The sequence below is a fragment of the Gossypium hirsutum genome, chromosome A01 (genome assembly GCF_007990345.1).
Source record: "Gossypium hirsutum isolate 1008001.06 chromosome A01, Gossypium_hirsutum_v2.1, whole genome shotgun sequence".
Taxonomy (NCBI): domain Eukaryota; kingdom Viridiplantae; phylum Streptophyta; class Magnoliopsida; order Malvales; family Malvaceae; genus Gossypium; species Gossypium hirsutum.
The window spans coordinates 16147287-16219375 of NC_053424.1; the positions used below are offsets into that span (position 1 = coordinate 16147287).

The 72089-nt window shown below is 35.2% G+C and overlaps 3 protein-coding genes and 2 long non-coding RNA genes across 9 annotated transcripts; all 5 read left to right on the forward strand.

Moving 5' to 3' along the window:
- The first annotated feature begins 4243 nt into the window (after positions 1 to 4243).
- Positions 4244 to 12336, forward strand: LOC107917069 (uncharacterized). 5 transcript variants are annotated; one of them, XR_005926402.1, is made up of 6 exons: positions 4244 to 4482; positions 5367 to 5501; positions 5603 to 5665; positions 6144 to 6199; positions 11867 to 12007; positions 12092 to 12336. It is a non-coding gene; the product is annotated as an uncharacterized lncRNA (long non-coding RNA). The 5 variants fall into 5 exon arrangements; XR_005926400.1 differs by having other exon boundaries at positions 4266 to 4482; positions 6118 to 6199; XR_001689681.2 differs by having other exon boundaries at positions 5603 to 6199.
- A 12656-nt stretch (positions 12337 to 24992) lies between these two features.
- LOC107917321 (probable potassium transporter 13) lies at positions 24993 to 28168 on the forward strand. Its single transcript, XM_041111866.1, has 3 exons — positions 24993 to 25732; positions 25837 to 27554; positions 27635 to 28168. Exons 2-3 carry the CDS (start codon positions 27397 to 27399, stop codon positions 28068 to 28070), a joined length of 594 nt encoding a protein of 197 aa, XP_040967800.1. The 5' UTR covers positions 24993 to 25732; positions 25837 to 27396; the 3' UTR covers positions 28071 to 28168.
- On the forward strand, positions 26413 to 27287 carry LOC121203282 (probable potassium transporter 13). Its single transcript, XM_041082072.1, has 3 exons — positions 26413 to 26482; positions 26673 to 26927; positions 27031 to 27287. Exons 1-3 carry the CDS (start codon positions 26413 to 26415, stop codon positions 27285 to 27287), a joined length of 582 nt encoding a protein of 193 aa, XP_040938006.1.
- Positions 28169 to 53610: 25442 nt separating the features above from the next.
- LOC121228860 (uncharacterized) lies at positions 53611 to 54393 on the forward strand. Its single transcript, XR_005926404.1, has 2 exons — positions 53611 to 53841; positions 54097 to 54393. It is a non-coding gene; the product is annotated as an uncharacterized lncRNA (long non-coding RNA).
- Positions 54394 to 54826: 433 nt separating this feature from the next.
- LOC121228863 (uncharacterized) lies at positions 54827 to 55843 on the forward strand. Its single transcript, XM_041111873.1, has one exon. It carries the CDS (start codon positions 55014 to 55016, stop codon positions 55620 to 55622), a length of 609 nt encoding a protein of 202 aa, XP_040967807.1. The 5' UTR covers positions 54827 to 55013; the 3' UTR covers positions 55623 to 55843.
- Positions 55844 to 72089: the final 16246 nt, after the last annotated feature.

Below are 72089 nucleotides of genomic sequence, written 5' to 3' on the forward strand. Positions count from 1 at the left end.
ATATTTGAGGTTAAATGATTGATTAAGCATGAAATGAGTTATAGGCTTAATGGTCAAGTGTTAGTGAATCCATCCTAGAGTCCTAATTTTGAGCCCTTCCCTCCTATTCATTCTGTGAATTTTTGACAAGCTTTGGTAAATTTGCTTGTGCCGCCCCTAGGGTTTACAAACCTTAACTATTTAATTAACTTTTTCTATTTGATTGATCGCATTGCCTTTTTTTCAAAATTCTAATGGAATTTGCTTTCCACTTTCTTTTTATTTTCTTTCCCTCTTTCTTGCACCATATTTTCACCCTTTGTGTCATCAAATTTTTATCCCTTAATGAATCATCTTGTTTATTCAATATCTATTGGTGTTAAGATTTGACGTTAATAGTGTCCATTATCTTTGCCGAAGGTTGGTGAGTGCAATCTATTTCAATGGTTAGATTTTGTATATTCGTAATATCATTGTCCGATGTTAATATTTTCAACTCGTTTAATCAATTTCTTTTGGGTTTTTTTCAAAATCCTACCATTGAATCTAATATGTAGGAACTTGTATGGTTTTTGTTTGAAGGATCGGATCTAGGTGAACCGGATCAGGGTTGATCGTAGGAAGTGCCAATTGGACTCATGCTGAAAGGGGCGTGTGTGTGTGTGTGTGTGTGTTCTTTACCAAGTGAATCGGTGGCAAACCATTTGTAGTTTTAGGGTCACACGGTTTCCCACATAGGTGTGGAAGCCACATGGATGGACTGATGACCATGTGCGTTTGTAATTTTAGGGACTTCATGAATCGCACGACCACAGCCTGTTACATGGCCTGCCACACGGTCATTTCCTTATCATAGGGAATTTTATCGTTGTTCACACGACTTTAGGCTATTACACGGTTTGGCCACACAACTGTTTCACATGGCCTTGTGACGCCTGTTTTACAACTTTACCTAAAAATTCGTGATATGTTTAGTTTAGTCCTTATACAGTTCTCAAATTATTTTTAGGGTGTTTGTGAACTCAATTAAAACCCTAACATTATGAGAATTTTGGAATCTGTGATCTGAATGACTGAATTGTTACTGTTATATGTATGATATGTGATTGATACATGCCTATTATCACCATATAGATGATGATCTATTGCTGTTGCCATTGTTTGTGTATGGCTAATTGCATGTTCAACATGCCTACTGCTACTGTTAATCTGATTACATGTATGACTATTGTTTCTATATTGTACCATTACTAGCATGTCATGTTGCATAGCATGGGGTTGGGACGATATGAAAGGAGGAAGCACTAACAGTTCTAAATCTACAAACACTGGTGGTTTACCTACAACTTACTAATAGTTTATCTACAATCTTTATATCTGAAATTTATTATGGTTTATCTACAATTTTACTGCTAAACTATTTGCAATTACTGGTGGTTTATCCACAATGCATTATGTAAGGATGGATAAATTATGGGGAACTCTTACTATGGTGTGTAGCAAAGATTGGGTTGGAACTTTTTCTGTTAAACATGAATTGCATTGACATTGATAAGCATGCACAAGCAAGCTGTCAAACTCTGTTTTGTTCTATGATTGTGATTGTTTTGCATTATGTCTACTGTTTTGTACTAATTTTCTTGTGTTTAGACTCACATTGAGCTTCTTAAGCTCACCTCAATTCATTTCCTTTTTTATAGATAACCCACAAGGTTAGGGTACGGACTCGGCATTCGGAAGGCTTGTCTCGAATAGTTTTTTTTCAACAAAAACATTTTAGTTATGATATTTATAATTTCTGTTAAGTGGGAACTGTATTATTTTATATTAAATGTGTCATGGGACTTAAACTTTGGGTTAATTTGGCATGCATGTCATTATAGTTGTTTAGACTTTTGAAACTCAAAAATTAAAATTATAGTCATGAAATCTGGTTTTTAATCAAAATTGTGTCAATTATCACTTTTTCTGCTGTAATATTATAAATGAGTTTTTGAGTAGTAAATAAAAATTGGAAAACAAATTTTGTGAAATAAACATTAAAATCAATTGGTTTTTACTTTGGAAATTTGTATCTTTTAGTGAAAAAGGAGGTAACACTATAGCAAAACAGGTTTTTAGCGGTGTTTTTCCCAGCGTTTTAGTAGAAAACGCCACTAAAAAGCGAATAGATCGAGTATTAGCGGCATTTTTTCAAAAACGCCACTAAAGGTTAACCTATAGCGGTGTTTGCTAAAAGATTAAGCCGAATGACGTCGCTTATTTTGAGCTTTAGTGGCATTAGCGGCGCTTAATCAAAAAAGCCGCAATTGATTAAACTTTAGCAGCGTTTTTCAAAAAGTACCACTAATACTCAATCTATTGCGGCGTTTTTGATTAAGCGCCGCTAAAAGATTAACCAGAACGAGGTCCTTTTACTTTGAGATTTAGTAGCATTAGCGGCGTTTGTCGAAAACGGTGTAATAGATTGAGTATTAGCGGCGCTTTTTGAAAAGCGCTGCTAAAGCTCAATAACTATTTTAAGGTTTAGGGATTAATATGGGTTTAAGGGTTGTGGTTTAGGATTGATGGTTTATGTTTTATGATTTAGGGTTTTAGAGATTGTAGTTAAGGGTTTAGGGTTTAGATTAATTAGTATTTTTTAATTTATATATTAAATAATCTCTTATATAGTTGTAAAAGAGATAATATTAATTTTAATATATTAAAAATATAACAAATTATTTATTGAAAAATAAATAAAAAAAGTAATAGATTGATATGGATAGGTAACTATCTATTTTAGATAGGACCAAATTATAACAAATTAAATAAGGTCTTATTTTTATTTTGATTTCGATTTTATTAAATTTGATCATATCTAAAACTGACTTTATAAACAATATAAATTAACTACACCATTCACTTAGTTATGGGAAAGTTAATTTCATTTTAGTTACTTAATTATGAAAAGTTACAATTTGATAACTTAAGTTACCAAGCTGTTAAAATCAATGTTATGATTTTCTCTAAACCCTAATGCACTAAACCCTTAAATCACTAAACCTTTAAACCCTTAAAACTCTAAACACTAGATCGTAACCCATAAATCCTAACCCATTAACCCTGACTCCTAACTCCTAACTCCTAACCCCTAAACCCTAAACCCATAAACTATAGGCTTTAAATCTCAAACCCTAAACTATAGGCCTTAAATCTCAAATCATAAACCTTAAAATCTTAAAAAGAAATTTTAATATAATATTAATGTGTATATAGATATTAATATAAAAGAAAAAAACAAAACACAAACAATGAAAGAGGGAAAAAAAAGTGAAATGGCAAAATGATGCATTTGGCAAATGGAAGGCTATTAATATATCGAAATATCAATCCAACATATATTTGAAGATTACATTTATGTTTATGAAAATTATTTTTTTCAAAATTAATAATTATCTCACTTAAATTATGGTTAGCAAAAAGTTGAACAATAGTTATGTTCTTTCTGACTATTAGTGGGTTTAGTGATTGGGGACTATTAAAGTATTATGGTTTTAGGGTTAGGAGTAATGATAAAAATGAGAAAAAATCAAATGATTTTAAGGTTTAAACAAGAAATAAGAATCTTGACGTTTATGGTTACGGATTTAGGGTGCATGGAATTAGGGGTTAAGGTTTAAAATTTATGTTTAAGGTTTAGGGTATTGGGTTCAGGATTTAGTTTATAAGGTTTAAGGTATTGGGTTTAGGGTTTAGTCTATAAGGTTTAGGGTATTGGGTATTAGGTTTAAGGTTTAGTCTATATGGTTTATGGTATTGGGGTTTAGTCTATTGGTTTTGGGCTTAATTATACTTATAAAAATTAGTATTTAAATTTAAACAAAACGGCGCTGTATTGGTTTTACATATGGGAAATTGAATAAAAATGCCGTCGTTTTAAGTGGCGCGGTTAGTGGAGCTTATTAGAAAACGCCACAAAAATATGATAAATTGAACGAAAATGGTGTTGTTCTACTTGGAGGGACAGTGGAGTTAGTGGCGCTAGGTCATAAACGCCACTAAAAGTATGAGAAATTGTATTGAAACGTCGTCGTTTTATTTGGCGGGGTAGTGGATTTAGTGGCGTTATCTTATAAATGCCACTAAAAATATGAGAAATCGAATGGAAACTACGTCATTTTATGTGGCGCGGTTTAGGAATTAGTGGCGCTATCTTAGAAACGCCGCAAAAAAATTGAATTACTGACGCTTCTTTATAAACGCCACAAATGTCATTTTGTTTATACCAAAACTGTGTCATTTTGGTTTCATTCGTTTTACCCCATTTCACTCCCCCGATACTTCTTGTTTTTTCTCTTAGCAAAATTTCCCCAATTCAGGCTATTCCCCCCAAATCCCTAAATTTTCCCTAAGTCTAAATCACAATCGATCCGCTGGTGAAGACGCTGACCCTACCACTGCTGCATCGCCCTCGACTAACCCCTCTGCTGCGCCGTCGGTCTCCGTTGTTGAAGTCAAACGGTAAATGTCTCTCCTTTTTTGACACTTTCTGTTATTTATTTTAATAGAAACCCAGGGAACACAGATTTCTATTGTTAACGCTTTCTGTTGTTAATGCTCAGCACTCAACCTTACTTCCACTTGTAAATTTTGTAATAGATAATGTTGGTTTAGTAGTTTAATCAATTTGGGCCCTTCGCGTTTATTGTTTTGAACTAATTTCATTGTGGCGGTAAGCTTTTATGAGGCTTCAATAACTGCGTGTTCTGTCACAATACTTGAGCAGAAGAGTAAACTAGTTCACATTGGAACAGGACATTATATCTTTCCATGTAATGTTGTATATGCATGTATCTTTATTAGATTGTAAAAGGTTGTTAATAATTTTCTGATATATAAGTTCCAAAAAAGGAGGGACCTAGCTGAATTTATTATTGCTACTTTAAGTTTCCTGCTATCTGCAACAGTATTTTCGAATGGAAGCTCACTCAAACTATAATATACATGCAAAATCTAAACCTGTACAAAACTTGAATACCGCCTATATGAAATTTGCAGTGTCAATAACTAGCAAAAAATTTGATTTTCCTTTTACAACTCGTTTTGTATTTACCTATTATCTGACGTCGGTGATAAATAATTTTATTTATAAAAATTTGGGTGAATTGCACTCGTGGTCACTCAAATATTAATAAGTTTAAACTTTGGTCAGAAAGTAATCCGGTGGTCTTCATTTGAGTTTTACTCCTAAAAAATCTACTTCATTTTCCTTTTGGTTTGAATCCTTGTTGTTTATCTAATTGTATATATAGTCTATCTAGCTTGATTTATTTGGATCTTTTTAACCCCACATTTTTGTTTAAACAAAACCTAATTTTTACATTTCTGTTTCCTTGGTGTTGTAGGTGATTCAAGGGCAGGCATAGAAAACCCATTGGAGTGGCTATTTTGTAGCAGTTAAGCATCAAATTATCAGGACCTGCATTTGCTGCTCTTTTCATACACTAAAGCAATACACATAAAGCATAGATAGCCAAAAGGTTAGTTAATCTTTTATTTTCTTTTTTTTTCATTTTTTAAATTACTATTCTTGTTTATCCTTAGATTATTTTTCAATTTCGTGCCTGTTCATTATTTGCAGGTGTAATTTAAATTGCCATCCAATTTAATCGACTCTACCATCGAATTTACAATTTTTTAAGGGGTATGTATATTTACAAAACTGTTTCTCTTGTCCCCATTGTAGCATAAATATTATCATCATATCCATGCATATATATTCCACCATGCTATTTATGGCACAGTAGGTCCATTCAACTCTTTTAAGTAGAAGAGATTTATCTTATATTAAATATTGAAAATTTTATCAGCAAATTACACACTAAAAAAATAAAGCTAGTTTTAAACTTTAAAATGATATTATTGAAAGAAAACGTTGAAATGTAAAAGGGAATGAACTTTAATGAATGTTGCCCAAAGCCAGCTCTTCAAAGCAGTTTCAAGCAATTCTGGTAAACATTACCATGAAATGCTTACCTTTTATCAATTTATGATGTCTTTACATTTAGTTTCGTGGTATCTGTCAAATCCCTTTGTGATCTCTTTATTCATTTGTGTTGGTAAAAAATTGAATGGCTAACACATTACACATTTTAGAATCATCATGGTTTGAGAATTTGCAGGCATACATTAGAACTTGGGCTAGAAGTCCAAACCCAATTTGTTATATCAAATAAAGGTAAAAAGTTGAACACTAATATGAGGATTACCACTTTTATTTATTTATTTATTATATTAACAACTCCTCGTTCTTGAATTTCATTTAGAAAATTGAAAGAAAAACTGCTGTTGAGATGTCTGGAAGGTTCTTAGTTCGTTGTTTAAGATATTTGGGAAACTAGTCTTTTTTGGTTTACTATGATTGTTTTTTTTTGAAGTAGTTATTGTTGATAATAATTTTGCTGCCGATCCAATGTGTGTTATTAACTTTAGAATTCCTTTGCTTTTAACATGTCTCTATTCGATTTCTGGGAAGAAACTAGAAAAAAGAATTTTATATCAATCAAGTGGCTTCTATTAGATTGAAGATTTTGTGAATGAGATTATGACATTTTATTCTCACTCTAACATAGTTAACATATACAACTTGCTTCGTAGGATAAATGGTAGTTAGGTACAACTTAGGTTTTTCTAGAAAAACTTGTATTCATTTAAACACAAAAAATATCAACTTTTCCATAAAATCAATATATTTTTTCATAAATTATTTTCCATAAATAGTTTACACAAAACAAATAGATATTAAGTTTATATATTCTATCAATTTGATCTTGATTTAACAAATTAAATCGTAATATTTATTTCTTCTGTCAATTTAGTCATAATTTAACAAATTTAGCTTATAACATTTATACGTTATGTTAACATTTTACACAAATTACATGAAAAATAAATATAATGCCAAAGTTAAATGTATTTAATTGTTACCTTTTGGAATTAACATGAATTAAATTTCTTTAACTTATTTAAAGATATAATAAAAATGTTTTTATTTGATATTTATTTTAATATAATACTTATTCTTACCTATAATCTTTAAAAATACTCTTTATTTTAAAAAAAATCACTAAAATTAGATAGTATACATAGGAAAGACCCCTTATATAAATTAAAACAATTTAATACACTTTTGTAACTATTTATATAATTAATAATTTAATAATCTAACCATTGAAATTTATATACATCATGCATGTTAAATTCCAAACATCCGAATTCTGAACTATTATTATTATTTTAAGCTTTAATTATTATTATTATTATTATTATTATTGTTTGTTGATTCGAGTATTAATTTTCATTTCATTAAAAAATTCAATATTTAATTTTTTTAAAATGAGTTCGATAATTATAATAAATTTTATTTAATTCAAAATTTTAAAAAATATCGATTACTTATCATTTAATGTAGAACATATTAAATCGATTTTATTTATTAAAACATTAAAATAATTTTTTTTTTGAAAATTAGATATTCAAATTATCATATGTATCTTTTATTCAAAATTATTCAAAATAATATAAAATGTTATATTAATAAAATTAAAATTAAAAATAAATAATTTTTAAAATCAATATTTACTTTTATCAAACAACATAATTATATGTTTTACTCATATTTATTAATTTACTAAACTATTTTCTAATATAAACTCATCATTTATAAAATTAACAATAAAAATTACTTAACCCACATAATACATAAATATATATCATAAATATATATATCATATCATAAGTTACATACCTTACATAGTACATAAATATATATCATATCATAACTTACATATCTTACATAACTGTATATCATAACATAACTTACATAACTTACAAAACTTACTTAACTTACATAATACATAAATATACACTTGAAAATCTCACTGCCTTAATTAGTTTACACCCATTAGATAATTTATACTGGATATATATTATCTATTTTATTAAATGCAATTTATTGTCAGCTTTAGAGTTCAAGAACAACGAAATGGATAGGAGTTGGATGAATTTGTCAAGGGTAAGCAACGACTACCGAAATAGAGTACAAACTTTTCTAAATTTTGCATTTCAAAATGCAAGCCAAGAGAATATGATTCTTTGCCCGTGTAAGAGGTGTGGCAACATCAACTGGCATTTTCGTAAAGTTGTCTACGAACATCTAATTGTTGATGGCTTTATTCGGGGGTATAAAAAATGGGTTTTCCATGGAGAGTGTACATCTAGTCGAACTTCTTCAACGATTAATTCGACTTATCCTGATACTAATTACCATCAGTATGTTAGACAAGATGACATGAAAGGTATGTTGCGGGATGCATTTAATATGCACAGTCATGGTGAGCAATTGTTTCTACCTGACTTTATTGCATCCGATGACTGTAATATTAGTGGAAATGTTTTTTGCAAAACGGGAACAAGTGCCCTTGATGAGGAGCCAAATGAAGAAGCGGCGAAGTTCTACAATTTACTTAATGAAATGAACGAAGAACTTTACGAGGGATCAAAATATTCGAAATTGTCCTTCTGCATTCGTCTATTTCACTTAAAATGTTTGGGAGGGTGGACCGGAAACTCTTTTACAATGCTGCTAGAGTTTCTGAGAGAGATGTTTCCATTTGCAAAAATCCCCCAGTCTTGTCAAGATATGAAGAGACTAATAAAATATTTGGGCCTTGGGTATGATAAAATTCATAGTTCGCCAAATGACTGCATGTTGTACTGGGGTGATCAGAAGAACCAACAGTCTTGTCATGTTTGTGGTAAGTCTCGTTGGATGAATGGGAATACAGAACATATGAATGTAAATGAAGGTGGGGCACAGTTAAGAAAGAAGCCAGTCAAGGTTTTGCGATATTTTCCCCTAATACCAAGACTTCAAAGGCTTTTCATGTCGTCAAGGTCAATCGATTCTATGAAGTGGCATAATGATCAACGAACCGATGATGGATTATTAAGGCATCCTGCTGATTCTTTAGCTTGGAAATCGTTTGACAGTAAATTTCCAAGCTTTGCAAGCGATCCTCGGAATGTGAGGCTTGGGCTAGTAGCTGACGGCTTTAATCCTTTTAAAATCATGAGTACTTCGTACAGTACTTGGCCTGTAGTGCTTGTTCCTTACAATTTGCCTCCATAGATTTGCATGAAGCAATCTTCATTTATTTTATCAATGATTATCCTTGAAGAGAAAGGTCCCGAAAATGATATTGACATCTATTTGCAACCACTTATTGAAGAGTTAAAATAGTTATGGTCGGGTGTTGAGACATATGATGTACTAAGAAAGGAGAACTTTAATTTACGTGTAGCTTTGTTGTGGAAAATTAATGATTTCCCGGTTTATGCTAATTTATCGGGTTAGAGTACTAAAGGATGTTATGCCTATCCTTGTTGTGTTGCGTAAACTTGTTCGAAGTGGTTGTATAATGGGAAGAAGTTCTCTTACATGGGCCATCGTCGGTGGTTAGATGGAAATCATAAATTTAGATTTCAGAGGATTCTATTTGACGATACTGAACAGTACAGAGGAGTTACTGAGCAGACCGTTGGATCTGAAATCTTATTTATGTTAAAAGATATCAACTTCAGTTATGGGAAGATGAATCAACCACCTAACACGCAAATAAAGAGAAGATCGAGCGATGAATCTGATGATGAATCTGACGAAGAGGATAATCCTAATGAGGCGGACTTGTGGAAAAAAAGGAGTATTTTTTTTGAGTTACCTTATTGAGAGCACAACATTTTACGTCACAATTTTGATGTCATGCATATTGAGAAGAATGTCTGTGAGAACATAATTGGGACAATTTTGAATGTCGATGGAAAATCAAAAGACAATCTTCAGAGTCGACTTGATTTAGTTGACATGAGAATTCGGTGTGATCTTCATCCTCAAGTACTTCCGAATGGGAAATATCGGTTGCCGCATTCTATTTTTTCAATGTCAAAGAAAGAGAAAGAAGTGTTCCGCATGGTGTTGAAGGATATAAAGGTCCCAGATGCATATGCGTCAAATATATCTCGATGTGTGAGTCTTAAAGATCGAAGATTATATTCATTAAAATCACATGATTACCACATCTTGATGCAAGATTTACTCCCAGTTGCTTTACGGTGCTGTATGTCAAAAAATGTGACGTCCTGTATAATTGAACTATCCAATATAATGAAAGCTATTTGTGGAAAATTTTTGGATGTTAAAGAACTTGAGAAAGTACAAGATCGAGCCGCTTTGACTTTATGCAATTTGGAGAAGATCTTTCCACCTTCCTTCTTCACTATTATGGTGCACTTGGTAATCCATCTCCCTCACAAAGCAATACTTGGTGGACCAGTTTTTTATCGATAGATGTATCTTATAGAAATGTGTTAATTTATTTGTCAAGTATTCATTCATTCGCCTCTATACATTTAGTTACAGTTTTTGATAAATATTGTATATCGTGTTTAGGTGCCTAAGCAAATTGAAGTCCTATTGTCGCAATAAGCGTTATCCAGAAGGATCAATTGCTGAAGGCTACTTGGCAGAGGAGTGCATTACCTTTTGTTCTAGATATTTAGAAGATGTTGAAACACGATTGAATAGACCAAGTAGAAATGCTGGGCTCAATGATTATAACTTGGCCGAAACTTATTTATTCCAAAGTTATGGAGAACCAATCGGAAAAGTTGAAATTGCAGAATTAGATGATATATTGTGGATACAAGCACATCGATATGTCCTTTTTCACCACGATTTAGTTGAACCGTTACGCAAGTAAGTTCTAAAATTTCCTCACATATTCGTCGTTTTGATTTGTTTATCTTCTAACCAATTAAACTTGTTTTTAACATAGTGAGTACAAACAAATTTTGAGATCTTGTGCACGCTCTCGAAGATTACAACATCGAGAGATTAATAAGTTATTCGCAGAATCTTTTCATGAATGGTTAAGCCAAACGGTATGTAACTGAAGTTAATAAGTTACATATAATCGTGAAATTTAGTTAATCAAATAAGAATGTTTTTACATAATACATTTATAATTACTCAATTTACTTTCGATTCAATAGGTTTGGAGTGGGAGGGACGTCAATGACGAAATTAAATGGCTTTCCCAAGGTTCGAATAGAGTAATAAAAAGATATAGTGCCTTCCTCATCAATGGATACAGATTTCATGCAAAATATCGTGAGAGACTGATGAGAACTCAAAAATGTGGAATTGTTGTTAATTCTTTAATTACAAGTTATGCTAGTGCTAAGGACAGTAATCTGGTTGAGGATAATGTGGAGTATTACGAACTTCTTACTGACATTATTGAGTTGGATTATTATGGCAGATGGAAAGTTGTCTTATTTTGGTGTGATTAGGCTGATGTTATTATTGCTCGCGGAATTAAAAAAGATCAATTTGGTTTTACAGTGGTTAATTTCTCTCGCTTGATTCATATTGGACAACAATTGATGGACGAGGCGTATGTATTTTCTTCTTAAGTGAAACAAGTTTTTTATTCAAAAGATCCAACTGATGAGGGTTGATATGTTGTACTCCGGAACACCCTTAGAGACTTGTTTGACATGGGTAATGGAAGTAGAGATGGCATCGTCGAAAGATCAGAAACATTACCTTTTCCAGAACAAAACTTAGATGAAAATATCCCTAGTACTAGTACACAACATCAATTGGTTCGACATGATGTGGATGAAGATATTTAAGAATAATGATGTAGTAAGATTTTACGATTTTTTAATTATATGTAATATTATAATTTTTATCTTAGTCATGTTATATAATTTAACTATTTTATATGTACTATTATTGTTGTAATTTGTTACTAAAACTTCAACTATTTTATGTGTATTGCAGGAAAAATGCGTAGAAGAAGATTTTGAGATTTAAGTATTTTCCAGAATACTCCAAATTCAGAAGAAGCAAATAGTGAACAGCAGACAGTTGTTGGATCTTCGAATGTGCCGGAGACACTTGACGAGCCTGCAGAATTTAAAAGTAATGTTAAGTTCATTTTACATGTGTTGACTTTTATTATTGATTTATTTTTCAATTTTAATATAATAATATACCGTTTTTCAGCTGAAAATGGTGGGAAGCGCAGAGGTCAATGACGTATGCTGCTTAAAGATTTATACGACTTAAATCCTGTCGAGCGTGTCAAAGTAAGTAGAAACAGTCATGGTCAGCCTGTTGGATCTGAAGCTCGACTTTTAGCAGGCTATTTAGGCATTATATCACGAAATGCCAATATGTTGCCCATCAACTATGAATCATGGCATCACATGCTTGATAGCAACAAAAATCAAGCTCTCGATAATATTAAGGTAACAAAACGTGAATGTAATTTATAATACTTTGGTTTAAGTTTCATTTATATTTACATTCTAAACTTGTGTCTTTTTAGGAGAGATTTGCTTTAGAGGTCTCCGATGACTATACCAAGAAAGCATTGGGTAAAAAATGGAGAGACCATAAAAGTAATTTGAAAAAACTATATTTTAAGAAAGACATAAGCCTCGAGGAAAAATTGAGAAATATCCCACTGGGAATGCTGAGGTACCATTGGAAAGATGCGGTTAGATTCTGGAATTCAAAGAAAGAAGAGGTATTACGTATTTCCAAACTCTTATATATAGTGTTTACTATATAAGTAATAATAATTTCATTATGTAGGACCGTGAGCGAGTTGGAACAAGCAGTAGGCAAAAAAAAATTTCACGCACACGGCAGGGTCGAGAAGTTTTGCTTCTGTAGCTGAGGTCGAGGTATTATGAATTTATTAATTCTTTCAAATGTTAATAAATTTTTACTATTAAATAATATTTTTACTACTATATTGCAGGAAGTCTCGTCTGGTCAAAAAGTTAGACGCCTTCAGCTTTTTGAGATTACACATAGGAAGAAAGATGGATCTCTTATGACATTCGAAGCTGGAGAAATTATGGTATATTTACTTAATAAAATTTGGTTTATTATAAGTATTTATAATGTTTAATTATAATGGTTTAATTCGTCAATAGTAGTTTTAAATAATGTTAAATTATGTTGCATTCCTTTTTATTATATATTTCGTTTCTAACTCTTTAATTGATTTTTTAGGAGAAACTAAAGGAGAAGAAGGCGGAGTATGAAGCGATTGCTTCGATTGATAGTTCTGTTAATCTTGAGAATATTGATAACAGAATTATCACTAAAGTTTTGGGTCCTGAAAGGTATGGTCGGGTTCGATTTCAAGGATCTGGTGTTACCCCGACCCAATATTTTGGATCCGGCTCCCAGCAATACATGCCTTCCGGGAGTCAAGCTCAAGCTGAAGTTTAGAGGTTAAGAGACCAGATAACTCAGATGCAAGCGAACACAATTGAGCAAATTGCCGAGGTTCAAAGAAAATATGAAGAATTCCAGCAATAACTTAGAGCAGAGGCAGCAGAGAGGGAGGCAGCGGCAGCAGCGAGGGAGGCAAGGCAACAGTGATGGCAACAAAGCAGAGCAGAAAGTACGATGAGCTCCAGCTACAGCTTCAGCAAATGATGCAGATGTTTCAGTAGTCGCAAAAGCCGCCATCATAAACATTAGTTTTCTCCTTGTAAAAATGTTTTTAACATTGTCACATTTAACATTATTGTAAGTATATTACTTGATTTATTAATTTACATCATAGATCTTTCGTTGAATTTGAAGTATCATTTAGATTTAATGTTTTTATTGTATTTTTTATGCTACATTTGTTGTTTTTGGTTGGATTTAATGTAGGAAGGGTTGGATATTGGTGAAAAATGTATATTTTAAATTTGCCAAAATTAGTAGCGTTTGTTAAAAAAGTGCAGCTAAAAGTCATGACTTTTAGCGGCGCTTTTTTAACAAATGCCGCTAAAAGCCATGACTTATAGCGGCACTTCACCATTAAACGCCGTTAAAAGCTACAACTTTTAGCGGTGCTTCTTCATAACACGCCGCTAAAAGCCATGACTTTTAGCGGCACTTTTCTTACAAACGCCGCTAAAAGTCTTGATCTTTTGTGGCATTTTTTTTCAGATAAACGCAATAAGATTTGGTGGCGTTTCCTATAGCGACGTTTTTTACGGCACTTGGAAAAACGCCGCTAATAGTTTTTGCGGCTCTTTAAAAAAATGCCGCTAAAATTTTGTTTTCTTGTAGTGTAAGACGCTAAGTTTTTCTTTTAAGGTTAGCAAATATTTTAAAAAAACTATTTTAAAAACTTTGACAATTTTACTAGGCCATTTTGGTGGCTAATGTAGCCTTCAAAATCCAGCTATAACGTTTAGCCCAAGTTAGGGAGGTTACATTTGGTGATATCAAAGCCTAAGTTTAAAACTCGTACTATGGATTTCTAATGAGTCTATATGCATGTCTTAAAAAAGGGGTATTTTGGGGAAAAAAACATGCCATAAAAGTTGGAAAAATGATTTTATTAAAAAAAATTAAATTCGAGACTCCGATGTCATTCCTAAATTTGTTACTGTTATTTATGAAACTATAAGATAAATCGTAGACTGTAACTAAAATTGTAGATAAACTTTAGACGAAATGACTTTTAACTAGTATCGTACCCCTGAACTGTAGATATACCCTAAACTTTAAACTTCCAAGAATTCATTATAAGCACCTGAGGTAGATATGGTAGAGGTAGGCGACGTAGAGCTGCTCCTGTTGAATTGCCTACCATTCAAGATGAAACCGTAATTCCTGAGGTGAATTATGTAGAGGATTCATCTGCCATCGGTGGCGAAGGTTATGATAATGGTGATGATGTAGTATCTGTAACACCCTGAATTTGGGCCTAGAAGTTTTAGGCCTTGAGCATGAGAGCAGTTGAAGGCAGCTTATAATATTCTGTTGTGCTTGAAAATTTCATAGTTGAAGGCTTGTTTTAGTGGTTAAGTGTGCTGAGAAGTGTTGGAGAAGTCCTGGGTTCAAACCTGGACTCTAGCAAAAATTTTGGTTTAAGGTGAATCAAACCCTGGGTGTAGTAGGTAGGCCTTAAGAATATTGTTGGAGAAATTGTGACACAAAAAGCCTTGTGGCTTAGTGGCAAGTAGCGTGTGGAGCATTTAAGGGAAGGCATGGGTTTGAATCCCATGGCAAGCAAAGAGCATTTATTTTGCTAACAGGGGGCAGCAAGAGTTAGTGTTGAATTTAAACTCTGATGATGGAGGGATCCTACATCGGAAAGCTAACATAAGAGTGGATGCGAAGTTGGCTTTAAATAGAAAGAACCATGAGGAGAGTAAAGGTACCCTTCTTAGCTGATCCCTTTCGCTTTGTGGCGTGCTCGGTTGGGTTGGGCGCCGGCTAAGAGTGCTCGGAGCGTGGATTAACTCCAGTCTCTAATCAGGTGTGTATTTCTCACTACTCTAGCTGTAGGATGGCTATTTCGGGCCGCGATGGGCCGAAAGGGGCCATGTGGGCCCAACGGGCCTACGGGCCCAATTGGATAAGTTGTTTGATTGTGTAGTAAGTATTGGACTAGGCTAGGTGAATCTCATATCTGTGGTTAGATTTGGGCTAAAAGGGCCACACGAGCGTGTGGGCCTATTTGGGTTGAGAAAAGGCTTTAGGCCCATTCGTATTGTTATCCCTGTTTAGAATACTTTAGTTTACCAAATTACTAAAATACCCTTGGTTTATAAAATTACCAAAATACCCCTAATTTGTAAAATTACCAAAATACCCCTGTTTGTAAAATTATCAAAATACCCCTAGTTTGTAAAATTACCAAAATACCCCTGATTTTTGAAATTACTAAAATACCCTTGACCTGTAAAATTATTAAAATACCCTCAACTTGTAAAATTACCAAAGTACCCTTGATTTACAGAATTATCATTTTACCCTTGATTTATAAAATTACCGAAATACCCTTGTAGGGTAGAAATACCGAAATACCCCTGTAGGGTAGAAATATCGAAATACCCCTGTAAGGTAGAAATACCGAAATACCCCTGTAAGATAGAATTACTGAGATACCCTTGTGGGGTAAAATTATCATTTTACCCTTAGGGTGTTAAATAACTGTTTTGCCCTTGTGGGCAAGTGACTGACTTGGACTGTGTGGTTGACGGATTTGATTGTGAATATATGTTGGTGATATGAATGACTTGATTGTGATTGTTTGATTCAAATATGGACATGATATTCTGATTCTGTATATGTTGTATGCCATGACATGTATATCTGTTGCATGGGATATGGGTTATATTGATGGAGGAAGCATTCTGGCAGCCTCGCTGCAATCTGGTGGCTTCGCCACATATACATATATATATATCTATTCTGGTGGCCTAGCCACAATATCTGTATCTGGTGACTTCGTCACAATATCTGGCAGTCTTGCTACAAATTCTGTGGTGTGTAGCGGATGGGTGGGTCGAGTTGTCTCCCCACATGGTGTAAGGTTGGTACGGGGGTGTATACGGCTGGATTGGGTTGGGATTGCATTCACATTCTAATTTTGATTCTGTTACCTGATACTAATTCTGATTCTGATTCTGTCACCTGATCCTGATTCTGATTCTGATTCTAGTTCTGATAATGTTTCTTATTCTGTAATAGGTTAAAGCCCATCTGATACTGTCTGTTATAGTGGGCTAAGGCCCAATTGATACTGAAATTGTAAGTAAGGCTGGGGCTAGACTTTTAATTCTTTTATATAACTGACTGTTCCTTTTTATAGTAGGGGATTTCACACTGAGTTTTCGTAAACTCACCCCGTTTATTAACCTTTCAGGTAATTTCTAGCCTTAGACGGATCGGAGCTGCGAGGGGCTCGGAGGAAGCCACACACACTGTTTATTTTATAGTTTTAATTATTACTTTTAAATGTTTTATGTGGGTTGTAGTAAAGCCATTGTAATTTTCTGGATTTCAAATTTGAAAATTTACTTATTGTTCTTATAATTGCTAGTATTAGAACACAATTTTCCAAAGCAACTACTGTTGTTCAAAACAACACGTGTCCGTAATTGTTTTTAAATCAAGCTTCCGCAACTGCCAAGATTTTTACAAAGTTGTTAAGAATGTTATTCAGCTGAGGTTTCTAACAAGGTTTAAAAAGGGTATAAGTTTTTAATTATTAAGAAGGGTTTTTAATGGAAACATGGTTTTCGAAAAACACTTCAATGTGACATGCTAGATTCGAGCCAAACTTCCAGGCCGGGTTTGGGGTGTTACAGTATCCCAAAGGATGCTGAAAATTCTTTAAAGGGTTACTGGAACCCAAATTGGATCTGGGAATAGTGGATTTGTTACTGAGAGGCTTCGATCTAATGGGGCTGATGTAACACCCAAAATTGGCCTAGGAGTTTTAGGGTATTTTAGGGATTTTAGCTCCAGTGAACTTGGGAATTTCGTTAGCATGGTGTTCGAAAATGTTTTTGTCTATGGCATTTTGATAATTAAACCATTTTTTGAAAATAATACTAAAAATGCTTTTAACTTTGAAATAAAGGTTGATTTGTAAAAGGGTCAAAATTATGTATGTTTATGAAGTAGTTTTACCAAAATTTGAAAATCAACCTAATATCTTCCCCCATCTACAGCAAGTCACGATAGTTTTTCCCCAAAACATTGCTTTGTTGTCCCTTGCTCTCCTAAGCCTCTTCCAATCAAATTTTGATTTTCAAACTCTAATATTTTGGTTTATATCAACATCCAGGCATTAAACCTCTATAAAATATCAAGAAAAACACCCAAAACACTATAATTTTCTCCATTTTCAAATTTGTGGTTTTTTTTTAAATTTTTGATAAAAGCTTCATTTTTCCTCCATTAAAGGTAATTTTTTCTATTAGTTTTAATTTTATTTGATTCTTTAAATTGATTTTTTAGCCATTGAATCATATGTTTAAAATAAAAGCCAAATTTTGGGTCATTAATGGTAGATTTTTGGATTTTGAGTAAAATGTGGGTTTAAAGTGTTTTTCAATTAGACTTGATTAAATTATAATGTTTCTAAACTTACTTTAAAGATTCGTTAAGTATTTCTTGGGTTTTAAATAAATTTCGTGAAAATTTCCATAAACATGTCAAAAATTTTGATACCATGAATTGAGTAGTTTTGCATAGTTTAAAGGTTGAGAATCAATCATAGGTGAATAAAAAGATGAATGGAAGTAGTTTTGGGCAAAACGATTGAGTATAGACTAAGATATTTAAATATCAAGTTTGTTATGTCGAAGGTTTCGATAACATAAGAATTTAGCTTAAGCTTGTATTTTGATTGCTTGAGTTGAGTCCTTAGCTAATTTTTGAATGTGTTGTTGTGTAATTTGTTGTGTTGAATATTCAGATTCATTAGGACTTTCTACGAGCTAAGGAAAGGCTAGTTTGAGCTTTCGGCATTTGACGAATGTGTATTTGGTGAATGTTTAGAATAGCTACTCGTGGATATGATTCGTTACGTTAATTGGGAATTTAGAAGTAGCCTAAACTCCTAATCTAAATTCCAAGTGTAAACTTTCTTGTAATCTTGATTTAATTTGTGAAATATGTGCTTGTGTGATTATGAAAATGTGAACTGAGACGAGATGCTAAAGCATGTGTTATATGTTCATAATTACTGTTGTTAAAGTGAAAATGTAGACATGTTATACATGCTAAATGACAGAGATAACTTTGTGTTTATAATATGATATTTGCAGTGAACGATAAGTGAATATATGTATTAATAACGAATATTTTGGCCTTGTGATATTTGAGACTGTTAGATATAGTTGGCATGCTATAGGATTGTGAGTACTCACTTATATGTGTTATGTGATTTAGGCGTTGAGACCTTGGGACATGTTGGAAAGATAAGGGAATGTGAGTTAAGATCCATTCAACGAGACATGTTTGGTGTGATGGAGAGTGTTAGCTATATACTTCATTTTTTGGGATATATCCGACTCTATGAGTCATTTGGTGTGTTGGAGATCCGTGTATCCGATGAATGGTGATAGAGCTCACTTTTAAGTTTTATAGCTCAAGTGCCAAACTATATTTAAATATGATCGTATGAAATGTGTTATATGTTGAAAAGTAAATGTGATTACTATGTAGATGAATTAATGAATAATGCATGAATAACTATAATATGATATTAAAGGCTAGACATTGTAATTATGCTAAATGGATATTTCGATAATACATGATGACTTGTTTGCATGGTAGTTGTTCTGGGCATTCACTGAGCTTGCAAAGCTCACCCACTCCTTTTAATTCATTACAAAATAGTAATGTTCTAGTGTAAGCGGTGTGGTTCCGAGGGGTGATCTAAGCTAGTCTTTTACATTAATTCATAGGTGTTTATTATCCATTTATATTTTGGGAAAATAAAGGCAATGTGGTAGAACTATTGCATAAATATTGCCATGACATTTTGGTTATTTGCATAACTTATTAATTCTTAGGATTTATGGATATTGTTCTTGTTATATCGCTTGGTTACTCATACATGTTTTCGATGATTCAATTGTTATTGTGGTCATTTCGATGTTTATTTGACGAGGTATTAGTTACATGTTGAACGATTTATGATTGGGATGGATTATTTTTTTTATTATATTGTATTTTTGGTGTCTGGAGTAGAGGTATCGATATTCGTATTTTAAAAACTATACCTCTGTGATATTTCATTATACAGGAAGTCAATATTGTAATTTGGTATCTATACCTTATCATGAGTACCGATACTCAGGGTAACATAATCGATACTTTAATAAATGTATCAGTATTTTCTGGGATTTGATTATTAGACGAGAAACATAATGTTGTTTTGGAACCGATTTTCCAATCGGTATCGATACCATTTAAAGGAAATATCAATACTTTTGTTTCAGTATCGATACCTACGTAGTCAGGTTTGAAATTTTGCGAAATGAACCCTATGCATATTTAACTATATTAATGTGGTCAATTAAAGTGTGCGTAGTAAGTCATAATGATAATTAGGAGTATGTTTGACTTAAAACTCATGTAAATATTAAAATAGAAAACGTTTCTTTAAGAATGAGCTCGTTTGTACTGTGTATGTTGTGAGATAGTGTGTAGTATCCTAATATTTCGGCTCGATGTCAGGCCGGGTATGGGGTGTTACATTTGGTGGTATTAAAGCTTAGGTTTATTAACACTCGGACCTAGGTGATTGTTATTAATGTATTGTTTGGGGTAACCCATGAATCTAGAAACCCAACTGTTTAAGTTACTTTGATTACCTTAATTGTTTGACATATTTCTAATTTGATTGCAAGTGGGGTAGGAACGGAAACATAGTACCTTTAATTCCAAAGTTTGTTTGCAGGAATGCAGCTTGGATCATTTTCCCACCACTCACACATTTATTTGTTTGTTTGTATGTTTTACATTAGATTTGATATACCTTCTAGACGTGTTAACGTAAATGTGAATGTATTTGTATATTTTGAGTGAATTGGCTTGTAAGTTAGGGATTCTGGTAGAGACTATTGTTTTAGGTATGACTGTTATTAGTTCTCTTGGCGATACTGTGGTAGTGAATAAAGTTTATCGTAGATGTCCCCTTATGATACAATGGCACATTTTCTCTATCATTTTATGGAATTTCCATTTTATGGTTTTGATGTTATTCTTGGTATAGATTGATTGACTAAACATAAGGATAAGCTAGAATTTGGGACAAAGAGAATTACTTTGAGGAATGGTGATGGGTTGGAAATTGTTGTTGTTGGTGAAATATCGAGATTAATGAAGGATATGAAGGGTACGAAGTTGATGGGAAAAGGTTGTGAAGCTTACCTAGCTTATGTGATGAATTTGGTTTGTAAAGAGTTGAGAGTTTAGGATATTCGCACTATTAAGGATTTTTCAGACGTGTTTCTTGAAGAGTTGTCTGGTTTACCATTGGAACTTAAAGTTGAGTTTGGTATTGACCTCTATCTTGGGACTGTACCGGTGTCTATTGATTCTATCGCATGACACCAAAAGAGCTATTTTGAGGGGTACACAGGTTGAACGATTGACCCGAGAATACTTTCGAGAGGCCATCCAGAAAAAGTATGTAGGCACAAGGTATGAGGAGGCCTACATATTCGAGTTAATCGAGTTAAAATAGGAGGATATGATTGTAGCCGAATATGAGACCAAATTTTTGAGTCTCGGCCGGTATGCTTAAGGTATAGTTGCTACTGAGCAGGATAAATATGTGAGGTTTGAGGATGGACTGCGTTATGACCTCATGATTCAAGTTGCTCCACATCAGGAAAGGGTATTTGAGACTCTAGTAAAGAAAACTAAGATTGTGGAGGAAATTAAGCGTTTGGAACACAAAAAGGGAGGAAAATAAGGTCTTGATTAATAGAGATTCTGGTCCTCCTGGTTGGAACTTGTCTAATGTGATCTCCACAATAGTAATAAAGAAATTGGTTCAAAAAGGGTGTAAGACTTATCTAGCTTATGTGTTGGATATGAGTGCAAGTAATTCAACTATGGATAGTATCCAAAAAGTTAAGGAGTTTCTAGATGTTTTTCCCGAGTAACTACTAAGGTTACCTCCAAATAGTGAGGTTGAATTCAGAATTAAGTTGTTTCCTGGAGTTGCTCTATTGTCCATTACTCCTTACACAATGGAACCTAATGAGCTTAAATAATTGAAAGTCTAACTTTAGGAGTTTTTGGATCGTGGTTTTATAAGACCAAGTGTTTCGCCTTGAGGAGCTCTAGTTTTGTTTGTCAAAAAGAAGGATGGTTCTTTAAGGTTGTGTATTGATTATCGGTAGTTGTATAAGTTAACTGTTAAGAATAAGTATTCTCTTCCCAGGATCGACGATTTGTTCGACCAATTTAGATGTGCAACTATGTTCTCAAAAATTGATTTGAGATCTTTGTGATGCCTTTCGGATTAACCAATACATCTATCGTATTCATAGATTTGGTGAATATGATCTTCTAGCTATTCTTGGATCAGTTTGTTGTTGTGTTTATCAATGACATCCTTGTTTACTCCAAAACTGAAACTGAAAATGATGAACATCTTAGAGTGATTTTGTAGATTCTCTAAGAAAAAAAGTTCTATGCTAAACTGAGTAAGAATGAGTTTTGGCTTAAAAAAGTAATGTTTCTGGGTCATATGGTATTCGCTGAAGGTATCCAAGTGCATCCAAAAAATATAGAGACAATTATGGAATGAAAACAACCTAAAAATGTTTTTGAAATCCAAAGTTTCCTTAGTTTAGTCAGGTATTATTGGAGATTTGTTGAAGAGTTTTCTTTGATTGTTGCTTCTTTAACCAAGTTGTTAAGGAAGAATGGCCCTTTTAAATAGACAATTGACCAGCAAGCTATCTTTAAGAAGCTAAAGTCTATGTTAACTCAAGCTCCGATGCTGATTTAGCTTGAATAGAGAAAGGAGTATGTTGTGTATAGTGATGCATCTTACACTGAACTTGGATGTATGCTGATGCAAAATGAAAAATTAGTTGCCTATGTATCGAGGGGGTTGAAATTGCATAAGTGCAATTATCAGACTCATGATTTGGAGTTGACAGCCATTGTGTTTGCATTGAAAATCTGGAGGCACTATCTGTATGGTGAGAAATGTTACATCTACACGGATCGCAAGAGTCTCAAGTTTATTCTTACCCAAAAATAATTGAACTTGATGCAATGGAGATGGATTTAATTATTGAAGGACTATGGTTGTGTGATCGAGTAACACTCTGGAAAAGCTAATGTAGTGGTAGATGCTCTAAGTAGGATGTAGATGACTGACCTAAGAGCGATGATTGCTAGGTTGAGACTGATGGACGATGAAGGCTTATTGGTAGAGATGCAAGTAAAGCCCACCTTTTGTCAATGAGATTAAAGATAAACATTTGTTAGATGTGTCCTTATTGCCATGGATTAAACAGATTGAGGATGGTAAGACTAAGGATTTTAGGTTCAATGTCGATGGTATTCTGTGTTTTCGAGGGACGTATTATGTGCTGAATGATAAGGGTCTAAGACAACCTATTCTTTAGGAATCGCATAGTAGCCCTTAACTTATACATCCTAGAGGGAATAAGATGTATTGGGATTTAAAAGAGCTATACTGGTTTTACTTCGAAAAATTGTATCTTTTAGTCAAAAAGAGATAACACGCTATTTTTTTTCTTCTAAGGTTAGCAAATGTTTTAAAAATATTGTTGTAAAAACTTCAATAATTTTATTAAGCCATTTCAATGACTAATATAACCTTCAGAATCCAGCTATAACGTTTAGCCCGACTTAAAGAGTCTTTGATGCTCCGTCAAGGTTTTTGCCGTTGTTCAAGCCATCATGATGGCTTGGGATTTGAATTCCGCTATATCATTGTTGAGTTGGACTGTTAGCTCTTATTAATAAATTCAATAGGGATAGCATGAACTTGTTTGTTTATAGTCGAATTATTGAGGAGGCCCGCATTTGTTTGCGTGGTTTACGCTTCTTTTTTTTCACTATGCTAATTAATTGGCCAATGGTGTTGCGCATTACATGGCATATTAGTCTGTAAATTAGAACATTATATCTTGTTTGCTTTGGATTATCTGAATATTATCCACCTATTAGTATTGTATGTTTCTATTAGTTGATATATAATTATTTTCCAGAAAAAACCTTATACTATGTGTACAAAAAACTCTAAGACAACGTACAAGCAATTTTAAGTCACATAGATATAGCATCTTTTTTCTTTGATAAAACATGAAAAATTTGAGCATAAATCTTTTATCACTTCACGTGTAAATTAAATAACTTCAAATATAATTATATATGTTAATATCAAAAAATAATTATAAAATTTATTAATAGTATTCAATTTAGAAATATATAAACAATTTTATAATTACATGTTTTTATTTAATAATTGGGTTTTATCTAATTTTTAAATATTCTTTAAAAATTTACAACAAAAAAAACTATTTTCGTATTAAAAAACTACTTACAAAACTAAATTTAAGATCTGCCCTATAATTAATTTATATATAAAAGGACTAAACATTAAAAATAGAACAGAATAGTTTATATGACAAGTAGCTTATGCTTACAAAAATTAGAACTTTTAGCAAAAGTTGAAAATTAATGAGGATTAAAGGATAAAGAGCTTAAACTCCAAGACTGGCTTGTAAGAAAAGGTGTGAAGAGAGATCAAATACAAGTTTTAACATTAAATAGTCATTAATATTAATTATATAGGGACAAACTTGATAATCCATATATTTATGTCTTGATTTGTTTGGCCTGGATCATGTTTTATTTTTTTTTATTTTCTTTGATTAAACTTAATGAAATTGGAAAATCTTAAACGTCATTGGGATGGTGAATAAAATATTAGTCCTTGAAATTTGGCATACTATTTTTGTTTCAGTCTTTTAGTAACCACCGTATCATGGTTGAATCCAAAGGCGATGGTACGGACCCCTTCTTTGGGTACCTTTCAATTCATTCTATTTTTAAACTTGTCTTTCTCTCTCATCAGATTCCATTACTGGCTGTATTCAGAACATGTTATCATCCAAAAGGAATCAAATTTTAAGATAACCTTTCAAATTAGGACTTGAAGTTGTAGTTGAAATTCTCACAAAATTCCATATCCAAGTTATTTCAACTTTTCTAATGATTATGGAATCTAAAACTTGTTCTACAACCCAGGTTTCTCACCTGGTAAGTTTTTTTTGCTTCACATCATCTACCACTGTTTCTTCATTAGAGAACCTTTATACAAACTCTATTCTCTCTTTGTTTCCCAGGAAAGTGAAGAAAGAATTAAGTTTGATGGCTTGTTTAATTTCCTTCTCTGCCTACCACAAACTCTATTCTCTGTTTGTTTAATTGATTTTGCCAGTTTGCCTTGTATTACAAGTTATGTTGCTGGTTCAAGATCCTAAATCTTCATTAATCCATTAAACTGACTAATGATGCTACCATATCTAAATTTATAAAGTGATCATATATAGAGATGAAATATTATTCGGATTCATAATGTCCTAACAATTACTTTCTTAATCCATTTTGCCAGAAATCATGCAGGACTACTCTCTGTCTTGCATACCAGAGTTTTGGGGTTGTCTATGGAGATCCATGCACATCCCCCATATATGTCTGCAAAAGCATATTCTCTGGGAGTTTGTTCCCTTATAGAGAAGACCATGAGATTCTTGGGGTACTTTCTTTGATTTTCTGGACTTTGACAATCATCCCTCTTCTAAAGTATGCAGTTTTTGTTTTAGGTGCTGATGACAATGGTGAAGGTGCCACACTAGCCAATCCCCTAACCTACGCTTTAAGCTTCTCATGGCTTCTATTTAATGAACATATCGAGTTGATTTTTTGCAGGTGGGGCCTTTGCCTTGTATTCATTGCTTTGTCGACACTCCAGGATGGGCATATTGAATGCTACCAATGAAGCAGACAAGCACGAATCGACTGAAAAGGCTGAAGAACCTGTTGAGGACACAGGAACCAGTTTACTCATAAAGCAGTTCTTTGAAAAACATCATAGCTCTAAGGTTGTTCTACTCCTTGTTGTTCTCCTTGGAACAAGCATGGTTATTGGTGATGGAATCTTGAGTCCGACCATGTCCGGTATGAGCTTTATTTCAATCAATCTGGCTCTTTCAACTCATCCTTTTGTACTTGCTGTTTTGGTCAGTTTCCTTGATTTTGTTTTTACAGTCCTCTCCGCAGTCTCTGGTTTACAGGTTAAGGTTGCAGACTTACATGACAGTAAGTTAAATCCGAGTTTTTTTTCGTGTTTTTGTCATTTAGATTCCTGAGTTTTGTGTTATTTATGAAAAGCTTCAATCTCTGATACGTTACATACTTTCCAGATTGTATTCTGTTCTTTGCCTGCATTATCTTGGTTGGACTTTTTGCTCTTCAGCACTATGGAACACACAATGTTGGGTTTCTCTTTGCTCCATTATTGATATGTTGGCTTATATGCATTACCGGAGTCGGCATTTACAACATATACCATTGGAATCCTTGTGTTTTACATTCTGTATCACCATACTATATTTATAACTTCTTCAAGAAAGCTGGAAAAGATGGATGGAGTTCCCTTGGAGGCATCGTCCTTTGCATTACAGGTCGGTTTCAGGGAAAGATCCAAAAATTTTTATTGTTTCCCAAAGGAACGTTCTCTTTTTGGTAAGACTGATCATGTACTATGCTTGGTCTTTCAGGTGCAGAAGCTATGTATGCTGATCTTGGTGCTTCTTGATTCTTCCTTCTATATATGATGTTTTTATGAAACTCGAAAGTTAGACAATGGGATTTCGCATCAAACTGCTTTACTTTACCTGTTCTTTTTCGGAAACAGATTTCCTTTTTGCTAATTTGTACGGATTGAATGGCAGATAGGCTTTACAGCAGTTGTTTATCCTTGCTTAGTTCTAGCATACATGGGTGAAGTTGCTTATCTCTCCAAGCACAGGATGAATCTTCAAAGCAGTTTCTACAGGGCCATTCCTGGTAAGCTTGAAACTTGTAGTTATCTTAGTTTTCGACATAATCCCGGATCTTCATCAGAGGAATGATTCATCTTGCAAGGACATAAATCACTTGCTTCATTCCAAAACTGAGTTACAACAAGAGAAGGCACATGTTTGTGCATAATCTGATGTTTTCTCTTTTCTACTGTATATCTTTCTTTTCTTTTTAGACGCTGTATTTTGGCCAGTGTTTATCATTGCCACTCTTGCAACGGTAGTCGGAAGTCAAGCAATAATCTCAGCTACATTCTCCATCTTCAGTCAATGCAGGGCCCTAAGTTGCTTCCCACGTGTGAAGATAATACACACATCGAAGCAAATACATGGACAAATATACATACCAGAAATAAACTGGATCCTGATGCTGCTATGTCTTCTTGTTCTTATCGGCTTCAGAGATACCAACACGATTGGCAATGCATATGGTTTGTGCCTTCACTTGCCTTGGCTTCCTCAGCATCCCCCCTTTGCTTGCGCTCTAAGCCAACAATATGCTTCTTTTTTCTTTTTTTTTTTGGGGGTGTGCAGGCCTTGCTGTGATCACAGTCATGTTTGTTACAAACTGCTTGATGTTTTTGATCATCATTACGGTTTGGAATCGAAGTTTTTTCCTTGCATTATTGTTTGTACTAACCTTTGGATCTGTGGAACTGCTTTATTTTTCGGCATGCCTTGCTAAAGTACGCAAAGGGGGATGGCTTCCCCTTCTTGTCGGCTGCAGTAATTTTGTCTCTGATGTCAATCTGGCACTACGGGACTTGGAAAAAGCAATCATTCGAGTTTGAGAATAAGGTGTCATTGGATAGTTTCATAGCTCTTGGTCCAGGCCTCGGAATAACCAGGGTTCCATGAATTGGCCTAATTTACTCCAATGTCGCCTCAAGTATCCCACCAATGTTTGCACATCTTGTGGCAAGCTTTCCAGCATTCCATCAGATCCTCATCTTTGTCACCCTGAATCATGTTATGATTCCCAAAGTTCCAGGTGACAAGCGCTATCATGTTTCGCGGATCGGTCCTCCTGAATTCTGTTTCTACCGATGCATATTAAGGTAACTAACAATCAAATCCACAACTAACATATTACTAATTGTCATAGCTAATGTTATCTTGAATACAACACAATGTATAGGTTCAGATACAAGGATGTTGGTGACAAAAACGACTTGGAAACTCAACTGATTGAAAAGGTCTCGGAGTTTCTGAAACACCAGTCCATTAGTGAAACCTATTTAGCCGCAGGGCAAGCACCTATTCCCGTCAAAGATGTTAGTAAAATGGGGTATGAGATTAATGCTGGAGAAGGCAATCGAAGAAGAAAAGCAGCCGGATCGAAAATGACTCCAACAAGCAACGAAGTGCAGGAACTAATGGAAGCAAAGGAATCAGGGGTGGCATACATAATTGCAAGCACTCGTATCAAAGCCAAGGATGCATCTTATTTGGTGAAGAAATTTGCAATTAACATAATCTACGGGTTTCTTAGACGAAATAGCAGGCGTTCTCCAGTTGCACTCGGTATACCTCACGCCTCACTTATCGAAATCGGAATGCTTTACCTAGTTTAAGTAATTTGTCCATCGGAATGCCTATTTTTACCGCTTAAAGTATATGGTATTTTACATCAATTTTAATTACTTAATTTTTCATAAATTTTAATATAACATTAAAATGTTCATGTATTTATATGTAGGGTTGGTATGAATTTTCATATTTTATTTTTTATATCGTGTTCATCCTCTCTAATTGTATTCCTGGATTTAGCTATGATACAAGGCCAAAAAATCTTTGCCTTTTGCAGTTTTTATTTTTCTTAGTATTTATTTTACTATTTATTGGATAATTTTATAAGTACTTAATATATCATTTATAGAATTATTATTTTAAATAAAAGATGTCGAAATCTTTTTTTTTTTGAAAAAAGCAGGGATCGACCTTAAAACGAAGTATGGAGTCGCCACCAATCTTTTTTTGCTTAGGTATGATTGAATCACCTAATAAAATATTTTATTTTATTTAAATTAATTTTGGCCTACGAAAATTTGAGAAAACGGGTTCGGGAGCTGGTTACGTACAAGGAAGGATTAGCACCCTCACTACGCCTAAAATTGGTACCAAATTGATTAAGTACTGTCTTTATGTCTAAGATTTAAAAAATATTTTGAAATATGGTTCCTTTTAAAACATTTGAATGACTCAAATTGGACATTAAAATTCTCTTGTTTCGAAGAAATACAGTATCATATCCAGCATGTTAGGACACGACCCTTTAAACCCTCGAAACCGCAATCAATTCTCGATCTCCAAAAGCTCATATATTTGAAAATTACGAAGGGATATTCGACAAAAAATCGAAACCCAGCATGTTAGGGAACGATTTCTCGAATTTCCAAATATAGAACATTACGTTGTTTTAAAAATTAGAAAGCACGGACGAAATTTTAAAGGAATATTTTATTATTTTGGACTAATGGAGAATTGAAACCCAGCACGTTAGGGCACGATTTCCCGAATTTCTAAACATCAAACATTGCCTTTGTTTTAGGAAATTTTCAAATAAACAATTGTAAAGCCAGCTCAAAACACATTAGTTTGACTTGAAATAAAATGGAATAATTAATCTTAGAACAATAAGTTGAAAATTACAATGCTACACTTGTGAATAGGAAGCGAAATTATAAACATGGAACAACATACACGAATAATGGATCCTACTAATGAGTGAAAATTGTATAAATGTAAAAATAAAAAGAACAAATTTGCAAACATACAATAATAATGAGCTCGCATCCAAACATTAATAATCTAAATAATGAAAAATAGAAATATTGCTAATTAAAGAAACAGATCCAAATAAAACTGTTGACACCATTTTTTTTGGATGAAAACGGGGTCGACTTAGATTTTGAAAATAAAACGAAAAATGGGAGTCGCCACCAATCTTTTTTGATGAGGTGTGATCGGGTCACCTCGTAAAACGGTTGTTTTTAATAAACGATTTAGATTTTATTAAAACAACGATTTTTGTCTACGAAATTCAGAAAAATGGGTTCGGGAGTCGGTTACGCACGAGGAAGGATTAGCACCCTCGATGCGCCCAAAATTGGTACCTAGTTGATTAATTAGTGTCTTAGTGTCGAAAATTGAAAATTTGAAGAGTTTTAAAAAAAATACGATCCTTAAAAGAAACTCTGATAACGTGAATTGAAATATAAGATTCTCTTGTTCCGAAGGAATATCACATCCAGCACGTTAGGACACGATACTCTAAACCATCGAAACCAAGATCATCTTATAGTTTAATGAAACCATACTTTGAAGATTTAAGGGGATATTTGGCTATTTAGTCGAACGAGAAATCGAAACCCAGCACGTTAGGGCACGTTTTCTCGATTTTCCAAACGCGAAATATTGCATTATTTAGAAAGATTTTCCTTTTGATGCTTGGTATTAATGCTTGACAAAAACAATAACGAATACGACGAGGTGAGCAAGGCAAAGTGAGTAACAATAATACAATAGGCAAAATGAAATGACGAGGCGATTACATAAACAAAGCATACAAATAAATAAATAGAACTAACATTTTAGAAAAAGCACAAGTGTACATGGATGAATAAACAAACACCAAATAACAATGATGACAATAAATACAAATATGTAAAAAAATATATATGCATGTATAATTTAAAGCCATAAAATAAGAAATATATATAAATTACAGAATATGAAAACATAGATAAGTATGTACATATATATAAAATCGGTAAGTATTATAAAAAAATGTAAATGTGTATTTATATATTTACAAATCGTGATAATATAAAATATATGTATGTGAATTATAAAATATGTGAAATATACAAAAAGCATTTTTAAGAGTATAAAGAATATATAAGTATGTATATGATGTAAAATATGCATAAATATATGTAAGTATATAAGAATTATGAAATGTGAAAAATATATTTAAGTATGTATAAGTACGTATATATACATATTATAAATATATAAATATATAACAAAGCATAAACTAATAATAATAATAATAATAATAACATTGGAATATAAAAGAAACGAACATAAAATTAATAAAATATTAAAATAAAGTGAAATGAAAAATATTAAATACGAAAAAAAATATATGTGTATACACGTACGTAATAAAAATATACACTAGTACATAATTATAATAATAGTAATACTAATAATACTAATAATATAAAAATAATAAGGATATTTAATAAAGATACAAAAATAAACGAAAAAAAGGATTAAAATTGAATTAAAAACAAAGTTGTAGGGCCAATTTAAAATGAAAACAAAGAAAAGGGACTTAATTGTAACACGCGTGCAACTTGGAGGGTCAAAAGCGCAATAAACCCAAGTATTAAAACGCTGCGCAGCATGGGGGACCAGAATGAATTCGGGGCGAAACCATGGAGCCAAATTAAAAATAAAAAAAAAACCTTGATTGTAAACTCCCGAAAAAGCGGAAGGGCTAAAAGTGCAATTAGCCCTTCCAAAGAAAAACACGCGGATCCTCCCTGGTGCGGGTCGGGTCGACCCGACCTGTGTTCAAAACGACATCGTTTTATTTGTTTAAACTGGGGGTCCAAAACGGTGCGTTTTGACCCCCTATAAAAGTAAAAAAAATTTCAAAAAAAATCATTTGTAAAGCTGAAAGGGAAAAAAAAGAAAAGGGAGAGAGGAGAGGGGAGCTCGGAGCGATTTCCAGCCAAGGGGGGGTCACCGGACGGCCACCGGAGGCTCGCCGGCCACCGCGGAAAGGTAAAATTTTTTATTTTTTATTATATATTTTTTGTTATTTAATCTTGGTCTTAGAATGTATAGATTTTAGGTTTATATTAATAAAAAGAGGTATAGATATGTATATAGAAATCGAAAGAAAATGTATGAAAAAAAAGGTAACCTTTTCCATTTGCCTTTCCTTTTTCCCGAATGCTTGCTATCTCAGTACTGAGATCTATGTATTTTTTTTAAAATTCTAGCTTCTGTTTTCTAAAATGCCAGAAAACAAACAAAAAAAGAAAAAAAAAACCCCCCTGATACAATTTTTGATTCGGGTTTTTATAACCCCTTTTCATCCTATTTCCTATTGTTTATGTTCTGTCTCTTTGCATGGGATGGGCACAATGGAGGTGACAGAGGCATGGTGGTACAGAGGAGCAGGTGGCCGACATGGTGGCATGGAGAGCTGGGCGTGGCAGACGAGGAGGCCACGCGAGGCATGCGGCGCTAGGGTTTGGGGGCATCTTTCTGCCGAAGATGTTAATGTTGTCTGGGCTGGGTTTTTAATTTTTGTTTCGGGCCATGGGCTACATTGGGCTTGTTATTTTCCTTTGTAATTGGATTGTTGTTTATCTTGTTTTAATATTCGGGCCTGGGCATAAAATTGGGCCTTACAGCTGCCCCTCTTTGCTTGTTATCGTGTAACGAGAACAGAGCAAAGACTAAGAAAGGCCAATTTTACCCGGGCTTGCCGAGTTTTGACTTCTTTTGGTGCTTCCTTTCTTCAAGTAACCTCATTCTAGTCCACTGCGTCTTATGATTCTTCGATCTGCTCTACTGCAACTTCAGATACGCCTTGTAGCTTCAATCTACTCTGCTACGACTCCATGGGGATGAGATTTGTGTTTTTAGTCTGCTCCACTACTATTTAGGGAGATAAGACTGTGGTTTCGTCTGCTCCGCTACTGCTTAGGGAGATAAGACTGTAATCTCCGATCTATTCCACTGTCAAATGCAGGGAGATAGAGTTATTGGCTTCAATGTACTCCACTGTAGTCAGGGAGGTAAAATCCGCCATTATCGATCTGCTTTCTTCGATCTACTTCACCACCAGTATGGGAAGACAAGATCTGTATCTTGGATCCACTTCCTATCAATATAGGAAGATAGGATCTGCTACCTTCGATCTACTTCACGCCAATACATGAAGACAAGATCTGCTTTCTGCTATCTAATTCGCCACCAATATGGGAAGATAAGATCTGCATCTTCGATCCACTTCCTACCAATATAGGAAGGTAGGATCTGCTACCTTCGATCTACTTCACGCCAATACATGAAGACAAGATCTGCTTTCTGCGATCTACTTCACCACCAATATGGAAAGACAAGATCTGCATCTTCGATCCACTTCCTACCAATATAGGAAGATAGGATCTGCTACCTTCGATCTACTTCACGCCAATACATGAAGACAAGATCTGCTTTCTGCGATCTACTTCGCCACCAATATGGGAAGACAAGATCTGCAATCTTCAATCTATTCCACTGCCAAATACTGGGAGATAGAGTTATCGGCTTCAATGTACTCCACTGTAGTCACATGGAGGTAAAATCTGCCATCTTTGATCTTCAATCTATTCCACTGCCAAATACAGGGAGATAGAGTTATCGGCTTCAATGTACTCCACTGTAGTCAGGGAGGTAAAATCTGCCATATTTGATCTTCAATCTATTCCACTGCCAGATGCAGGGAGATAGAGTTATCGGCTTCAATGTACTCCACTGTAGTCAGGGAGGTAAAATCTGCCATCTTTGATCTTCAATCTATTCCACTGCCAGATGCAGGGAGGTAGAGTTATCGGCTTCAATGTACTCCACTGTAGTCAGGGAGGTAAAATCTGCCATCTTTTGATCTGCTTCGCTGCCAAATACAGGAAGGCAAGATCTGCAATCTTCAATCTGTGACAGCCCAAAATTGACCCTAGTCGGGAAGTGGTTTTGGGACCGTTAAACCGAGTCACCAAAATGTTTGAATGTGATATTTATTGTCTAGAATATGTAATTATGAATGTGTGAAAATTTCAAGCTTCGATTTAGTCGATTGCATGTGAATTAAGTCAATAGGACTTATGTGAGAAAATTTTAAAATGTGATAGGTCAATGCGTAAGGACCTATTAGTGCATGTGGAAAAAAGGGGGGACTTGCATGTCGAATTCCCCCTAATAAGTAGTGGCCGACCATGCTATGGGTGGAAACATGTTGGGAACATGTTGGCCTAGTGAGGTATGTAGGATAAAATATAATAAGAAGTATGGGGAATAAAGAAATGGAAGAAGGAAAGGATGTGTGTAATTGTTTCTTCCCCTCCCCATTGCCGTGAAAGTAAGAAAGAAAACAAAGAAAAAAAGGTGTCCATCTTTCTTCATTTCCCCTTGGCCGAATGTTCTAAGGAAGAAAGAAAAACAAGTTGTGTTCCTTGGTTTTTCTTGGCCGATTGTAAAGAGGAAGTTGGGAGGGAGGCATTCGGTCATCCTAGGCTAATAGCAAGGTAAGCAATTTATAATAGTTCATGAAATTTTGGGTAATCTTGAGTAAGACATCAAGCTACTTTGGTAACCCATGTAGAAACTTTGATTTGTGTTATGGACTAGGGCTCTCGGCTATGGTATTTGACAATAGTGAATTTTGTTGTTCCATGTTAAATTTAGATGAGCAAAGATAGATGAGTGTTTGAACTATACAAATAATCATATGTGAGCAATGGGTGCTAAAGGGAAAGGAATCGACTACCTTATTAGGTACCAAGGCCGAATGTGTACTTGATAAAGGAGGGGTTGTTATTGAACATTAGGTTATGTCCCTAGTGAATGGATGAATTGATAACCATTGTGTATGAAGATTTGCTTTACTATGTTTTTGTTAGCAAGATGAGAAACGAGTTAAGATGGTCATGGTGTAGTTGCCGAATTTGAATTAGGAAGTTATTGAGTAATGTTTGTACCTTAAGTGATAGAATAGAGTGAATGCTTGGAATGTGATATGTGTGAATTATATGTTTAATTAAGGTTTGCTAAGCTAGCTACTAAGTTGAAATGCAAATGTTAGCATTTGATGTGGTAATAATCTGCTTGGGGACAGCAGCAATAAGGTAATTTTGGAAAATCGCCATAATTTGTAGGAGTTGAATTAGAAGCTGAGTAAATTATGTCATTAAAGCTTGAAGAGTCTAGTTTCTTACAAAAGAAACTATAAAAACAAAAGAGTTACCGATCTTGAGATATTTGAAGTATTGTGGGGCTGAGTCAAAATGACTACTAGATTCCCTGTCCTGTTTTTATAAAATCAGTGTAAATTGTACAAAAATGGCCCTAAGATAAAATTTATGTGCTTAGACTCCTTAATGAGTCTAGTTTCAAATGAAATAAACAAGAACATATTTTGAATTCTGTACAATGAGAAATTTGATTCGTAGTGAAGGATAGTCAGTTTAGTCAAACAGTGAAACAAGGTGAAATTTAAGAAAAATCTGGTATTGATTGGCCAAGCCTAAAATTCTGAAAATTTTATGGATGGAAGATATACGAGTCTATATTCAGGGAAAATTAACGGAAAGTGATTTGGAGTTTATTAGCTCCAGTTATAAATAATTTAGTAACTGCTGCTCAGGAAAACAGCTCGTAGTGAATATGTGATTTTGTTGTAAACATTAATGAAAATTTGCCAATGAATTATTTATTGATTATTATAAAGCTTACTATAATCTATGTGTGTGAAAGTCGGATCAATATATATATTATTCTGAAAGTAATACTTGAATAGTCGATTAATGACTATTTTAAATTTTGTTGAACTTAAGCTCAAGAGCAAAGGGGAACTAGATCCGATAAAGGGAAGGAAAAAGTAATTGAATAGCCATTGAAGTCGTTCGACAACATCTGAGGTAAGTCATTAAGCATGTAGTTGGTATTGTTTCAAATGGTCATAATGTTTATGTATTGATGCTGAATGGAATGAATAAATATACATATATATATGCATGTACGTATGTGAAGATGAAATTGTTGAATGAAAAGAAAAGAGGTAAGATGTACTGTTGTTGATCTCGGCACTAAACTTGCGGGTATAACCATTTTTGACCATGAGATTGGCGCTAAGTGCGCGGGATTAAATTGTACAGCACTAAGTGTGCGATTTGACTATGTTGCACTAAGTGTGCGAAATGAATATGATGCACTAAGTGTGCGAATTGACCATGCGGCACTAAGTGTGCGAGTTTGACTACGTTGCACTAAGTGTGCGAAATGAATATGATGCACTAAGTGTGCGAGTTGATTATATAGCACTGAGTGTGCGGACTCAATATACATTCGTGAATCATTATGGACACTATGTGTGCGACACTATTGAGTCGATCGCGGACAGCGGATCGGGTAAGTGTTTTGAGTACATGGCTAATAGGTACTATGCTTATACTTGGTGTTGAGCTCGGTAAGTTTGAACCTATGTGACAAATATACTTGAAGTCACGTACATAAAATTTATCGTAGGATGGGTGAAAGGCCGTTTAGTCGTTTGATTGTAACGAACATAAATTGATTTATGAAAATGCCTCAATGTCCTATTGATGAGTATATGGAATGTGAATGCATGAATTGATATGAAACTGAATCGATAGGTTGGAGGAACTATGGTATGGTTCGGTATGGATGGAGTAAATTGTCTCGTTCCATTTTGTTTCCTCTTGTGATAATGCTATTGATGGATGGTAGTGCATTGCTTATGACTTACTGAGTTATAAACTCACTCGGTGTTTCCTTGTCACCCATTATAGGTTGCTTGGACTCATCTATTTTTGCGGGGTCAGGCCGTTATCGAAGTCATCACACCGGATAGCAAGTTTTGGTACTTTCTTCTTAGTTGGCTTAGAAGAACATTTTGGCATGTATAAGCTATTACGTTGTGTTTGAACTTTGGCATGTAAACTTTAAGCCATGCGAAAATGGCACGAATGTTCGATTGAGTTGGATCAAGGGTAGGCATGAAATGGACCTAGTTACTTTCGTAACAGATGCTGGCAGCAGCAGTGTCATGAGATTGAAAAATCACTAAAAATAGTAGGAGTGGAATTAATTGATGAATAAATTATGTAATCGAAGCTCGATGAGTCTGTTTTCATGAGGAAGTAACGAAAAGATCATATGGGCAGTATATTAAGAGATAATCAGATTTTTGTGGGACAGGGCCAGAACGGTTTCTGGATTCCCTGCTCCGACTTTGGAAATTCATTATAAATTAACCAGAGATAATTAGGGGTCGTACCATATATGTACAGATTCCTCTCTGAGTCTAGTTTTCATAGAAACAAACGGCATCAGTATTGAAGCCCCGTGGAGGGAGATATCCAAGTCGTAATGGGAAAAGGTCAGTGTAGTCGACGCCTGCAACATGGGAGACTTTGACTAATAAACTGTACTAATTGGCCCAACCAAAAATTATAGAAAAAATACATAGATGGGCACATGAGTCTAGTTTCTGGGAAAAATCACGAAACTGATTTTTGAGTTACGAAACTCAAGATATGATTTTTTAAAACGACTAGTACACAGATTGGGCAGTGTCTGGAAAATAAATTTTATAAGGGGTTAAAGTCAATTAACACCTCGTGTTCGACTCCGGTGTCAGTTTCGGGTTCGGGGTGTTACATTTGATTGGTATCAGAGCTATGGTTTAGTCGGTTCTAGGACTACCATAGCGCGTTTGGGTCTAGCTATACATGCCGAATGTTAATGTTCAAATGTGTAATGACTTCTGACGGTTGAAATGTTTTTGTTTTGATTAGTAAATGGACCCCGGTGAAGAGAGAACCCTAGCGGATGACGTTGAGAGCGTAGGGCTGCTCCTGCACAAGGGACGCCGCCTGTTGAACCTCAGTCATCTGCGAATAATCAAGGTGAGGGGGCTAAACAAGCCTTCTTTACCATGATGAATGAGTGGGTCGCGCAATATGCCCGAACCAACCCGGCTGTCCAACAATTCCCAAATTTGAATAATCCACCCCAAGAGCCTGTAATGCCATCAGTCGCTGATCCTGTGAGGCTGAGTAAGCCACCTGTAGACTTGATTAGGAAGCGTGGGGCCGAGGAGTTCAAGGCCATAGTAACTGATGATGCCGAAAGGGCCGAGTTCTGGCTTGATAACACCATTCGGGTGTTCGATGAATTGTCATGCACACCCGACGAATGTCTAAAATGTGCTGTATCTTTGTTGCGAGACTCAGCCTACTATTGGTGGAGGACCCTGATTTCCATAGTCCCAAATGAACGAGTAACTTGGGACTTCTTTCAAACGGAATTCCGAAAGAAATTTATTAGCCAACGGTTCATTGATCAGAAGCGTAAGGAGTTCCTGGAACTCAAGCAAGGCCGTATGACTGTATCTGAATACGAACATGAATTCGTAAGACTCAGTAGGTATGCCCGGGAGTGTGTAGCTAATGAGGTTGCTATGTGCAAAAGATTCGAGGAAGGATTGAATGAAGATTTAAAGCTACTAATGGGTATTTTGGAAATAAAAGAATTCGTAACACTAGTCGAACGAGCCTGCAAGGCGGAAGAACTTGGAAAGGAGAAGAGGAAGGCTGAATTTGAAGCTAGAGATTATCGTAAAAGATCGACGGGTAAAGCTCCGTTCTCAGCTGTAAAGAAGTTCAGGGAGGACATTAATAAGTTGAGGGCGACTGCGGGAATTTCCATCAGGGCAAGACCATCGATGGGCTCCCGAGCTACTTTGGTAGCTAGTGTGGGCAATAATCGTCACGAGAAACCTGAATGTCCCCAATGTGGAAGACGACACCTAGGTGAATGTTGGGGCAAGTCTACTAGCAGGGCCTGTTACGGATGCGGTTCGAAGGACCACTTCATTAGAGATTGCACGGAGCTGGATGAGAAGAATAAGATTCAAGGTGCAAGACCTAGTGGAGTGACATCTAGAGGTAGACCACCGAGAATTTTAGGAGGCAGGGGTGGTAGTCAGAGGGGGGCCTCTGATACGGCCGATCGAGCCGAGAACCGTACTCCTGCTAGAGCATATGCCATTCGCGCACGAGAGGAGGCATCCTCCCCCGACGTCATCACTGGTACCTTCACTCTCTTTGATACTAATGTGATTGCATTGATTGACCCTGGTTCTACTCATTCATATGTATGCGAAACCTTAGCAACCAGTAAAACTCTACCTGTTGAGTCTACTGAGCTCGTAATTCGAGTATCAAACCCGTTGGGTCAATGCGTACTTGTTGATAAAGTGTGTAAGAGATGCCCTCTAATAATCCGAGAATCCTGTTTTCTGGCCGATTTGATGCTTTTGCCGTTCGACGAGTTTGATGTTATTCTTGGTTTGGATTGGTTAACCGCGCATGATGCGGTTGTGAATTGCAAAAGCAAGACTATCGATTTGAGGTGCGCAAATAACGAGATAATCCGAGTTGAGTCTACGGACTTAAGGGGGTTGCCAGCTATAATATCAGCAATGTTGGCCCAGAAATATGTAAGAAAAGGGTGCGAAGCATACCTTGCGTATGTACTTGATGACAAAGAGTTAAAAAGGAAACCCGAATCTGTGCCGGTGGTTTGTGAATACCCGGATGTGTTTCCTGAAGAGTTACCGGGTTTGCCACTTGTTCGGGAGATAGAGTTTGGTATTGAGCTTGTACCTGGAACTACGCCAATTTCGATAGCTCCGTATCGTATGGCACTAACCGAGTTAAAAGAATTGAAAGCTCAATTGCAAGAGTTGACGGATAGAGGTTTCGCTCGACCGAGTTTCTCACCTTGGGGTGCACCAGTATTGTTCGTGAAAAAGAAGGACGGAACCATGAGGTTGTGCATTGACTATCGTCAACTGAATAAAGTGACGATAAAGAATAAGTATCCGTTACCGCGTATTGATGATCTGTTCGATCAATTAAAGGGAGCATCGGTGTTTTCAAAGATAGATTTGAGATCGGGTTATTATCAGTTGCGGATTCGAGATTCGGACGTACCCAAAACTGCTTTCAGAACGAGGTACGGTCACTACGAGTTCTTAGTGATGCCGTTTGGGCTCACTAATGCCCCTGCGGTGTTTATGGATTTGAAGAATCGGATCTTCAGGCCGTATTTGGATCGGTTCGTAGTTGTGTTTATTGATGACATCTTGGTCTATTCAAGAGATGAGACCGAACATGCTGAGCATCTGAGGCTAGTGTTGCAAATTTTGCGGGATAAGCAGTTATATGCTAAGTTCAGTAAGTGTGAGTTCTGGTTAAGAGAGGTTAGCTTCTTGGGTCATGTGGTATCCGCATCGGGTATTCGAGTTGACCCGAGCAAAATTTCAGCCATACTTAACTGGAAGCCTCCGAGAAATGTTACCGAAGTCCGGAGCTTTCTAGGGCTCGCCGGTTATTACCGACGATTTGTCAAAGGTTTCTCGATGATAGCTACTTCAAAAGGATGTTAAGTTCGAATGGACGGAGAAATGTCAGAAAAGCTTCGATCAACTGAAAACTCATTTGACTGAAGCTCTAATTTTGGTGCAACCCGAATCGGGTAAAGAGTTTGTCATTTATAGTGACGCATCCCTACTTGGGTTGGGTTGCGTATTAATGCAAGAAGGTCGAGTTGTGACCTATGCGTCGAGACAATTGAAGCCACACGAGAGAAATTATCCGACCCATGATCTCGAACTAGCCGCCATTGTGTTTGCATTGAAAATATGGCGACATTATTTGTTTGGTGAGAAGTGCCATGTGTTTTCGGATCACAAAAGTCTCAAATATTTGATGACTCAACGAGACTTGAATCTGCGACAAAGACGTTGGCTTGAGTTGTTGAAAGATTACGAGCTTGTCATTGATTACCACCCAGGAAAGGCTAATGTGGTTGCGGACGCCTTAAGCCGGAAATCACTGTTTGCTTTGCGAGCGATGAATGTACACTTGTCTGTTCTACCTGACAATGTGTTAGTAGCTGAATTAAAAGCCAAACCATTATTGACTCATCAAATTCGTGAAGCTCAGAAAGTCGATGATGAATTGGTTGCAAAACGAGCTGAGTGTGTTCCGAACAAGGAATCGGAGTTTCAGATTGATGATGATGGTTGTTTGAGGTTTAGAAGTCGTTTGTGTGTTCCAAGGAATTCGGAACTCATTCCGATAATTCTGAACGAAGCCCATTGTAGCCGAATGTCAATTCACCCGGGGAGCACGAAAATGTACAACGACTTGAAACGTCGGTTTTGGTGGCATGGTATGAAACGAGACATCTCCGACTTTGTTTCGAGATGTTTAATATGTCAACAAGTGAAAGCGGAACATCAAGTGCCTTCAGGGTTACTTCAGCCGATCATGATACCCGAGTGGAAATGGGACCGAGTCACAATGGACTTTGTGTCCGGACTGCCATTGTCAACAAGTAAGAACGATACCCAAACCTATTTACCGGTAAGATTTTCGGGGACGAAAATTTCTTAAGTGGGGGAGAGTTGTGACAGCCCAAAATTGACCCTAGTCGGGAAGTGGTTTCGGGACCGTTAAACCGAGTCACCGAAATGTTTGAATGTGATATTTATTGTCTAGAATATGTAATTATGAATGTGTGAAAATTTCAAGCTTCGATTTAGTCGATTGCATGTGAATTAAGTCAATAGGACTTATGTGAGAAAATTTTAAAATGTGATAGGTCAATGCGTAAGGACCTATTAGTGCATGTGGAAAAAAGGGGGACTTGCATGTCAAATTCCCCCTAATAAGTAGTGGCCGGCCATGCTATGGGTGGAAACATGTTGGGAACATGTTGGCCTAGTGAGGTATGTAGGATAAAATATAATAAGAAGTATGGGGAATAAAGAAATGGAAGAAGGAAAGGATGTGTGTAATTGTTTCTTCCCCTCCCCATTGCCGTGAAAGTAAGAAAGAAAACAAAGAAAAAAAAGGTGTCCATCTTTCTTCATTTCCCCTTGGCCGAATGTTCTAAGGAAGAAAGAAAAACAAGTTGTGTTCCTTGGTTTTTCTTGGCCGATTGTAAAGAGGAAGTTGGGAGGGAGGCATTCGGTCATCCTAGGCTAATAGCAAGGTAAGAAATTTATAATAGTTCATGAAATTTTGGGTAATCTTGAGTAAGATATCAAGCTACTTTGGTAACCCATGTAGAAACTTTGATTTGTGTTATGGACTAGGGCTTTCGGCTATGGTATTTGACAATAGTGAATTTTGTTGTTCCATGTTAAATTTAGATGAGCAAAGATAGATGAGTGTTTGAACTATACAAATAATCATATGTGAGCAATGGGTGCTAAAGGGAAAGGAATCGACTACCTTATTAGGTACCAAGGCCGAATGTGTACTTGATAAAGGAGGGGTTGTTATTGAACATTAGGTTATGTCCCTAGTGAATGGATGAATTGATAACCATTGTGTATGAAGATTTGCTTTACTATGTTTTTGTTAGCAAGATGAGAAACGAGTTAAGATGGTCATGGTGTAGTTGCCGAATTTGAATTAGGAAGTTATTGAGTAATGTTTGTACCTTAAGTGATAGAATAGAGTGAATGCTTGGAATGTGATATGTGTGAATTATATGTTTAATTAAGGTTTGCTAAGCTAGCTACTAAGTTGAAATGCAAATGTTAGCATTTGATGTGGTAATAATCTGCTTGGGGACAGCAGCAGAAAGGTAATTTTGGAAAATCGCCATAATTTGTAGGAGTTGAATTAGAAGCTGAGTAAATTATGTCATTAAAGCTTGAAGAGTCTAGTTTCTTACAAAAGAAACTATAAAAACAAAAGAGTTACCGATCTTGAGATATTTGAAGTATTGTGGGGCTGAGTCAAAATGACTACTAGATTCCCTGTCCTGTTTTTATAAAATCAGTGTAAATTGTACAAAAATGGCCCTAAGATAAAATTTATGTGCTTAGACTCCTTAATGAGTCTAGTTTCAAATGAAATAAACAAGAACATATTTTGAATTCTGTACAATGAGAAATTTGATTCGTAGTGAAGGATAGTCAGTTTAGTCAAACAGTGAAACAAGGTGAACTTTAAGAAAAATCTGGTATTGATTGGCCAAGCCTAAAATTCTGAAAATTTTATGGATGGAAGATATACGAGTCTATATTCAGGGAAAATTAACGGAAAGTGATTTGGAGTTTATTAGCTCCAGTTATAAATAATTTAGTAACTGCTGCTCAGGAAAACAGCTCGTAGTGAATATGTGATTTTGTTGTAAACATTAATGAAAATTTGCCAATGAATTATTTATTGATTATTATAAAGCTTACTATAATCTATGTGTGTGAAAGTCGGATCAATATATATATTATTCTGAAAGTAATACTTGAATAGTCGATTAATGACTATTTTAAATTTTGTTGAACTTAAGCTCAAGAGCAAAGGGGAACTAGATCCGATAAAGGGAAGGAAAAAGTAATTGAATAGCCATTGAAGTCGTTCGACAACATCTGAGGTAAGTCATTAAGCATGTAGTTGGTATTGTTTCAAATGGTCATAATGTTTATGTATTGATGCTGAATGGAATGAATAAATATACATATATATATATGCATGTACGTATGTGAAGATGAAATTGTTGAATGAAAAGAAAAGAGGTAAGATGTACTGTTGTTGATCTCGGCACTAAACGTGCGGGTATAACCATTTTTGACCATGAGATTGGCGCTAAGTGCGCGGGATTAAATTGTACAGCACTAAGTGTGCGATTTGACTATGTTGCACTAAGTGTGCGAAATGAATATGATGCACTAAGTGTGCGAATTGACCATGCGGCACTAAGTGTGCGAGTTTGACTACGTTGCACTAAGTGTGTGAAATGAATATGATGCACTAAGTGTGCGAGTTGATTATATAGCACTGAGTGTGCGGACTCAATATACATTCGTGAATCATTATGGACACTATGTGTGCGACACTATTGAGTCGATCGCGGACAGCGGATCGGGTAAGTGTTTTGAGTACATGGCTAATAGGTACTATGCTTATACTTGGTGTTGAGCTCGGTAAGTTTGAACCTATGTGACAAATATACTTGAAGTCACGTACATAAAATTTATCGTAGGATGGGTGAAAGGCCGTTTAGTCGTTTGATTGTAACGAACATAAATTGATTTATGAAAATGCCTCAATGTCCTATTGATGAGTATATGGAATGTGAATGCATGAATTGATATGAAACTGAATCGATAGGTTGGAGGAACTATGGTATGGTTCGGTATGGATGGAGTAAATTGTCTCGTTCCATTTTGTTTCCTCTTGTGATAATGCTATTGATGGATGGTAGTGCATTGCTTATGACTTACTGAGTTATAAACTCACTCGGTGTTTCCTTGTCACCCATTATAGGTTGCTTGGACTCATCTATTTTTGCGGGGTCAGGCCGTTATCGAAGTCATCACACCGGATAGCAAGTTTTGGTACTTTCTTCTTAGTTGGCTTAGAAGAACATTTTGGCATGTATAAGCTATTACGTTGTGTTTGAACTTTGGCATGTAAACTTTAAGCCATGCGAAAATGGCACGAATGTTCGATTGAGTTGGATCAAGGGTAGGCATGAAATGGACCTAGTTACTTTCGTAACAGATGCTGGCAGCAGCAGTGTCATGAGATTGAAAAATCACTAAAAATAGTAGGAGTGGAATTAATTGATTAATAAATTATGTAATCGAATCTCGATGAGTCTGTTTTCATGAGGAAGTAACGAAAAGATCATATGGGCAGTATATTAAGAGATAATCAGATTTTTGTGGGACAGGGCCAGAACAGTTTCTGGATTCCCTTCTCCTACTTTGGAAATTCATTATAAATTAACCAGAGATAATTAGGGGTCGTACCATATATGTACAGATTCCTCTCTGAGTCTAGTTTTCATAGAAACAAACGGCATCAGTATTTAAGCCCCGTGCAGGGAGATATCCAAGTCGCAATGGGAAAAGGTCAGTGTAGTCGACCCCTGCAACATGGGAGACTTTGACTAATAAACTGTACTAATTGGCCCAACCAAAAATTATAGAAAAAATACATAGATGGGCACATGAGTCTAATTTCTGGGAAAAATCACGAAACTGATTTTCGAGTTGCGAAACTCAAGATATGATTTTTTAAAACGACTAGTACACAGATTGGGCAGTGTCTGGAAAATAAATTTTATAAGGGGTTAAAGTCAATTAACACCTCGTGTTCGACTCCGGTGTCGGTTTCGGGTTCGGGGTGTTACACAATCTATTCTACTGCAAACGAGAGTGGCAAGGTTTGTCTTCGATCTGCTTTGCTGTCAATGCAGGAAGGCAAGATCTGATAACTTCAACCAGCTCTGCTACGACCGAGAGAGGCAAGGTTTATCTTCAATTTTTACTGATCTGTTCTCTAGGGAACATGACCTGTATAATGAACCTAATTATGCCTAATGATTAGGATGGCATGATCAAAATGAATCAAATGCTCCTAACTAGACATGCGTGAATGGTATTTGAATGAATGCAGAATGTCATGAAAATAATTCCTTAATGCTTAGGTTATCATCGCTCAAAAGCTTATTAAGGCTTTATCACTAACGTGTCGCAACGCCTTCTTGACCAGCCGGCATTTCCAAAGAAACACGTAATCTGATTGCCCCCACTGTGAACATCGTAGTTCAATCCATTGTGACATAAAATTTGTACCATCAATCTCCTACTGTAACCCAAGGGTAGAAAGATATGGCTTTTTTGAATCTTCTCCTATCGTAATTCAAGGGTATAAGATTTAAATCCTTCTGGTCCCTTACATCGTTCCCAAGGTATCGTACCAAAGACTCATGCGCAAACAAGGGCTCTCCTTCCCGAGGTAACCTCTTCCTATTGCCTGAAGATCATCACTTTCTTGTTTATTCAAGCTTTGTCACCAACATGGCGTCTTGTCAATCAACGCATTTGACAACAAAAATCCGAAGAGAAAGTCTAAATTTAGACTGTTCCTTCCCAAATTTCCAACCTTTAAATTTGGAGTGTTCTAAACAATTGTCCTACTTCAGGCTCCTATATTATTTAGAAACTTTCCAGAGTAATACGCAAAAGTTCCTTCGTGAAAGTTTTATTAGTCCATTAATCATATTCCAATGCAACATGCTTGCAAAAGATCATAACGATAGATAAAATAGAATTGATTTGAGAGCATAGCTCAAAATGAATAAACTATCAAGGATAGCAAGAATAAAAGGGGAATTAATTGGGAACACGTATCTTGAAAAAGAATGAAGTATTCCAAGAAAAATAGTATGAGGACAAGATGCCCCAGATATCGTAGCTTGAACTTCTCTGTACCAACTCTTTGAAAGACTATTCTGTGTTTGACATGTGTTTAGGAGATCTACAAGACTTTGTCGATGCCCCAAGATGCTACCTACCCTTTCCTGTTGAATCAGGTATAGCAAGATCATTACATGCCCCGATTTGATCAAAATTTGAGCTGCTCTGATCGCCTCATGCCCCAATTTGATCCAAAATTTGAGTCGCCCTTTTTTTAGGGTTTTCAACTCAAGCCCCTTTGGTCTCAAGGCACCCTTTGCGGGTTTTCACCTTGGCCTCTCCTTTTTTCACTCATTTTTCTTTTCTTCTTTTTCATTAATTCTCTTTTTTTTAAGTGAAGTATTTGTTCCTTGAATCAAAATTCTCAAGATTAGGCAAGTTCTTGCCATCTATCTTGGTCAATACCTACACTCTCCCAGATAAAGCCTTCTACATAAGGTCCTTCTGGCTTGACATCCACTTTCTTCTGAAGTCCCCTTTGTATGGGAAGGATCTTCTTTGATATCGGGTCCCCCTTGTGAAATTCTCTGGAGCAAACCTTGTTTTGGTGAACTCATACCATTTTCTTTTGGTACATTTGACCATGATAGATATTTTGAACATTCCTCTCCAACCAGGATTGGATCCAAAAACTCAAAGAGAAGGAAATCTCGACCTCAATAGGTGAAACCGCGATAAGCCCCAAAAGAGGGCGTTGCCCTGAGAGAGTTTTTTTTTTGGCGATATGGTGTTAATCTTGAACAGACTGCAAACTTCTTATATTTTGCTCTTGTTCAAATTTAGTGCATTGTCAAATATGATTCTTTTCGACTTTTCAAACTGACGTGATTTTTCAAAAAAATTGCTGTCGACTTCGCGACATTGGCATATGAAACAGCTTCTTCCCGTGAAGATAAACTGATGACCGCCAGACCTTTTTTGGCGAGATCGACCTAACAACCTTCATGCCCCACATGGACTCCATTGATTTTTCGTAAGGTGGAATCTGTTTTCACCTTGTTCTACCCTCCTCAATAAGTACGGAGATAGGCCACAATCTATGTCATCTTCGAAGTCTTGAGATTCCTCTAAACACATGTCTCGCTCAAAAGGAGATTCTGAGTCTGTAGCAGTGTCATTCATGTCGTTGATATTCAGGGACCTGTTGTTGGTGCAAAAGAATATACAAAGAATGTATGAATTTAAGAATAATTATCTGTACAGTATAATTATGAATGAATGAATGATTTTGGAGAAAGAATGAAAGATTAAAAATAATTATTCATAAAGAATGAAAGAATATTAGCTCAAAAATGATCGCAAAGATGCATTTCATTAAAATAACGACGTTCAGACATGAGCCTATTTCACAAAAAAAATTCATATTGCTTCAGGCTAAAAGCAACAAGTTTGTTCTGAATATTACTCTAAGTAGGCTCTAAATACTAAAGAGACTTCTTTTACAGTCTGATTTATTTAGAACACTTCCAAGTTTATGAGGGTAGACATCTAACAAAGTTCCCTCTTCAGTTGTGTCTTCATGCATGTCATTGATGTGAACACTTCCCAATATCTCTTCATACATCGTATTCACCTTATTGTCAATCATGATTGGGTAGCAGATTTTCTGCAGTAGATGAGTCACCCAACTTGACAATACCCATGTTGATGAGTTTTTCAGCTAGTTTTTTGAAGGTGATGCAATTCTCTATTGAGTGCCCTGTAATTCCTGCATGGTAGTCACATTGTGTGTTCGCATCATACCACTTTGGATATGGAGGTTGTGGGGGTTTTGAATAGGAAGGGGAAACAACATGTGCATTAAATAAATTTTGATATAGCTCTTCATATGACATCGGAATTGGCGTGAACTGGAGCTTCTCAGTACCTGGTTTCACTCTAGGTTCTTGTCTCAATGAGCCTTGTTGGTTAGCGACCATTTTTCTTGGCTGATTCACCGTAATTGGTTTTGAATAACCCTTGCTATATGTACTCGTGTTGTTCACCTCATTGTCTTTGTTCTTTGGGGTTGATCTCTTGATGCCTTCTTCCGCATCTATCTTCCCACTTCTTATTGCATTTTCAATCATTTCACCAGACATCACTACATCTGAGAAGCTCATGGTAGCACTTCCTAACATGTGGTTAATGAACGGTGCTTTCAGAGTGTTGATGAAAAGCATCGTGGTTTCTTTCTCTAAAAGAGGTGGCTGGACCTGTGTCGCGACCTCTCTCCATCTTTGGGCATATTGCCTAAGGCTCTCACTTTGCTTCTTTTCCATGTTCTGCAATGTGATTCTATCGGGTGTCATATCTGTCACATGGTTGTACTGCTTTATGAAAGCCTGTGCTAAGTCTTTCCATGAATGGATGTTGACGCGACTTAACTGGTTGTACCACTTAGCTGCAGACCCGATCAGACTGTCCTGGAAGCAGTGGATCAACAGTTGATCATTGTTGATGTATCCTGTCATTCTTCGACAGAACATAGTTATATGAGCTTCAGGACAACTAGTCCCGTTGTACTTTTCAAACTCCGGCATTTTGAATTTGGGAGGGAGTACTAGATCAGGTACCAAACTCAAGTCCTTGGCGTCGACTCCACAATGGTAGTCGGTGTTCTCCATGGCTCTAAATTTCTCCTCTAGCCATCTACATCGGTCCTCAAGTTGTTTTGACAAGTCCGTTTTCGCTTTCTCCATCTCTGCCATGTTATCAAGATCAGGAAACACGGGGTTGGTAGGATTATCACCGGGATTAGAACCCGAGCCTATTGGAAAGTTCATCGATGCTGGGGCACCGACCTGGTATTGGGATCTAATGGTAACAGGTGCCCTCTGCGGGTACACCTCTGGTTGCGCTTGGATGTTAGTTGAGGTGAAACCTGGAGGATAGGCAGGGTCATCGTGATCATCCCCAGCATCAACTAAAGGGCCTTTTCCTTTGTCATTCCTTCCAGTCAATAACTGCTTTACTTGGTTCATCACAGTGTTCTGGGATTCTAACATGTCTTGCTGGATTTTTTTCAGTCGTTCGTGCATCTGATCTTGCATCTCTCGTTGCAACTGTTCCAATCTTTCCAACATTTGATCCATTGCTTTCGTTTGGCGACGAGTACCGTAGTGATATTTGATTAGATTTTTGGTGGTTTCCAGGGTAACTGAAATAATTTTACCTAGTTAGGGTCACTTCGTGAAAGTCTAATGCATATGATGCAATGTAATGCAAATGCATGAAATGAATGCCAAAAGAAACGTTGATTCTTGGTTCAATTCTATTAGAACAACTGGAATAGAAAACAAATCTATTTACATAAAGCAGATATATATAAGGCTTTGCCGTCATAGGCGGGGACATTCGATCCTCTTCTTCATTCGAGCGTTAAGATAAATCTCCCGAACTCTTCAAAAGGGACATCCCTTCTATCTCTTTTTTCTTCATCTGGGCCGCGACTCGTTACTCACTCATCCTTGTGATGCTCGTTGGCTTCTCTTTAAAAAGTTTAGCGGTTCTCGAATAATCTTTATCATCTTGAGTCTTCAGGCAACGAGGCAAAGTCGTATAGTCCTCTACTGAACTATCATCCTTCTTTTGTTATATCTTCTCGGACCGTATTAGGACAACCGTATCGTCATCCACTTTATCAAGAAACCCATTTTCTTATGACAAGCTCTCTATTTAGAAATTGAACGTGAATCAACACCTCTTTTTATGATGAAAATGCAATGCAATCGTGACAAAAGGAAAACATGTTAGTACAAAGCAAAAGCAAGCAAGAATAAATAGAACACCTATTTGGGTGAATACTAGGGGTTCGAAGTGGTTCTACCTAGGGTGAGCTCCTAAGGTTCACTACATGAGGTTTGGTTCTAAAGTAAGGGTACCTGAACCAGCAGATTCCTCGATCCTTACCCATTGTAGGCTCATGCGGACCGAGTTCAGTTCAGGGGAATACATTTCCCTATGGCCATGCGGAGATGAAAATCTCACGAAGACATAGGTACGGATGTATCCCGGAAGCGATTCACTATCCCATGCGGAGGTGAAAACCTCACGAAGGCGTAGTTTCTCACTCCCACTTAAAATGGTATGACCAGCGGTCATGCAATGCAATGTGCAGAGGTATAAAATAAAATACAGAACACGATAAAAAAAATATAACTCAAAACAAAAGAGATGCAATGAGAGGATCGTAAATTTAAATCGAATTTTCCACTTTCAACAAAAAGACAAGAAATAATCAACACGTGGCTTGACTCTCTTATTGTTCCCCAGCGGAGTCGCCAAGCTGTTGACACCATTTTTTTTGGATGAAAACGGGGTCGACTTAGATTTTGAAAATAAAACGAAAAATGGGAGTCGCCACCAATCTTTTTTGATGAGGTGTGATCGGGTCACCTCGTAAAACGGTTGTTTTTAATAAACGATTTAGATTTTATTAAAACAACGATTTTTGTCTACGAAATTCAGAAAAATGGGTTCGGGAGTCGGTTACGCACGAGGAAGGATTAGCACCCTCGATGCGCCCAAAATTGGTACCTAGTTGATTAATTAGTGTCTTAGTGTCGAAAATTGAAAATTTGAAGAGTTTTAAAAAAAATACGATCCTTAAAAGAAACTCTGATAACGTGAATTGAAATATAAGATTCTCTTGTTCCGAAGGAATATCACATCCAGCACGTTAGGACACGATACTCTAAACCATCGAAACCAAGATCATCTTATAGTTTAATGAAACCATACTTTGAAGATTTAAGGGGATATTTGGCTATTTAGTGGAACGAGAAATCGAAACCCAGCACGTTAGGGCACGTTTTCTCGATTTTCCAAACGCGAAATATTGCATTATTTAGAAAGATTTTCCTTTTGATGCTTGGTATTAATGCTTGACAAAAATAATAACGAATACGACGAGGTGAGCAAGGCAAAGTGAGTAACAATAATACAATAGGCAAAATGAAATGACGAGGCGATTACATAAACAAAGCATACAAATAAATAAATAGAACTAACATTTTAGAAAAAGCACAAGTGTACATGGATGAATAAACAAACACCAAATAACAATGATGACAATAAATACAATTATGTAAAAAAATATATATATGCATGTATAATTTAAAGCCATAAAATAAGAAATATATATAAATTACAGAATATGAAAACATAGATAAGTATGTACATATATATAAAATCGGTAAGTATTATAAAAAAATGTAAATGTGTATTTATATATTTACAAATCGTGATAATATAAAATATATGTATGTGAATTATAAAATATGTGAAATATACAAAAAGCATTTTAAGAGTATAAAGAATATATAAGTATGTATATGATGTAAAATATGCATAAATATATGTAAGTATATAAGAATTATGAAATGTGAAAAATATATTTAAGTATGTATAAGTACGTATATATACATATTATAAATATATAAATATATAACAAAGCATAAACTAATAATAATAATAATAATAACATTGGAATATAAAAGAAACGAACATAAAATTAATAAAATATTAAAATAAAGTGAAATGAAAAATATTAAATACGAAAAAAATATATGTGTATACACGTACGTAATAAAAATATACACTAGTACATAATTATAATAATAGTAATACTAATAATACTAATAATATAAAAATAATAAGGATATTTAATAAAGATACAAAAATAAACGAAAAAAAGGATTAAAATTGAATTAAAAACAAAGTTGTAGGGCCAATTTAAAATGAAAACAAAGAAAAGGGACTTAATTGTAACACGCGTGCAACTTGGAGGGTCAAAAGCGCAATAAACCCAAGTATTAAAACGCTGCGCAGCATGGGGGACCAGAATGAATTCGGGGCGAAACCATGGAGCCAAATTAAAAATAAAAAAAAACCTTGATTGTAAACTCCCGAAAAAGCGGAAGGGCTAAAAGTGCAATTAGCCCTTCCAAAGAAAAACACGCGGATCCTCCCTGGTGCGGGTCGGGTCGACCCGACCTGTGTTCAAAACGACGTCGTTTTATTTGTTTAAACTGGGGGTCCAAAACGGTGCGTTTTGACCCCCTATAAAAGTCAAAAAATTTTCAAAAAAAATCATTTGTAGAGCTGAAAGGGAAAAAAAAGAAAAGGGAGAGAGGAGAGGGGAGCTCGGAGCGATTTCCGGCCAAGGGGGGGTCACCGGACGGCCACCGGAGGCTCGCCGGCCACCGCAGGTAAAATTTTTTATTTTTATTTTTATATATTTTTTGTTATTTATTCTTGGTCTTAGAATGTATAGATTTTAGGTTTATATTAATAAAAAGAGGTATAGATATGTATATAGAAATCGAAAGAAAATGTATGAAAAAAAAGGTAACCTTTTCCATTTGCCTTTCCTTTTTCCCGAATGCTTGCTATCTCAGTACTGAGATCTATGTATTTTTTTTAAAATTCTAGCTTCTGTTTTCTAAAATGCCAGAAAACAAACAAAAAAAGAAAAAAAAACCCCCCTGATACAATTTTTGATTCGGGTTTTTATAACCCCTTTTCATCCTATTTCCTATTGTTTATGTTCTGTCTCTTTGCATGGGATGGGCACAATGGAGGTGACAGAGGCATGGTGGTACAGAGGAGCAGGTGGCCGACATGGTGGCATGGAGAGCTGGGCGTGGCAGACGAGGAGGCCACGCGAGGCATGCGGCGCTAAGGTTTGGGGGCATCTTTCTGCCGAAGATGTTAATGTTGTCTGGGCTGGGTTTTTAATTTTTGTTTCGGGCCATGGGCTACATTAGGCTTGTTATTTTCCTTTGTAATTGGATTGTTGTTTATCTTGTTTTAATATTCGGGCCTGGGCATAAAATTGGGCCTTACAAAAACTATAGCAAGCTTTCATACATAGATAAATAAAATTAAGAAAGTACCACAAAAGTCTAATAGACAATATAAAACGATAATATATGAATCAACATGAAAACTAAAAACTACACATAACATGTGAAACAATACGTAGACTAGGAGCCAATATGGTACAAAACAATTTAAAAGCTATATGAAAAAATTGCAAATGGATAATACATGCTAAAATTTGAAATAATTTACATGCATAAAATAAAATAAAATAACTAATAATACCTAAATAATTATTAAAATACATGTTATAAAAAGAAGAAATTCGAATCAAATAATGTGCAAGATATTTTAAAAGATGATACATCTATTTGAGGTTGACAATATACATACAATAAAAAAATAATTTAAATAATATATAAAATATGTAAGGTTTTTAAATAACAAAAATGTATAATAAAATATGTTATTAGGGAATGAACTATATACATAATAGATTTAAAAAAACATATATATAAATAGATTTAGAAGAAATTATATGTATAATATAACATGGAATTAATAAAATAAATAGAATAAAATCAACTTTATCATGAACTATATATGTATAATAATATATAAGAACATTTAAATGAAATATTATACAAAATTTTAAAATAATATGATATAAAAGGGAACTTTAAGATGATGATTTTATAAAGAACAAAGTAAAATTATCAAAGTAACTCAAAATATATATAAAAAAAGAAATTACAAAAATGAATGTTAAATGAATTTAAAAAATATAATGAATTATACAAATTAAAAAGACTCAATTAAAATAAAATTAAACTAAAAGGGGTACATAATAAATAAAATAAACCAGCAAGGACTAAAGCGCAATGCGTGTGAATGTATAGGGATCAAAACTGGAAATATTCCAGCTTCCAAAATGCAGTGTTTAACTATAGGCTAAATTATAACTGCGTACAAATCTCAGGAAAAAAAATAAAAAACGAAAGAAACAAAAAAGGACTCAATCAAATAACAATGCAAACAAGAAGGACTAATTGCAAAAATATCCCCTCTCCACAGAAACACGCGAATCCTAGAGGCACTGAATTGGGTTGGGTCAGCTGAGACTTATACGACGTCGTTTCAAGGCCATTGAATCATGCCTTAAACGGCGTCGTTTCGTGTCGTCTATAAAAAGAAAAAAAATAATCCTAAAAAAACTTAAACATTTCAGCAAAGAAAAGGGAAAAAATGGAAAATCCTAAATGTTTTCCCTCATTCGGTCCGCCGTCCAACCACCATTCCACCACTATAATCGGTGGATGATGGCATGCAGTGGCTCCCCCCGTTTAGAACCTAGCCTTAACGGTTGTCGATTTTAGCCCCACAATCCCATCTCAAGCTTCGATTTCGACGAAGGAGATAAGGACTCCGATGGCTCGTTCGCGAAGGTAAGCCTTCTCCTTTTCATTTTCTTATGCTAAAACTACATGCAAAATCCAGAAAGAAAACAGATTGAAAAGAAAGAAAGTATAAAGCATTTGAAAATCACCTTTTGATAATTTTTGGTTGCTTTTTAATTCAATACGCGTAAAAAATTACAGTTCTCCTCTCTTTGGCTTTATAGCCAAACCAAAATAAATAAATAAAATACAAGCTTTTTTGTTACTTCTTTGTGCTGTTGTGGTTGTTTGTTTTCTCTGTAGGTATGGCATTTGCTGGCATCGTACGGAGGTACGGAGAAGCTACGAGGCGAGGCGGTCGTGGCTGTGGGCGCATGGAGGCTGGGGCTTGGCTACGGCGCAAGGGGGAGAAACCTTAGGGTTTCTGTTAGTGTTTTAATTTTGGGCCATTTGGGCCTTGTATTTCTAGGCTAGGTTTGGGTCAAATTTGTTGTTGGGCTATGGACTATTGTAATTTGGGTTATGACTTGGGCCTGGATTGTTTATTTATTCAGTTTTATTTATTATTTTAATCTGGGCTAAAATTGGCCTATTACAAAAGATATTTTATATGATTAATTAATAATTATCATTTTGTAATTTAAAATGGGTTGATGTAGTATTATTTTGAAATAAAACAATTATTTAAATAAAAACATAAATCAATAATTAAAGATATAAAAAAAATTATTAAATGATTTGCATTAAATACTAATTATTTATTAAAGAAAAAAATTATTTACAATAAATTTATATACTATATTAGAGGAGATGGGCGATGACGGAGTTCAAAATCGAAATGGCAAAACCGTAAATATGGAATAACATAAAATTTTTATTCTGCGCAGTGTCAAGTTCGAGATATAGTAACTTTTATGGGACAATTTTGTAATTGTGCTTACCTCAATTTGAATAGTTGTTAAAACTAGACGTTGGCAAAATGTCACACGCTCCTGAACGTTCCAATCACCGCCAAATGATATTCCTGAAAAATAATTAAGAAATTTTAAATTCCCAAGTCGACCGTTGCAAGCATTTAAATTAAAAAATTCTCTCGACCGTTGGGGAAAACCAGAGAAAAGAACTCCGAAATCCATTATTTCTCCCTTCAAAACACTCTCTTTCTTCAACATTTTTCATCATTTTCACTTGAAATCTCCATCTTTCTCTTGTACAGATCAATGGCGGATCAAAGCTCAAACCCATCAATCATTCTGCCAAAACCACCACACCCACTTCACCAAATTGCGGAAACACCAACCCACAGGTTGCTTTTGAAACAATGGCTGAAAGAAGAAGAACTCATTCTCAACAGAATATCCTTTAAGGAGACTCAAATCGACTCCGTCCGTAAAGAAATCACGCAGCTTTACATCTTCTTCTTCCTCTTCCACTCCATTTCTCTTCTCCTCCTCTTCAACTCTTCTTCCCGGGACTCTCCTGTGGGTGCCTGCCACAGGTCTTGGATCCCATCTCTATGTTCTTTACTATGCTCCATGGGGATCATTTGGGCTGTTAGGTATAAAACCGATGTGGAAGGGCACTTGGAGAAGCTGCTGGAAAGGGAAAAAGAGGATGGGAAGCTGTTGGGTAAGTGTGTGGAGGAGTTGAAGAAGAAAGGAGTGGAGTTTGATTTGTTGAAAGAGGTGGATGCTCTTAGAAGGGCTAAGAGTTTGAGGGTGGAAGCCAAGGCTGTGAGGAAATGGTCTGCTAGGGACTTTGTGACATTGTTTTTCTTCACTGTTTCATGCCTGGTTCTAGGGTTGACAAGGGTTATTTTGTGCAGTTAAATGGATGTTTGGCATGTTGGAAAATATGATTCTTTTGTGTTTTTTTGTTTTTGTTTTTAGTTGGCAGAGAAGATAGATGTTGGATTCTGTCATAGAAAGGGTAGGAAATTGGTTTTTGGGAATGGGATTGGAAGTAGTTGCAGAATATTCTGTTCTGCTTTTGTAATTTGGGAAAGTTATATCTCCAGATTATGAAAATAAACATCATGTTTCCAGATTCAGTATTTGTTTTACATTTTTCATCTTACACTTCCCCACCATCAAAATGCTCTATTCAACTTCGGCAATAAATAAATCAATAACTCCAAATATGATTTTTATTTTCAAGTTTGCTCATCTTTCGCCTTCCATATGAATTTTCTTGTGAAGCTCTCTCTAACCTTATCAACTACAAACTAAACTAAAATTGAACCGGTAATAGTTTGGGACAGAGATGATCAAGTTGAAAGTAAAGGTAAATAGTTTAGGATAGAGAAAAGCCATAGCCAAACACTAAAACACCGGTAGGTATGGATATCCATATGTTTTAGTGTACTGTATTTGATTTGTTGTTGGTTTTTAAAAAAACTATTGATTTATGTATATAAAAAGTATTTACAAATATTTAATTATAAGATTCAATAAATCTCAAATATAAAATATTTATAAAAAAATAAAGTTTTTATTCAAATATAAAAGTAAAAATCTTAAAAAAAGTTAGTGACATGAATTCAAGTCTCACCCTATATAAATTATAAGATACCAAAATATGCACTTTTCCATTATATAAAATATTCACAACTACAATCCATCGTTTAATAAACTCAAAAGAAGCAAACAACAAAACTATTCCATAAATTAAACAACGAAATCATCCTATACTATCCATATTCATAAATCATCTTTAAAAAACAATTCATAATTCAATAAATTCAAAATAAATAATAAAAAATTAAATTTAAAATAAAATTTTTACAAATAAATTATAAATAAAATTAAAATATATTTTAAATTTCAACTTTTGGTGCCGACTAGTACGGACAAAACCAATCGATATAACTAGTATTAATCAAAATTTACACTTTAATGGAGCCTAAAATTTATTGTTCCGATTTACTATCGAAAAAAATATCTTAATTCGTATGAGCTATACTGAAGTGGTATAGACTGTCATGGTTTTATGTTGTACGAAAACGACACATTTTCCATCTTCCATGCGACGAGTGTACAATCACACTCGAGGACGTAGCTTTAAAACTCAGTTTACCGGTGGATGGGCCAGCCGTCATGGGGTCAACAGTCGTTCCTGGTAAAGAGGATCTTTGTGAGACATTTTTGGGGAAAGTGTCAAATAGGTTTTACGGTGGCCGGATACATATTAAGTGGTTGGAAACCAATTTCAAAGATCTTTCTAAGGATGCACCTGATGTCGTCAAAGAACAATACGCTCGAGCATTCATCTTCAGGTTAATCGGGGGCATCCCATTAAATCTCAAAATTTGGTGCACATAAGGTGGCTACTATGCCTAGCCAACTTCAAAGAAAGAAAACGACTCAGTTGGGAATCAACCATGTTGGTCACATTGTATCAGGAGTTGTTTCGGGTGACAAAACCGGATAAAATGTCAATCGGTGGTTGTTTGCTCTTGCTGCAGTCATAAGCTTGATGGCGACTACCATTTTTATGTCCCCGAGTGAACAACTCATATACGTTCCCATTGGTGACAAGGTAAAAATCATTTCATAATAAATACATAGTTTGTATAGTAAGTATTATTTATTATGTGTTTAAATTAACATATTGCTTGAATAGGTGGAATCATGGGCTGAGTTACGTGAGACTACCGGAGCAACTCGAAGATATCCTGCTTAAGTTAGATCAATGATCGGAAGTCAAGGTTAGTTATTGATTTTTTTCAAACCTATAATAATTACACAACGGTTTATAATTTAAAATTTCATACATAACAAAATTTACAATTGTTCACTACAATTTGAATGGATGTCATACGCTGATCCGGATATCATAGAATGCATTCTGCTAGAGTTTTTTTGCCGTTCAAAGTATATGAGACGCAAAGATGCATTAATAGTCTACAAAACGATAGAGATGCACAAATCGGATCATGTAAAGTGGTAGTTTGGGTAGAGGCAACAAATTTCGTTGCCATCGCGAGATATGGAAGCATTGCACAAGTTGGATCTGCAAGGGAAGACCGGCAAGGATTGGTGAGAATACCATAAGGATTTTATTGATGTTTGGGATTGTAGGAAGGAATTCTTACCCATGTGCAAACCCTCTTTCTCATCGAACACAACAACCTATTTAGAATATTTTTCATGGTTCAGAGTCACCAGCAAGCCATATCTGTTGTCAGTGGAGCGAGAAGTAGCCAACCTTGTCAGAAGAGGCTACAATGATCACCCTAGCAGCGTAGGTTTGAATGCGGTCAGGCAGCAGGTTTGTTACCGGCTCTAACACAACAAGTGTCATTGATGCAGTCACCACATCCCAGTCAATTCACTCACTTATTACTGTTCATTTCACTAACCTCATTTTTTTCACAAGAACCACACTATGCACCACTGTAGCACTCTGCTTCTACCTCTTCCGCAAGTACATATTTCAGGGTTCCTCCATCCCCCGCATTCTATGCCTCTATGACAATATTGATACCGAAGCAAATGCTAAGCCGACGCATATATCATCACTGATGCTAGTGTCGATGCCTGAGTTAATACTGACATCTTTGAGTTTTGCGACACCGTATGATTACTCTCCAATAGTGTCACAAATACCAACCACATCATTGTTTTATCGAGATGGGTCATCAATGCAACCATCTTCTCGTAGAGTGGAAATGATCTACCATAAATTGGTGTGGCAAATTAGGTTTTCTCGGTGTACTTAATAAGCTTATTCTCAAGCAAAATAACTTCTTTTGCATTATTTTTTGTAATTTTTAGATTTTAAGTTAATAAGTGAAAATGTATTATTTTTGCTCATTTTGTGACACAATTTGGCCAATAGTGTCATTGAAAGGCCTAATGTGTGATTGAGTGGTGTAGGGACATGTTGAAGGTTGAAAACAAGTAAGAACAGAATCGAAGAAAAGGGTATCGCAATATCCACACCTTGGGATCGCGATACCTCTAACAGTATTAAAAATTGGAGACTACCTTTTAATGGTGTTGTGATATCCACTTTGGGTATGGTGATATCCACCTTACAAAGAAGACCTCAAGGCTTAAAACTGCTCGAGGTATCACAATATCCTCTTTTGAGAATCACAAAATCAACATCGTGAATTGGACAAAAAGGGTAGTCTTTGTCCACCCAATCCACCAATCACTCATGGCCCGTGTAGAGACATTTTTGGTAACAAAAACTCATTAGAAGTCAGCCTAAATAGCCAAAATTGGCTGAGGAGACACACACACACACACATATTAGCTTAGTTTTAAGTTTATATTTCTCTTAGTTTTTATGTACTTTTTCTAGGGTTTTCATTTTCTCTTCTTTCTTAGTTTAGAGTTTGGATTTCTGCATTTACTTCTTGTTCTTGATGTTCTTAGTGTTAGTTAAGTTAGTTATCAATGTAGCTTCGGTTTATTTGCACTTTCAATCCTTGTACCTTGGTTGTAAGGCATTTCTACCTTTAGTTTAATGTATTTTATGTAACAACCCAATTTTGACCTTAACTGGAACAGTGGTTTTGGGACCACGAATCTGAGTCAAAATAATATTTAAATATTATTTTCTATGTTTAAAATGTGTGAAGTTGCTTTTGTGAAAGTTTCGTTTAAAAATTTTAGTGTTTGGAGGTCGATTGATGAAAAAGGGTTTAATCGCGTAAAATGAAAAATTTAAGGGTTAATTTATAAGGGCCAAATTATGATTGTTTTTATATTATGGAATATTAAGGTTGCAATTTAGCCATAAATAGGAATTAGTGGCCGGCCAATATGCATGAATTAATGACTTGAATTGTTTATTATATTTTATGGCATTATGGTATATTTTAATACATGTTAATATATTATATTTGATAAAAGATGAAAGTGTTCATCTTTCTTATTATTTTTGGTCAAAACTAAGAGAAAGAAAAGAAAGTTTAAGCTTTGATATTTTCGGTCCTTGCAAATTCAATTAGGTAAGTGATTTGAGTTCGGTTTTTATTAATTTTTACGTTTTTGAGATCGTTGCTTTGAATACTATAAAGCTCATGCTTGAAATTTTGAAATTTGATTATGTATTCATGAAGTGCCATTGTTGATAGTTTTATGAAATTTATGTTTGATGTTAGAAAATAAAATAAATGTGTTAGATTAACATTTTTGGCATTGGGATTTTTGGTAATTTTGAGCATTTAGGGTTAAATTGCGAAAATACTAAATTGAAGGACTAGATTGTGAAATTAGTGAAATGGAAGGACTTATATAAGCCTTGTGAACATTCGGCCCTAGCAATGTATATGTAAATTCTTCATATTTTGTGTTTTGTGAAAATTGGATTAAATTGTAAAAGTGCATAATGTTAGGGGTAAATTGGTAAATTGCTCAATTGTGTGTATTTGGACTTAAATGAATGAAATTATATTTGAATGAGCTTAATTTGGAACTTTTTTAGATCAAGAACCAAAAAGATCAGACGTGGATCAGGGAAAATAAAAAATCATTGAGTAGTCGAATTCAACTGTCCGTCGATATTCGAGGTAAGTTATTAGGAAAATTTTTTTATTGTTGTTGATTAAATTTAAATCAATTTAAGTATATGAGCCAAATTGAATTACATGAAAGATTGATGTTGCCGAATTCAAAGGGAATTGATGAATTTAAATTGATGTGTATTGAGTAATGGAATTTAGGCACTAAGTGTGCGAGTATAAACAATTACGGATGTGAATCTTGCACTAAGTGTGCGAATGTGGTTATTGAGAACTAAAGGTGCGAGTTTAAATATCGAGCACTAAGTGTGCAAACTCGATATATATTTTCGAGTAAACATTAGCACTAGGTGTGCGATTTATTTGAGTAGATCGGGAATGGTTGAATGAATTAAAGCTTCAAATTTCTTGATGAAAAACTATGATGTATAGCTCAAGTTTGTGTAGGTGAGTATCGATTCTATGTGATGGATATTTTAAACTGAAAGTAAGTATAATGATAGATTGGTTTTAATGGCTTTGTGCTCGAATATATTAATGTTATACGATGATGAAATGCTAAATGCATTCAGTTTTGTGGTTGAGAGTAATGTAGTATATTATGGTTGAGCAGAAGCATATTGGACTTAGTTGAAATTGAGTATATGATTAATAAATTGCCTTGAATGTGGTAAGATATTGACTAAATGATCTAGTAGCATGAATTAGTTAGATGATACTAAACTATTAAATTGAATTTGGAGTTTTTGATGCTTATAACTTACTACGCTATGGTAGCTTACTTTAGATGTGTTTTTTTTCTTGTCTCTATTTTATAGATTTTGGAGATCATTACGTGCTCAGGGATCGTTAGTACAGTCATCCACATTATCTTCAATATTTTGGTACTTTTGAAAGTTGGTTTGGTACTTATGGCATGTATAAGCTAATAACTCTTTTGGAGATGTTTAAATTTCATATATGTATAATGGTTAAGTCATGCGAAAATGACTTAATTTACATGTTAAAGTTTGGTTATGTTCGGTTGTGGTTTGAGTTTGCCTTTATTTGTGATACCTAAACTATGCGTATTTGATTATCGTAATGATCAATATGGGTTATAATATTAGTTTGGTAAAATTTGAATATGATGGAATAATGAGCATTAATCGAGTCTAAGTATTATATGCTATGGTGGTGTAAGTTTAATCATGATATGTATATGTTGTGATAAGTAAGTTGTTTTATATGTTCTTGGTTGATGATCAAATATTTATACTTATAATTTGATCAATTGTGGGTTGTATATTGATATTCGGTGGTAATGGCAAGCACGAGTATGTTTTAAGCTTATTAATTGGTATTTGTAACGCCCCAATTTTCGGGAATTCTGTGAATGTTGGCAAAATTTCTTGCTTTAATTTTGTCATTTGTGAGTGAAATTATGAAATAGGACCTATGTGAAAATGTTTGAAAATGCTATAGGCTAAATTGAAGTGGCCAAATAAATAGGAGTGCAAAATAGGAGGATTTGCATGACAAACCTCCCATTTTACATGAAGTGGCCAGCTATCATGTTGTTGTAGACAAAATGTGCACTTGATATCCATAATTTATGGTACAAATTGATACAAATTGATAATGGGTTAGGTAAATGTTCCATGATAATGGGCTAGGTAAATGTTTCATGATAATGGGTTAGGTAAATGTTCCATGATAATGGGTTAGGTAAATGTTCCATGATTGGAATTTCATGTCTTTTGTATTAAAGAATTAAATGGATGAAATATGAAATTTTATTAAAAGAAAAAGGGGTGAAAAGAACAAAGTTTTGTCCATCTTTGTTCATCATAGCCTAAAGTTAGAGAAGAGAAAGGAGAGGAGAAAGCTCTTGAATGTTCGGTCACTTGGGGAAGAAAATTGAAGGTAAGTTCATGGTAGTTTGCTTCTATCTTGATGTTCATGAGTTCTTCTTGATTCTACCTTAACTCTTGAAGCATATTTTGGTTTTTGGTTGTGTTGTGAGCATTTGGTCATGAATTAAAATGAAGGAAATTGTTGTTGTTTCATGTTCTTTTGATGAAAAATGGAAGATATGTGAAGTTGAGCCAAACAAATCAGCATGCATGTGCTTAGATGCTAAGGGGAAAAATCGACTAATATGTTGTTCTTTAAAATGATGAAATGGAGATTATACTTAAGTAAAATCATAGATATGTGATGATTGATTGGTGATATACATGTTTAAAAAAAAACATGCATGCAAGTTATGTGTGAAAGAGTGATTTGGTAATAATTCTGCTTGGGACAGCAGCAGTAACGTGACTTTCAAAAATCACCATAAATTGTGGGAGATGAGTTAGAAGCTACATAAATTATGTAATTAAAGCTTAATGAGTCTAGTTTCAAATGGAATAAACTAGAACATATTTTGAATTCTGTACAATGAGAAATTTGATTCGTAATGAAGAGTGGTCAGATTAGTCAAACAGTGAAACATGCGAAACTTTGAGAAAAATCTGGTATTGATTGGCCAAACCAAAAATTCTGAAAATTTTATGGATATAAGATATATGAGTCTATTTTCAGGGAAAATTAATGGCACTTGATTTGGAGTTTCGTAGCTCCAGTTATAAATGATTTAGTGACTGTTGCTCAGGAAGACAGCTTGCAGTGAAATTATGATTATGTGGTAAACATTGACAAAAATTTGTTAATGAGTTGCTTATTAATTTCTTATAAGCTTACTATGATCTGTAGGTGTAGTTGGCCGAATATTGTAAGGGGTTAATACGTAGTTTGTATTTGAATAGTTAGATTAACGTGTTAGTAATCCAATTGTAGGCGGTTCGTGTGTGGATCTCGTCAGCATATCGTCGCAAACAGGTGTGTAACTAACACCCTCTTTCTTAGTCAAGATCGGCAAAAACCGAAATGCCGAAATGCCGAAAACTGGTATTTTGTAGATTTGCGAGTGTGCGAATGCTCGTGAGGTAAATCGATTAATGTTTTTGGTAAGCTGCAATGTTTGGACTGCAAAGTGCATGATTTCTGTGCCCTCGATATTTTTGGGCTTAATGGGCCAAAATTGGAATGATGGGCCAACGGGCCCAATTCGGTAAGAACCCTCGGTACGTGATTCTGTAGTGTGTGAAAGGTAGGAATATACATGAAAAACCCTAAAATAGATAAATTACTGAAATACCTTTAAAAGTGGAAAATTTATAGTTTTACCCCTAGGAGATAAATTACCGAAATACCCCTAAGGTTAAATTGACTTAAATGCATGTTTGACTGTTGTTATGTACTGCATGCCATGTTGTTATTATCTGATGCATGGGATTGGGATATTGACGGAGGAAGTACTGAAAGTGGCTTGTCCACGTACTGGAGGCTTTGCCTCAATTTACTGTTAACTGAGCAGCAATGCTGCAACTGTGGAGTGTTGGGCTGGGTGGGTTAAGCTATCCCCACATGGAGTGTATGGCTAGTACGGGTGGAGTGTAGTGGTTGGTGGGTTGAGTAGTCTCCCTAAATGGGCTTGCATATGTTATTGATGTTGCATGTATTTTGAAATGGGCCTATGGGCCATACTGTTATCTGAATAAGGGGCTAAGGCCCAGTTTATTGTAATCTGAAAAGGGCTCTGGTCCAGTACCACTGTTACCTGAATGGGCTTAGGCCCAATAGGCTTGAGCTGACTTGGGCTTTGAATGGGTTTTCCTTACACACTGAGTTTCCCCAAACTCACCCCTTTTATTTTCATCCACGCAGGTAATCCCCAACCATAGTGGGCTTGGAGCTGTGAGGGAATTCGGAGTGGCCACCCATTCTGAAAGTTTGATTTTCTTCTGGTGAACTGGACATCCTTTTATTTACGTTTGAAGTTTTGGGTTTTTAAGTTGTAATAAGGCCGCTTAATTATTTTTTATGGTTTTAATATGTATTACTAAGATAGGTATTACTTATTTTAACTGTTGAAATTGGATAGCTTTAGGGCGCGTTTTCAAAAACAACAATTGATTTCAAAATAACACGACAACAAGCAAAGCTTCCGCAATGAAAGTATTTTCCAAAATTAATCACTTTTCCTAAAAATGACTTAATCAAATCGGTTTCCTAGAAATATCCATGACGTTAAAGTGTGGCAATGGCGGTATGCATGTCTAGGATTGGATCCGAAGGGAGCTTGGTACTTAAGCAGTCCGATGGACTCACCACCTCTTTCCGGTTTCCTACCTAGTGCACAGCTTCCATTCACTTTAACCTATAATGAAATTATCTTTTAAAATACTAAGTAAGTTTTTCTGGATCAACAATATAAAATATTTTGAACGCTTCGATGTGGCATGTCGGATCCGGTCATAACGTCTGGGCTGGGTTTGGGGTGTTACAGTATTTATATTCGGTTTATTATATATATAATTTTGGTATGCACATTGAGCATATATGGTTTTATATAGACATTCAAAATGGTTGAAATGGACATGGTCATTTTGCTTAAACATTGATGAGAAATGATGCACATTTGGTCTTGTTATAACGTTACTTCATGCGCATAATTTTTGTTAAGTATATATATATCTTATTTTGTTGAGTAAATATTAAGCATTGATGGCATTCGGTTTAAACTATTATTTGTTTTTAAATGAATTCGTAAAATGGTCAATTGACTTTGTAAGTAAGTATAAGAAAATGAGTTGGTAACTAACCAGGTTCAAAAGAGACCAAAGGAACCGTGACACTGATTTGTGTTAGTTTTATTAATGAATTCTTTTCATATTTTCTTGTTATGCGCATACATTATACTATGTTTGCATATACATGTTGAATTTACTTTGTAATTTTATATTGGCATGAGTTTTTATAACATATTTTTTTATAAGCTTAAAATTTTGATTAGAAATATATTTATTTATAAATTCGGCTTAGTAGCATAGTATTGTACTGTCTAATTTTGCTATATGAGTGTTCTAATGTTGTTGTGATCGTTAGGTAATACCTCATAACCCTTTCGGAGACAGAATTGGGTTTGGGGGCGTTACATTTGATTGGTATTAGAGCTACGGTTTAGCTGATTCTCTGACTAACGTAGCGTGTTTGAGTCTAGCTATACATGCCATAAATTATACAGTGATAGTGCGATGACTCATGACACTTGAAATGTTTTTTTTGTATAGTAAATGGATCCTGATCCCGATCGAGCCGTAACGGATGATGTCGAGAGTGTAGCGCCTGCTCCCGCGCAAGGGACAGCGCTGGTTGATTCTCGGCCGAATGCAGTAACCATGATGATGGGGCTAAACAAGCCTTTTATAATATGATGAACGAGTGGTTTACTCAATATATGCAGACAAATTCGGCTATTCAACAACCCCCAAACTTGAATAACCCACCTCCGATGCCTGTGGTACCTCCGACCATTGATCTTGTGAGATTAAATAAGCCCCTTGTTGTTAAAATTTGAAAATACGAGCCCAGGAATTTAGGGCCACAGATGATGATGATGCTGAGAGGGCTGAATTTTGGCTCGATAACACTATCCGAGTATTTGAAGAACTATCTCCTGATGAGTGTCTAAAATGTGCGATGTCTTTGTTACGCGATTCTGCCTATCATTGGTGGAATACTTTGGTTTTGGTTGAGGTGAAAGAACGGGTCACCTGGGAATTCTTTCAGACTGAATTCCATAAGAAATATATCAGCCAGAGGTTCATAGATCAGAAACATAAAGAGTTTCTCGAGCTTAAACAGGGTCGTATTACTGTCACTGAATATTAGTGAAAATTTGTGAGACTCAATCGATATGCCCGAGAGTGTCTTTCGACTGAAGCTACTATGTGTAAAAGATTTGAAGAAGGGCTGAATGAAGACATAAAATTACTTGTTGGCATACTTGAAATAAAAGAGTTCGTAGTACTTGTCGAGCGAGCTTGCAAAGCTGAAGAGCTTGGGAAAGAGAAAAGAAAAGTTGAGTTCGAAGCTAGAGATTTTCGCAAGAGATCAACGAGTAAGATTTTTCAGTCGGCATCAAAGAAGTTTCGAGATGATAGCAACCGATTTAAGACTACTGCCAGACTTTCTATACGAGATCGACCACCAGTGAGTTCACAAGCCACTTCGATTGCCAGTGTTGGTAATACTCAACCGAATAAACCCAAGTGTCAACAATGTGGAAGACGGCATGTGGGTGAATATTGGGGCAAGTATAACAATAGAGTTTGTTATATATATGGTTCACGAGATCATTTAATTCGGGATTGCCCAGAGCCAGTTAAGAAAGATAATGTTTAGAGTGTGAGACCGAGTGACGCTGTAGCCAGGGGTAGACCACCCAAGAACATGGGAGGTAAGAGTGGTACTCAGAGAGGGGCTTCGGACACAGTAGTTCAATTCGAGACTCGTGCACCTACCAGGGCATATGCCATTCGCGCTCGAGAGGAGGCCTCATCCTCTGATGTTATTACTGGTATTATCCCCTGATGTTATTACTGGTATATTCACTCTCTATAATATTAGTGTAATTGATTTAATTGATCCCGGTTCAACGCATTCTTATGTGTGTGAAACAATAGTATCCAGTAAGACTTTGCCTGTTGAGTCTACTGAATTTGTGATTCAGGTATCAAACCCCCTGGGCCGATGTGTATTAGTTAATAAAGTGTGTAAGAATTGCCCCCTGATGATTCAAGATTCATGTTTCTCAGCTGATTTAATGCTATTGCCTTTTGATGAGTTTGATATAATTCTGGGAATGGATTGGTTAACAGTACATGATGTGGTGGTGAATTGTAAACGAAAGACTATTAATTTGCGGTGCCAGAATGATGAGATAATCCGAATTGAGTCTACTGATCTGAATGGTTTACCAGCAGTGATATCTTCTGTATGGTTTCGGAAGTATATGAGAAAGGTTTGCGAAGCTTACCTTACGTATGTGCTTGATAGTAAAGTAATTGAAAAGAAGATTGAATCTGTACCAGTGGTGTGCGAGTATCTGGATGTGTTCCTTGAGGAATTGTTGGGATTGCTGCCTATTCGAGAAGTAGAGTTTGGTATTGAGTTAATACTGGGGACGACTCTGATTTCGATTACTTTGTACCGAATGGCACCTCTTGAGTTAAAAGAATTGAAAGCCCAGTTACAGGAGCAGACAGATAGAGGTTTTGCGCGACCAAGTTTCTCTCCCTGGGGTGCGCCAGTTCTATTTGTGAAAAAGAGGGATGAAACTATAAGAATGTGCATTGATTATTGACAACTCAATAAAGTGACCATAAAGAATAAATATTTGTTGCCACGCATTGATGATTTGTTCGATCACCTAAAGGAAGCTTCGGTGTTTACGAAAATAGATTTGAGATCGGGTTATATCAGTTGCGAGTTAGAGATTTTGATGTGCATAAGACTGCTTTTCGAACGAGATACGAACATTATGAGTTTTTGGTGATGCCGTTTGGATTTACAAATGCACCTCCTGTTTTCACGGATTTGATGAATCGGATCTTTAGACAGTACTTAGATCGATTTGTGGTTGTGTTTATTGATGATATATTGATCTACTCTCGTGATAAAATCGAGCATGCCAAGCACTTGAAATTGGTATTATAGGCTTTGCAAGATAAACAGTTGTATGCAAAGTTTAGTAAATGTGAGTTCTGGTTACACGAGGTTAGCTTTTTGGGGCATGTGGTTTCTGCATCAGGAATACGGGTTGATCTGAGTAAGATTTCAGCTATACTTGATTGGAAACCCCTGAAAAATGTTTCAGAAGTTCAGAGTTTTCTAAGACTTGCTGGTTACTACAGGCAATTTGTAAAAGGTTTCTTGATGATTGCAACTCCGATGACAAAGCTACTTCAAAAAGATATTAGATTTGAGTGGATAGAAAGGTGTCAGAAAAGCTTCGACCAATTGAAACTTTTGTTGACTAAAACTCCAGTGCTTGTTCAATCGGAATCGGGTAAAGAGTTCGTTATCTTTAGCGATGCATCCCTGAATGGTTTGGGCTGTGTTCTAATGCAGGAAGGCAAAGTTGTAGCTTATGCCTCAAGATAGTTAAAGCCGCACGAAAAGAACTATCTGACACACGATCTTGAATTGGCCGCTATAGTATTTGCTTTGATGATATGGCGTCATTATTTGTTCGGTAAAAAACGTCATGTTTATTCTGATCACAAAAGTCTCAAATATTTGATGATTCAAAAATATTTGAATTTGAGACAACAACGATGGTTAGAGTTGCTTAAAGATTATGAGCTTGTGATTGATTATCACCCGGGAAAGGCTAATGTGGTTGCTGATGTCCTAAGTTGAAAATCACTGTTTGCTCTGCGTGCAATGAATTCAAATATGGCTATGACTGACGATGGTGCGATTATAGCAGAATTAAAAGTGAGACCGTTATTTGTTCAGGAAATTTGTGAAGCTCAAAAGGTTAATGATGACTTGATAGCAAAAAGGGATCACTGTGATTCGAATGCTGACTCAGAAATTCAAGTTGATGCTGAAGGATGTTTGCGATTCAGAAACTGAATATGTGTACCAAAGGATCCCGAGTTGATTCGGATGATTTGTAATGAAGCTCATAATAGGAGATTGTCTATTCACCCGGGTAGCATGAAGATATATAATAATCTAAAACAGTACTACTGGTGGCACGGTATGAAAAGAGATATTTCAAACTTCGTGTCGAAATGTTTGATATGTTAGCAAGTAAAAGCCGAGCATCAGGTACCATCGGGATTACTTCAGCCGATTTTGATACCTGAATGGAAATGGGATCGAGTCACGATGGATTTCATATCTGGTTTACTGTTAACACCGAGAAAGAAAGATGCAATCTGGGTTATTGTTGATAGATTGACGAATCGGCTCACTTTATTTTGGTCTGTACAGATTACTCACTCGATAAGCTAGCTGAATTATACATTTCTCAGATTGTACGATTACACGGGGTACCTATTTCTATTGTTTCGGATAGAGATCTGAGGTTTACATTGCGGTTTTGGAAGAAACTGCAAGATGCACTAGGTACTGAATTACATTTTAGCACTTCTTTCCACCCCCAAACGGATGGTTAGTCCGAACGAATCATTCAAATACTTGAGGATATGTTGAGATGTTGTGTTCTTGAGTTCGAGGGCATGTGGGAAAGATACTTGTCCCTGATCAAATTTGCATACAATAATAGCTTTCAGTTGAGTATCAAGATGGCACCTTATGAAGCTTTGTACGGTCGTAAATGTCATAACCTTTGTACTGGACCGAGCTCTGTGAGAACAAGATATACGGGGTTGATTTGATGAAAGAGACTGAGCAGAAAGTAAAAGTGATCCGTGAAAGTTTGAAAGCAGCGTTATATCGTCAGAAATCATATGCAAATTTGAAGTGTAAAGACATAGAATTTCAGATAGGTGACCGAGTATTTTTGAAAGTCTAGCCGTGGAAGAAAATTCTTAGATTTGGTCGCAGAGCCAAGTTGAGCCTGAGATTTATTGGGCCGTATGAGATTGTAGAGCGGATTGGGCCGGTTGCGTATAGATTACTGTTGCCACCTGAGCTAGAAAAGATCCACAATGTTTTTCATGTTTCGATGCTCCTACAGTATAGATCTGATCCTTCTTTTGTGATTAGTCCATCCGAGATTGAGATTCAGTCTGATTTAACTTATAAGGAAGAACCAAACCGTATTCTAGCTCGCGAAGTGAAAGAGTTGAGAAATAAGAAAATCTCATTAGTGAAAGTGCCATGGCATAAGCACGGGGTTGAGGAAGCAACTTGGGAGCTTGAGGATTCGATGAAAGAATGTTATCCAAACCTATTCATCGGTAAGATTTTCGGGGGCGAAAATCCCTAAAGGGGGAGAGTTGTAACAACCCAAATTTGACCCTAATTAGAACGGTAGTTTTGGGACCATGAATCCGAGTTAGAATAATATTTAAATATTATTTTCTATGTTTAAAATGTGTGAAGTTGCTTTTATGAAAGTTTCGTTTAAAAATTTTAGTGTTTGGAGGTCGATTGATGAAAAAGGGTTTAATCGCGTAAAATGAAAAATTTAAGGGTTAATGTATAAGGGCCAAATTATGATTGTTTTTATATTATGGAATATTAAGGTTGCAATTTGGCCATAAATAGGAATTAGTGGTCAGCCAATATTCATGAATTAATGACTTGAATTGTTAATTATATTTTATGGCATTATGGTATATTTTAATACATATTAATATATTATATTTGATAAAAGATGAAAGTGTTCATCTTTCTTATTATTTTTGGCCGAAACTAAGAGAAATAAAAGAAATTTTAAGCTTTGATATTTTCGGTCCTTGCAAATTCAATTAGGTAAGTGATTTGAGTTCGGTTTTTATTAATTTTTACGTTTTTGAGATCGTTGCTTTGAATACTATAAAGCTCATGCTTGAAATTTTGAAATTTGATTATGTATTCATGAAGTGCCATTGTTGATAGTTTTATGAAATTTATGTTTGATGTTAGAAAATAAAATAAATGTGTTAGATTAACATTTTTGGCATTGGGATTTTTGGTAATTTTGAGCATTTAGGGTTAAATTGCGAAAATACTAAATTGAAGGACTAGATTGTGAAATTAGTGAAATGGAAGGACTTATATAAGCCTTGTGAACATTCGGCCCTAGAAATGTATATGTAAATTCTTCATATTTTGTGTTTTGTGAAAATTGGATTAAATTGTAAAAGTGCATAATGTTAGGGGTAAATTGGTAAATTGCTCAATTGTGTGTATTTGGACTTAAATGAATGAAATTATATTTGAATGAGCTTAATTTAGAACTTTTTTAGATCAAGAACCAAAAAGATCAGACGTGGATCAGGGAAAATAAAAAATCATTGAGTAGTCGAATTCAACTGTCCGTCGATATTCGAGGTAAGTTATTAGGAAAATTTTTTTATTGTTGTTGATTAAATTTAAATCAATTTAAGTATATGAGCCAAATTGAATTACATGAAAGATTGATGTTGCCGAATTCAAAGGGAATTGATGAATTTAAATTGATGTGTATTGAGTAATGGAATTTAGGCACTAAGTGTGCGAGTATAAACAATTACGGATGTGAATCTTGCACTAAGTGTGCGAATGTGGTTATTGAGAACTAAAGGTGCGAGTTTAAATATCGAGCACTAAGTGTGCAAACTCGATATATATTTTCGAGTAAACATTAGCACTAGGTGTGCGATTTATTTGAGTAGATCGGGAATGGATGAATGAATTAAAGCTTCAAATTTCTTGATGAAAAACTATAATGTATAGCTCAAGTTTGTGCAGGTGAGTATCGATTCTATGTGATGGATATTATAAATTGAAAGTATGTATAATAATAGATTGGTTTTAATGGCTTTGTGCTCGAATATATTAATGTTATACGATGATGGAATGCTAAATGCATTCAATTTTGTGGTTGAAAGTAATGTAGTATATTGTGGTTGAGCATATGCATATTGGACTTAGTTGAAATTGAGTATATGATTAATAAATTGCCTTGAATGTGGTAAGATATTGACTAAATGATCTATTAGCATGAATTAGTTAGATGATACTAGACTATTAAATTGATTTTGGAGTTTTTGATGCTTATAACTTACTAAGCTATGGTAGCTTACTTTAGATGTGTTTTTTTTATCTTGTCTCTATTTTATAGATTTTGGAGATCGTTACGCGCTCGAGGATCATTAATAAAGTCATCCACACTATCTCAATATTTTGGTACTTTTAAAAGTTTGGTTTGGTACTTATGGCATGTATAAGCTAATAACTCTTTTGGAGATGTTTAAATTTCATATATGTATAATGGTTAAGTCATGCG

Coding starts and splice junctions, on each gene's coding strand:
- LOC121203282 (XM_041082072.1), top strand. CDS start 26,413: ATGGGTGAAGTTGCTTATCTCTCCAAGCACAGGATGAATCTTCAAAGC. Junction 26,483..26,672: donor TTTCTACAGGGCCATTCCTG/GTAAGCTTGAAA, acceptor TTTTCTTTTTAG/ACGCTGTATTTTGGCCAGTG. Junction 26,928..27,030: donor CACGATTGGCAATGCATATG/GTTTGTGCCTTC, acceptor GGGGGTGTGCAG/GCCTTGCTGTGATCACAGTC.
- LOC107917321 (XM_041111866.1), top strand. CDS start 27,397: ATGTTTGCACATCTTGTGGCAAGCTTTCCAGCATTCCATCAGATCCTC. Junction 27,555..27,634: donor TTCTACCGATGCATATTAAG/GTAACTAACAAT, acceptor CACAATGTATAG/GTTCAGATACAAGGATGTTG.
- LOC121228863 (XM_041111873.1), top strand. CDS start 55,014: ATGGCGGATCAAAGCTCAAACCCATCAATCATTCTGCCAAAACCACCA.